The sequence below is a fragment of the Melanostigma gelatinosum genome, assembly GCF_949748355.1.
Source record: "Melanostigma gelatinosum genome assembly, chromosome: 2".
Classification (NCBI taxonomy): Eukaryota; Metazoa; Chordata; class Actinopteri; order Perciformes; family Zoarcidae; genus Melanostigma; species Melanostigma gelatinosum.
This window is the reverse complement of record NC_136635.1, coordinates 31,121,727-31,192,955: the sequence shown is the minus strand read 5'-3', so window position 1 is coordinate 31,192,955 and position 71,229 is coordinate 31,121,727. Positions and strand designations below refer to the sequence as shown.

The 71,229-nt window shown below is 43.0% G+C and overlaps 7 protein-coding genes across 11 annotated transcripts in view; 4 read left to right on the top strand and 3 right to left on the bottom strand.

Annotated features, from left to right (window-relative positions):
* Positions 1-824, bottom strand: part of iqgap1 (IQ motif containing GTPase activating protein 1) — a 45,922-nt gene extending 45,098 nt beyond the window's left edge. The window contains exon 1 of the mRNA XM_079289253.1: positions 588-824. Coding sequence (XP_079145379.1) covers positions 588-633 — 46 coding nt within the window. The 5' untranslated portion in view covers positions 634-824. The remainder of the gene's footprint in view (positions 1-587) is intronic.
* Positions 825-2,940: 2,116 nt separating this feature from the next.
* Positions 2,941-4,555, top strand: cartl (cocaine- and amphetamine-regulated transcript-like; the record flags this gene model as incomplete). Its single annotated transcript, XM_079282222.1, has 3 exons — positions 2,941-3,078; positions 3,914-3,991; positions 4,448-4,555. 3 exons carry the CDS (start codon positions 2,941-2,943, stop codon positions 4,553-4,555), a joined length of 324 nt encoding a protein of 107 aa, XP_079138348.1.
* A 19,330-nt stretch (positions 4,556-23,885) lies between these two features.
* On the top strand, positions 23,886-25,050 carry cart3 (cocaine- and amphetamine-regulated transcript 3; the record flags this gene model as incomplete). The annotated part of the gene is made up of 3 exons (XM_079294145.1): positions 23,886-24,074; positions 24,462-24,545; positions 24,652-25,050. The coding sequence occupies 3 exons, from the start codon at positions 23,886-23,888 to the stop codon at positions 24,757-24,759; spliced, it is 381 nt and encodes a 126-aa protein (XP_079150271.1). The 3' UTR covers positions 24,760-25,050.
* A 4,632-nt stretch (positions 25,051-29,682) lies between these two features.
* cdkn2aip (CDKN2A interacting protein) lies at positions 29,683-34,175 on the bottom strand. The gene is made up of 4 exons (XM_079287452.1): positions 34,067-34,175; positions 33,089-33,365; positions 31,635-31,750; positions 29,683-31,101 (listed from the first exon to the last, which is right to left on the bottom strand). The coding sequence occupies exons 2-4, from the start codon at positions 33,346-33,348 to the stop codon at positions 30,548-30,550; spliced, it is 930 nt and encodes a 309-aa protein (XP_079143578.1). The 5' UTR covers positions 33,349-33,365; positions 34,067-34,175; the 3' UTR covers positions 29,683-30,547.
* Positions 34,176-34,436: 261 nt separating this feature from the next.
* On the top strand, positions 34,437-44,065 carry tubgcp4 (tubulin gamma complex component 4). Its single transcript, XM_079295425.1, has 18 exons — positions 34,437-34,586; positions 35,381-35,509; positions 35,675-35,797; positions 35,881-35,934; positions 36,058-36,114; positions 36,512-36,591; positions 37,076-37,283; positions 37,931-38,096; positions 38,175-38,299; positions 39,753-39,803; positions 39,881-39,986; positions 40,948-41,055; positions 41,475-41,619; positions 42,491-42,668; positions 42,918-43,052; positions 43,199-43,315; positions 43,406-43,545; positions 43,634-44,065. The coding sequence occupies exons 1-18, from the start codon at positions 34,509-34,511 to the stop codon at positions 43,638-43,640; spliced, it is 2,007 nt and encodes a 668-aa protein (XP_079151551.1). The 5' UTR covers positions 34,437-34,508; the 3' UTR covers positions 43,641-44,065.
* Positions 44,066-44,161: 96 nt separating this feature from the next.
* tp53bp1 (tumor protein p53 binding protein, 1) lies at positions 44,162-63,435 on the bottom strand. Of its 5 annotated transcripts, none has more exons than XM_079290124.1 (29): positions 63,411-63,435; positions 62,916-63,157; positions 61,523-61,610; positions 61,361-61,442; positions 61,206-61,273; positions 60,975-61,103; positions 58,472-58,526; positions 58,223-58,383; positions 57,906-58,032; positions 57,709-57,803; positions 57,434-57,621; positions 56,184-57,273; positions 54,988-55,104; positions 54,722-54,901; positions 54,562-54,628; positions 53,747-53,839; positions 53,048-53,321; positions 52,529-52,597; positions 52,140-52,292; positions 51,622-51,830; positions 51,155-51,325; positions 49,698-50,080; positions 49,285-49,476; positions 48,890-49,060; positions 47,774-47,965; positions 47,588-47,682; positions 44,900-45,096; positions 44,486-44,622; positions 44,162-44,407 (listed from the first exon to the last, which is right to left on the bottom strand). In XM_079290124.1, the coding sequence occupies exons 2-29, from the start codon at positions 63,093-63,095 to the stop codon at positions 44,211-44,213; spliced, it is 5,160 nt and encodes a 1,719-aa protein (XP_079146250.1). In that variant the 5' UTR covers positions 63,096-63,157; positions 63,411-63,435; the 3' UTR covers positions 44,162-44,210. The 5 variants fall into 5 exon arrangements, with proteins under 5 accessions (XP_079146250.1, XP_079146251.1, XP_079146253.1 ...); XM_079290125.1 differs by lacking the exon at positions 63,411-63,435 and adding an exon at positions 63,288-63,408; XM_079290127.1 differs by lacking the exon at positions 63,411-63,435 and having other exon boundaries at positions 57,434-57,585; positions 62,916-63,369.
* Positions 63,436-70,544: 7,109 nt separating this feature from the next.
* Positions 70,545-71,229, top strand: part of map1aa (microtubule-associated protein 1Aa) — a 36,022-nt gene continuing 35,337 nt past the window's right edge. The window contains exon 1 of the mRNA XM_079288306.1: positions 70,545-70,722. Within this exon, the coding sequence (XP_079144432.1) occupies positions 70,554-70,722 (169 nt within the window). The 5' untranslated portion in view covers positions 70,545-70,553. The remainder of the gene's footprint in view (positions 70,723-71,229) is intronic.

Here is a 71,229-nt window from a genome sequence, read left to right as displayed (position 1 = left end):
CTGTGGAAACTTGACAAACGTACTCTTATGCAGAAGTTTTACCCCAAAAAAAAGACGTGCCAGCTCTGCAAAATACTTCTTGTTTTTCATATTTGCTGAATAAAATGAGTGTGAAGTGTTATTGTGCAATCCCAATCAACTTTGCTCCCACAATCATTTAGACGTGTTTCTTTAAATCCATGGGCGGTGGTTTTTGAGTATTTCCTTTTTTATTTAAAACTGAAATACAAAACTTCTTAATTTAGAATATTCTGCCTTATGTTCTATATTTGGCACAAAGTATGTAACTTGTAGTTACTTAAAAAAAAAAAAAGAATAAAAAGTTGTGTAAACTCTAAACGCAGGCCTCGTTCCTTCTCCACCACGCGCTGCATTAGAATAAAAACGCGGAAGTCATAATTAAGCTGCAACCATGCTGTCAGAAATAAAATAAGAAACGACTCCGCGCGCTTTGTAAGAAACAACTTTCCTGAAGTTTTGGGAGCGTTTGCATGAAGCAGAGCGCTGATGCGGGAGCTGTGGCGGTAAAGAGGTGGAAGCCGCCCGCCTGGCATCTCAAGGTGAGCACAAGAAGAAGAAACACTTACAGCCATATCTCGGCCGGAGCCCGTCTGTCTCGTCAGAAGTTGACATCCTCCTCTCTGCGCTCCGCTCTTCGCTTCAGTACAACACAACAACAACTAAAAGTTTACGCACGGTTTGGACACTTTGGTTCCCAAACTCTCCGCAGCTTCAAATAAATAAAAAAAGCACTAGACAGCGACAGAAACCCGGGAGGACCTCTCGGCCCTGTAGTTCCTCTCTGCGCAGCTTGACTGGAGACTTTTTCGTCTTCTTCAAACCTCACTGATGTCACTGGGTGTGTTCTTCCTAATCCTGAAGTATGCGTTTCAGGAAACGGAGCTCTGCGGCCTCCAGAGCGGCCAAAACTGCAGGCGCAGCGACCCCTGCTGGCCGATAGAGACATGCGCCTGGAACCGGTTTCCAAACGGTGGTCCGAGGACCTTCACGGGGGCAGGATGTGTGGTTCACTTTCCAAAACATACTAAAAGCTCAGTGGATGAAAAATAATCTGGATTTGAAAATGATTTTGTAGATTAGTCAAAAGATGGAGAAGAAACCATAAAAAACAACCAAATGGATAATTTGAAAAATAATGATGTCTTTATGTAATCAGCTACTTTATTTTATTGTTTCAATTAGTTTAATTTAATTTAGAAAAACTTAATATAAAACTTTATTTTTTATTTTTGTATGCTTTGTATGATTTATTTAAATGCAATAAAAAATGTAATTCAAATAATCGTTTATTTATGTAATCAGTTATTTTATTTTTTTCTCTCACCTCTGTTTAATTGATTATTATTTTTATATGATCCTATTTTATTTGTTTTGATTTAACTTAAAACGCTACTTATATTATTATTATTATACCTCAAATTAACTCAGAAAAAAATGATTAAAACATTTTTATTGTTAACACAATTATGTTTTTTTGTATCTGTATAATTTCTTAAAATGCAATAAAAAGAAAATAATGATGTGGATGTGTCAGTTAAAGCTCTTCTGACTCTTGTGACTCAACCTGCAAGAATAATAAAAGCAGACAAAGAGCATCATAATGTGACATTAAGTGCATGAGGAGGTTTTATTTTATTAATAATAAATAAGAAGTTTAATTTCACCACATCAACGGACTTCTTCATCACAGGTATTCAACTGTTCTTTATCTTATCACATATATTCTCCCTTTGGGTTGAACATTTGACCAGAGCTCCAGAAACAGTAAGTGGTCGTTAAGTTAAGATTATACAGTCAACATTTTAAAACATGCTGAAACCTTTATTTAGTTACAGTCACACCAGTAAATACACTTTTAATTTGGCATACACAGCAGAGCCAAAACAAACCTGACAACAGTTCACAGGCAGATTGCACAGATTTCGCATTAAACATTTAAACATTACATATTTCATTTAAAACACATTTACACTGAATATATGACTAACAATACAAATAGAATGAACTCAATATCATGGAAACAATTGAGTTGAACAGTTAACTGAGTATAAAAGTCAACTGTATTTCACATTTTGTGGGGCTGATTGAACAGCTCGTGACGAATGTTTCATTAGAGGAGGTTCAGTGTTTAGAATCAGATTACATTTAAATTGAGATTAAGTGTTCAGAGCACAACAAATAAGTAATTATAATCAGACCAGAATCCATCTTTAGAAATTGGGCAATCAGATTATAATTAAATTGTCAAGATATAATTGGCCCTTCTTTAAGCCCCGCCCCTCGCTGCCACTCTGTCAGAGCTACGTTACCATGAGACCACACTGTCACTAACGCACTCCCTAAATCACCATTAAACAATGCCTCATTTACATATTTAAACATAACAATTTCAGAAAACTTGTAATATAAAAAATAAGTGTATTGATGTAATGGGTTTTCACGGTGATGTTTGTTCGTTAACACTGATTAACTCATTCATAATGATGACTTCAGGCAGATAAATAATGTATTCGTTGTAATAAATGATGGTGTTTTAATGAGTTTTTTGGCGCTCTAAGGTGTTTAATAAAGAGTGAAAACCTCATTTAAGGCCACGTCACGTGACCAGGTGTCTCCTTGTTCCATATGAACTCCTGATGGAACTGTTTTCTGGAGAGCTCGGCCTCATGCAGTCGTGTTCATATGTTCTAACTGTAACTAGACAATACAACAGGAGTGTTGTTGGGTTTATCCACCTCTGCCGACTACACTCTCCTGCATGTGGCCTCTCGGGCGGGGCTTAACGGGTCCGTATAAGAGAGCATGCAGGTCCGGTGGGTGGAGGGAGAATCTCCAGTGGACCTGCTGCGACCCCTCTTCTTCTTCTCCAGTCCTGATCTGCCTCCTCCTCTTCCTCCACCCACCACCGGGACCAGCACCATGGACAGCTCCGGGACGCTCCGCATGCTGCTGTTTGTCGGCCTGCTGTGCGTCATGTGTCGCGGCCAGTCGTCCCAGGAAGTCTCCGCAGAGGACTTCGGACTGGACAAACCCGAGCCGGCCGCAGACAGAGACCTGGTCAGTATGTGAACAGCTGCACTGATGTTAGTTTATGGAGGAATCCACAGATTGAGATCACCGACGACACTTTGGTCACGTTTCCCGAAATCTTGGCAGAATAAATAACCTTTTTTTAAAAGGTTTTTGCAAAGATGTGTCAACATTTCAACGTTTCTTTTATTTGCATTTCATAGGAAAACCAAATGCATCCTGTTATTTAGTTCAGCTTTAGAGGTTTCGTCATGTAGCTTTAGAGGAAATAGACGTGCAGAAAACATTTCAAATAACTGTTAAATGTGTGTTTTTAAAGGAAGACAGATACAATAAATAACTAGATAGCAACATGAAACTTCTACCGTTGATTACTCACATTAAGACAATTGTTTTTTGTGTTACAAGTTTTCTAAAATGTTATGTTTGAATATGCAAATGAGGCATTATCTGATGGTAACTGTTGGTGAATTGAGGACAAATCTACAGGAGCAAAAAGACAAAGAGATACAATAAACATCTAAATGTGTATTTTTGATGTTTTTCCCCCACTAGTCTCATAGAGATACATGGACTTTTATTGAAAATATTCACTGACGAACCTTTTACACTCAGTGCAGCTGTTCATGTTCAAACCCATTGTGTTAACTCCAAGTGAACCGAATGTATCCGGTGGGAAAATGATGAACAAGACATCCAGAATATCTACTTTAGCTACGAAAGACACGCCATCTTGGGTTTAAAGGTGTCTTATAGCTTCAACGAAGAGTTATAGATTATACATGTGATACTGAGGGGGATATTTAAGAGTTAATCAGATGCACGTGCTCTGGTTTGACACTTTCTCTTTGCTTTCTGACAGATGGAAGCGCTGGAGGCTCTGCTGGGCAGGATGCGTAATCGGATTCCCTCCACGGAGAAAAGAGGAAGCATCGCACTGGTAACTTCACTTTATTCTCTGTATTCACGTGACGCAGCTCTTAATGCACCGTCGATGCATTTCCTGATACTGAAAGGCAGAATGTAATTCAGTGATCTGTTGAACAAAACTCCACTGATCTTTAATTGAGCCAGTTAGCAAAAGATACCGCGCAGGTAATTAAAAGTTAACAAGAAAATGCCAACAACAGTCTTTCACTCAATGCAATCACAGACTAATCAAGATATCGCTGCCCAGCTCTAATTAGAGGGGGGGGGGGGGTCATTAATGGTGAGGCCTATTCTAATGTGTCTTTATGTCACACACATTAACACAAATCACATGAAGGGAATGTAGAATATATACATTACGACGTTGCCAAACTTCACTGCACTTTCTGGAGTTTTTGCAACCTTTTTTTATGCAAAGTACCTGACTGTATATGTGTGAGTAACCTCCCCCCCCCCCTCCCCTCAGTGTGGGATGGGTGCCCGGTGCGCCATGAAGTTCGGGCCTCGCATCGGGAAGCTCTGTGACTGCGGCAGAGGAGCCAACTGCAACTCCTACCTGCTCAAGTGCATCTGAAGCACGAGGACTTCTTCTTCTCACGAACTCGGCGTCTCCAAACATCCTTCACAGCATCGGCACTGACAACAAACCATGACTCTCATCCCGTTGTCGTGTCGTCATTCATACCCATCATGCATTGCTGTTGTTTTGGCAGCTCTTGCCTGATGAGCATGGATTTGTATTGCTGACTTCTTGTTTACTGTAAGCATGTGAAGTGTTTCATGTTCAATAAACGCATTTATCAACACACATGTTTTGGTTGGATTTCCTTCTTTATGTTGACGTCGTTACATTTCATTGGCCCTTTGCAAACTACAGAGCCCACACTGTCACGAACTGCACTCACTGTGGAAATATGATCTCATCTTTGTACATTTCAGAGAGCAGCAGACAGACTCTACATGTGTTTGAAGGATATCAGTGAAAACAAGTTCAAAAGATGAAGATAGAAGCTCAAGTGTAAACATGAACCACCGCATCACCTGGAGGTCCAACACAAGCGATAGAGACCAAAAGCGTTCCTTGGACCAGGCTGTGAACAAACAGGTTGATTTCTGCTGTGAAGCTGCTCATGTCCACATGGAGCTCTGTGGGGATTCGACTCGCTGCTGGAGCCACAAGTCTCCGTTTTAAGGAACTGCACATGGTTATGGTCCACTTTTACATAAATGTAACGTTTTAAGAAGAAGAATGTGTGGCACACAAACACCTGCAGACACTTTTGTCTGACTTCTTTTCAAATCCCTCACACGAACTGCACCAAACGGATGTCGTATCAGGTGTTTCACTCTTTTGAATATGAAATCTCTGACCAAGTTGACTTGCTGAGTAAAAACCCAATTCAACCGCCACATAAAATAAGCATATATTACACACGCGCACATACATACAGCTTTGTAATACGTCACAATAAAGCATAACTTCTCCCTTCTCACATCTTTAACTCCACAATGTTCATGAAAAGATGTAAAGGGACTTCCTCAAAACATTCTACCTATAATTCATCTTTTCCATTGACATATTTCCTAACCTTTCTTTATACTTGGTACATTAGAGTTCTTCTGCTATTGCAATAAGACGTTTTCCGTGTAAGACGTCCATGTCTGATGAATATTCCTTTCCTTTCAGTCGGACATCTTCAGGATGTAAATGTAGTCTAAACGTGATGGCTGGTATGATACATTCATATTCCTACAAGTCACATCTTTCCAAAGGGTCCTAATGTGTTCACATTCCCAAATATAGTGTAACAAAGTACCTTTAAGAACATTACATTTCACACACACTGTGTGAGTATCATTGTATGTGTGCATAAGGTGCATTCTCCACTTGTAATGTACTTTCAGTCAACACACGATTGAACCCTTGAGATCCTTTTTGCTTCCAGGAGTCGTGCGGTATTTTGTGACATCAGTTTACCAAACAACAACAAATAAACTCTCTCCTCCGCTTATGACAGTTGAATGGAAAACTCCTGCTGGAGGTGGAGCCAAAGGCAAAATATCACAAAGAGCACAACCCTCAGCATGAGAGGGGAACATTTCTGGAGCCAAAACATGTTTTGTTCTTAAAGCTGAAATTGTTTCAGAAACTCTTTTCCTCAACTGGCCTTTCTTAAAGTTGGACTCGCCACTGCTGCACGCATTAACACCTCAGCTTGTTTTATAGTTCATTCAGTTCTGCTGGGCTTCACCACAAACTGTGACGCATGAAAGCGAAGCATCCAGCTGTGACAAAAAGCCATGCTTATTCAAAATGATGAAAAGAATGAAATGGAATTGCTGAGCAGATCCGGCTCGCTGACACATGTGGCATGAAGCCGGCAGATACGTGCTTTGCATTTTGTCCCGGAAGTCTGAATCCACAGCCATAAAAGACTGAAGAGCTCATTTGAAAGGGGACAAGCTTTGTGGACGAGATAGGAGACAAGCAGCAGTGTAATGGTCCCCTCGCTCAGCGCCGGAGGCAATCTAGCCTGCAATAAAAACAAGTCAATAGTGAATGAAAAGTGTTCATTGTGGAATGCTGCTGGGCTAAAGCGTTTCTTGTTTTTGTTTTTTTTACACAATATTGCTGAATTCCTCCCCAGTGAAAGGAGTTGATGGACATATGGATCCTCTCTGATGGGTGAATGGTGGAGGTCAATGGAGGTCAATGGTCAATCACACAGGCTGATGGTAAAGCATGTTTACATGTTTAGACAACACCAACGGTGTTATCCTCTTTTATATGGCAAACACTGGATAATGAAGCAAGATTGACAAAAACAAAGACTTAACAAGAATGTTATAAAATACATTTTATTGGTAAATATATCAGATACCAACCTTTAATGAAAAGTCAGGTGTGAGCCGGTTGACCAGTTATTCTTTCCCATGAAGTCAGTTTGTAAAACGAGGCGTCTGATAATGTACGTCAGTAACATCGGGGTGTAGTGATAACTTCCAGAAGCAGGGCAGACAATTACATCAACCAACAACATCTAAAAATACATGAAGAAAAAAACATGACTATGTGAGTGCTATTTCTTGCACTAGCACAATTATAACAATGTAATTGGTTATGTGCTTTGCATAGAAAGAGTTAGAAACGCTATTAACATACTGTGTCTGTATTATTAGAAACCACAGATTGACGGAGGCTTTTTGCATTCATGATATGTGATTGCTGTTGAATCAACTTGGTCAACACAGAATTCAGAGCATTTCTATTTCAACATTCTTTAATCAGTTTAGAGATTCTGTCTCCAGGGTTGTGGTGGCTGGACACTGAGAAGAATATGAGGAATCTCCTCTGAGATGTTAGTGGCTGAATCCAAATGGATGGAGCAAAGAATGATGTCGAGGAATCGGACGGCATTTCTGCTTGGATGTGAAGATAAACTGAGTGATTGTTTGGTTGCTGTAAATAAAGCATGAAAGACGGGTCACACTGCATCCACATTCCTTCAGATTAATAGAAGGATCAGTTCATGAAAGAACAGTGAAACAGTGTAAAACTTCGACCTCCCGTGTTTATGAATCATAATAATGCTCCGGACGTTGTGGAAATACTAACAGCGATTCCATTCAGATTCTGTAAACTATGAAGCTCATGCAAAGGATCCATCATGCATATCTCTGGGCAAAGCATGTAATTGGGTTCGGTTTTCTTAATATAAATGGTTCCAGTGTTGAGCCAGTGGCGTGAATGGATATCCATTAGATTGAGATGTAATTCAAATATCACTCAAGGCAACCTTCCTGTTCAGACCTGCCAATGAGGGAAGGAAAACACAATCTGTGTCAGCCACCAGCAGCACTGATGGTGATGACATTCCTCCAGACTACATCACTCAACAGACCAAGTTTCAATGGAAAATGTTCGTAAAAAAACGTGTTTTTTCCCGAGTGATGGGGATTTCTCAGCGCTGGGAGCACCAACTAATTTCATTCACCTCCTTTGTATTCGAAAATGTAATCTGTTTTTTAATTATTCCAAACTGAATCGAATGTCAGTAGCTTTTAAAACGTCCTTCTGCTACTAACACATATGACAATTAGCAGAATCCATTTACTCCAATGCAGACAAAAGAATAATAAGAGACAGAAACAGAAACAAGAGGAAGTAGGCCAGTGTGCGGGGGACAGTCGAGTCCGTTAATCACTTATAATGGGCTCCTCGAGGGGCATTGTCCTGCTTATACCATGGTCACTGCCAAACGACAAAATGATTTGCATTTATTTGTATTTTCATACGTTTTGCAATCAAAATTGTGAAAAAAACTTTATAGTTTTTTTTTCACAATCCATACAGGATCCCTGGTAACCCTGAGAGTTTGCTAATACCTGGACAAATCATTGCCATCCCATAAGAGGCTTACTAAGAGAACTATTCACCAGAAGTCATAAGTGCATCTCCTTTTTCAAACAAGCATCTAAGAGCATAAACCAGAGCAAACGTACAGAAACAAACGAATACGATACAATGAGTGTAACAAACGAATATGAATACAATGAGTGCAACAAACGAATACGAATACAATGAGTGCAACAAACTAATACGAATACAATGAGTGTAACAAACGAATACGAATACAATGAGTGCAACAAACTAATACGAATACAATGAGTGTAACAAACGAATACGAATACAATGAGTGCAACAAACGAATACGAATACAATGAGTGCAACAAAGTAATACGAATACAATGAGTGCAACAAAGTAATACGAATACAATGAGTGCAACAAACTAATACGAATACAATGAGTGTAACAAACGAATACGAATACAATGAGTGTAACAAACGAATACGAATACAATGAGTGCAACAAAGTAATACGAATACAATCAGTGCAACAAACTAATACGAATACAATGAGTGCAACAAAGTAATACGAATACAATGAGTGCAACAAACTAATATGAATACAATGAGTGCAACAAACTAATACGAATACAATGAGTGCAACAAACTAATACGAATACAATGAGTGCAACAAACGAATACGAATACAATGAGTGCAACAAAGTAATACGAATACAATGAGTGCAACAAACTAATATGAATACAATGAGTGCAACAAACTAATACGAATACAATGAGTGCAACAAACTAATACGAATACAATGAGTGCAACAAACGAATACGAATACAATGAGTGCAACAAAGTAATACGAATACAATGAGTGCAACAAAGTAATACGAATACAATGAGTGCAACAAAGTAATACGAATACAATGAGTGCAACAAACTAATACGAATACAATGAGTGTAACAAACGAATACGAATACAATGAGTGCAACAAAGTAATACGAATACAATGAGTGCAACAAAGTAATACGAATACAATGAGTGCAACAAAGTAATACGAATACAATGAGTGCAACAAACTAATACGAATACAATGAGTGTAACAAACGAATACGAATACAATGAGTGTAACAAACGAATACGAATACAATGAGTGCAACAAAGTAATACGAATACAATGAGTGCAACAAACTAATACGAATACAATGAGTGCAACAAAGTAATACGAATACAATGAGTGTAACAAACTAATACGAATACAATGAGTGCAACAAAGTAATACGAATACAATGAGTGCAACAAACGAATACGAATACAATGAGTGTAACAAACGAATATGAATACAATGAGTGCAACAAAGTAATACGAATACAATGAGTGCAACAAAGTAATACGAATACAATGAGTGCAACAAACTAATACGAATACAATGAGTGTAACAAACGAATACGAATACAATGAGTGTAACAAACTAATACGAATACAATGAGTGCAACAAACGAATACGAATACAATGAGTGCAACAAACTAATACGAATACAATGAGTGCAACAAACTAATACGAATACAATGAGTGCAACAAACGAATACGAATACAATGAGTGCAACAAACTAATACGAATACAATGAGTGTAACAAACTAATACGAATACAATGAGTGTAACAAACTAATACGAATACAATGAGTGCAACAAACTAATACGAATACAATGAGTGCAACAAACTAATACGAATACAATGAGTGTAACAAACTAATACGAATACAATAAGTGTAACAAACTAATACGAATACAATGAGTGCAACAAACTAATACGAATACAATGAGTGTAACAAACTAATACGAATACAATGAGTGCAACAAACTAATACGAATACAATGAGTGTAACAAACTAATACGAATACAATGAGTGTAACAAACTAATACGAATACAATGAGTGTAACAAACGAATACGAATACAATGAGTGTAACAAACGAATACGAATACAATGAGTGCAACAAAGTAATACGAATACAATGAGTGTAACAAACTAATACGAATACAATAAGTGTAACAAACTAATACGAATACAATGAGTGCAACAAAGTAATACGAATACAATGAGTGTAACAAACTAATACGAATACAATGAGTGCAACAAACTAATACGAATACAATGAGTGCAACAAACTAATACGAATACAATGAGTGTAACAAACTAATACGAATACAATAAGTGTAACAAACTAATACGAATACAATGAGTGCAACAAACTAATACGAATACAATGAGTGTAACAAACTAATACGAATACAATGAGTGCAACAAACTAATACGAATACAATGAGTGTAACAAACTAATACGAATACAATGAGTGTAACAAACTAATACGAATACAATGAGTGTAACAAACGAATACGAATACAATGAGTGTAACAAACGAATACGAATACAATGAGTGCAACAAAGTAATACGAATACAATGAGTGCAACAAAGTAATACGAATACAATGAGTGTAACAAACTAATACGAATACAATAAGTGTAACAAACTAATACGAATACAATGAGTGTAACAAACGAATACGAATACAATGAGTGTAACAAACTAATACGAATACAATGAGTGCAACAAACTAATACGAATACAATGAGTGCAACAAAGTAATACGAATACAATGAGTGTAACAAACTAATACGAATACAATAAGTGTAACAAACTAATACGAATACAATGAGTGCAACAAAGTAATACGAATACAATGAGTGCAACAAACTAATACGAATACAATGAGTGCAACAAACTAATACGAATACAATGAGTGCAACAAAGTAATACGAATACAATGAGTGTAACAAACTAATACGAATACAATAAGTGTAACAAACTAATACGAATACAATGAGTGCAACAAAGTAATACGAATACAATGAGTGCAACAAACTAATACGAATACAATGAGTGCAACAAACGAATACGAATACAATGAGTGCAACAAACTAATACGAATACAATGAGTGTAACAAACTAATACGAATACAATGAGTGCAACAAACTAATACGAATACAATGAGTGCAACAAACTAATACGAATACAATGAGTGTAACAAACTAATACGAATACAATGAGTGTAACAAACTAATACGAATACAATGAGTGTAACAAACTAATACGAATACAATGAGTGCAACAAACTAATACGAATACAATGAGTGTAACAAACTAATACGAATACAATGAGTGCAACAAACTAATACGAATACAATGAGTGTAACAAACTAATACGAATACAATGAGTGTAACAAACTAATACGAATACAATAAGTGTAACAAACGAATACGAATACAATGAGTGTAACAAACGAATACGAATACAATGAGTGTAACAAACTAATACGAATACAATGAGTGTAACAAACTAATACGAATACAATGAGTGTAACAAACTAATACGAATACAATGAGTGTAACAAACTAATACGAATACAATGAGTGTAACAAACTAATACGAATACAATAAGTGTAACAAACGAATACGAATACAATGAGTGTAACAAACGAATACGAATACAATGAGTGTAACAAACTAATACGAATACAATGAGTGTAACAAACTAATACGAATACAATGAGTGCAACAAAGTAATACGAATACAATGAGTGCAACAAACTAATACGAATACAATGAGTGTAACAAAGTAATACGAATACAATGAGTGCAACAAACGAATACGAATACAATGAGTGCAACAAAGTAATACGAATACAATGAGTGTAACAAACTAATACGAATACAATGAGTGCAACAAAGTAATACGAATACAATGAGTGTAATAAACTAATACGAATACAATGAGTGTAACAAACTAATACGAATACAATGAGTGCAACAAACTAATACGAATACAATGAGTGTAACAAACTAATACGAATACAATGAGTGCAACAAACTAATACGAATACAATGAGTGTAACAAACTAATACGAATACAATGAGTGCAACAAACTAATACGAATACAATGAGTGCAACAAACTAATACGAATACAATGAGTGTAACAAACTAATACGAATACAATGAGTGTAACAAACTAATACGAATACAATGAGTGTAACAAACTAATACGAATACAATGAGTGTAACAAACTAATACGAATACAATAAGTGTAACAAACGAATACGAATACAATGAGTGTAACAAACGAATACGAATACAATGAGTGTAACAAACTAATACGAATACAATGAGTGTAACAAACTAATACGAATACAATGAGTGCAACAAAGTAATACGAATACAATGAGTGCAACAAACGAATACGAATACAATGAGTGCAACAAAGTAATACGAATACAATGAGTGTAACAAACTAATACGAATACAATGAGTGCAACAAAGTAATACGAATACAATGAGTGTAATAAACTAATACGAATACAATGAGTGCAACAAAGTAATACGAATACAATGAGTGCAACAAACTAATACGAATACAATGAGTGTAACAAACTAATACGAATACAATGAGTGCAACAAACTAATACGAATACAATGAGTGTAACAAACTAATACGAATACAATGAGTGCAACAAACTAATACGAATACAATGAGTGCAACAAACTAATACGAATACAATGAGTGTAACAAACTAATACGAATACAATGAGTGTAACAAACTAATACGAATACAATGAGTGTAACAAACTAATACGAATACAATGAGTGCAACAAACTAATACGAATACAATGAGTGTAACAAACTAATACGAATACAATGAGTGCAACAAACTAATACGAATACAATGAGTGTAACAAACTAATACGAATACAATGAGTGTAACAAACTAATACGAATACAATAAGTGTAACAAACGAATACGAATACAATGAGTGTAACAAACGAATACGAATACAATGAGTGTAACAAACTAATACGAATACAATGAGTGTAACAAACTAATACGAATACAATGAGTGTAACAAACGAATACGAATACAATGAGTGTAACAAACGAATACGAATACAATGAGTGCAACAAAGTAATACGAATACAATGAGTGCAACAAACGAATACGAATACAATGAGTGCAACAAAGTAATACGAATACAATGAGTGTAACAAACTAATACGAATACAATGAGTGCAACAAAGTAATACGAATACAATGAGTGCAACAAACGAATACGAATACAATGAGTGCAACAAACTAATACGAATACAATAAGTGTAACAAACGAATACGAATACAATGAGTGTAACAAACGAATACGAATACAATGAGTGCAACAAAGTAATACGAATACAATGAGTGCAACAAACGAATACGAATACAATGAGTGCAACAAAGTAATACGAATACAATGAGTGTAACAAACTAATACGAATACAATGAGTGCAACAAAGTAATACGAATACAATGAGTGTAATAAACTAATACGAATAACAAACAGAAATCAGTTTTCCTGCCAATGTCCAAATGTAGATTTGTCCCCGTCATTTGTAAATGATTCCTCCAGTATCACTCTCAGCTAGACCGGGGTGAACATTTGATGTCGGCACATTCCTGCATGAGTCTATTTAGAAATAATGTAGCGGATGTGAATGCTAGATTTTGGTGAAGCCATTGATTCCCTATAAACAGCTTCCTGTATCAGTGCTGTATAAGCACACTGTTAAGCACACTATTTTGCTTATCTGCAAATATGCTAATTAGCTAATTAACTTAACTAAGTGCCTTCACTTGCTGTCTAATTTATTTGTATTTGTTTATCATGCCTTTATTGAACCAGATTTATTGGGAACCAGTTCTCATTTACAATGACGACCTGGCCCACAGGAGGCAAGTCCTTACAAACAAATAAAACATCGAAACATCTCAATCAATCCCATAAAAACATCATAATAACTCTTAACTTTGTCTTAACTCAGTCAGACAAAGTAGAACCAGGCTCCATGCTTTGCCATTGCGGTTGCCACCAGAAGATGGCGCTGTTTCTTCACAAATATCCACTGAAAGCTGCGTGCGGTGGCTCTGGTCCTGCTGGTTTCTCCTCTCATCATCGAATCAGCGGTTGACGACCACCTGGTGCGTCAGGTGAGCGTAAAAGCAGGACAGAAAAACCAGCAGGACTCTGGTGTCTGACGCCTTCAGGAACCAGCAGGCTTATGTTAAAAGTCAGTCCAACACTTCAGCAGGCGAGTTCACTCATTAGTTCCTCTGAAATCACATGTTGCGTTTGAAATGGAACGTGCAGCTTCTCAGCGGTCAGCGCTTTTGGTCCTTAAAGTCCTAATCTGGCGTTTTATGATGTAAAATGATGCAGCGGTGGCGTTCTGTTTAAGATGTTCTCTCAGCTTCTTACACAACGTCAACCAAGACAAGGAAGTGATGTACAACTGAGCGTTTTACTATTTCTGATGACATCAACTATTTGAAATTGAGAAAATAATCTCAAACTTCAGATGTTCAATGAATTCTCTGAGTACTTTTCAGGACTTCTGATCACATCACACATGTAGAGCTTTGAATGCTTTAACCACAACCCTGTTTGTTTGCATGAAATCTTACAATTTATTTTTTTTAATTGCTAAACACAACTCCTAACTCAACTAATAGTTTGTCTATTTAGCTTTGGCTCTATTCTTTCATTATTTTCATGTTCATAATATTTTGGGGGAGTGGCTTTAGAGGGAGCCCTGTCAGTGTTGCCGACTTGGCAACTTTCTTGCTATATTAATTAACTTTTGGAGCGAAGGCTACATTCATTGGAAAATATTTGGCAACACCGGGCTTAGTTTTTAGATTGGATAATTATTAAAAATCTAGTTTACTCTTGCTAGTTTTTCAACATCAGCATATCTTTTAAGCATCTCTTCAATAACAGCTGAGTGAACTCTCCAGATGAGAAGAATGAACTATGAACCTCAGCAATTTGAGCGATCTGATAAAAAAGACTGTGGTGGAAGTTCACATGACTGGTGGAAAAGGCGAGTTTATTCAAATGTGACTATTCTGATAAATGCTAAAGTTAAGCTTCTCTTTAATGTCATTGCTTAAATATAATGAAAAAAATGACACAGCTGGTTCTGAAAATAGAGAAATTCACATTCAGTCCTCACCGTGACATTTTATAAGAGCATTGCGGAGTTCGTCATCACTTCCTGCAGTCTGAATAATAAAATGTGAGACGTTAAAACACTGAAACAGTTTGGTTCTGCAGACACACTTTGTATATTATAATTGCTGCATGGACCCTTCTGTCTTGTGTTTCTTCACATGGAGAAGCAGTCTGACATGAACGATGGTTTATCAGTAAACAGGTGATTAAAGACGGCCATGTTGACCTTTGGGCCTGGAGTCATTTCCCTAAAGGAGACATTACTCTAGTTTGACTGTCAAACAGAAACGCGGTACATTGGTCCAGCAAACAGAGAAAACCCTCAGTGACTAATGGGAGTCATTAAAAGAACTCTAATAACAGCCGCTCCCCACCATTAATTATTTAGGAACTGTAATTAGTTTTGGATGCTCGTTGGAGAGCTCTTTCTGTTTTTCTGTGTACAATTTAGGAGGAAAATAAAACTCCGCTACAGCTCACGTTAGATGACTTGTCTCTCCTGTCAGATGTTTCGTGGTAATGTCACACGAGCACGTCACATCCAGCAACCCAGACACTTTGGGTTGGTAGGAGGGAAATGTGAAGAGTTTTCTGGCTCTTTCTCCCCGGACTCTCCACACCTTCATCTTCTCTGAGGTGACAAGATGACGAATCCATGTTAGCGGGTTAAACCTCTCGGGGTCATCGAAAGAACCTTTTCAGGGAGCCATTAAGCTAAAAGCATGAGAAGAAAAGTGAACTTCTTAAAAAAAGACTAAGTGTTTCCATTATCAGACCTCTGGAGTGAGCGTCAGCACTTCTTTTATACGCTTCCTAATCTGAGATTACAGTTTGAAGAGTCTTGGGCTCGACGCTCAGACGAGTCAATGCGCTTTCTAAGAGGAGAAAAAGACACATTTTGACATTTAGCTTGAATGACTCTTCATGGAAACATCTGCTGCTCATCATTGTGGATGTATGATTAGGCTTGCCTGTATTTCTCCTCACTAATTATCTGAATCTGATCAAACACCTGAGTGGCAAGCAATGACTTTGTCTCTGCCATGAAATGTCGTACCTTCATTCATGGGTCCCAGACACTGACTATGTTACAAAACATTTTTTGAAAGAGACAATATTCCTACCAATCTGTTTACATGGCTAAGTACATTCTTTTTTTTATTAACTTTTTGTAACCTGGAGGAGAGAATGAGAGTTTTAAAACTCTTCCGCATCGGCTTCACTCGGCAGAAACGGAGGCTGCCAAAATGTCCTCGCTCTGAAGGTCTTTGGTCCTCACAAAGACAGCTGTACAAGTACACACACCTACACACACACACACACACACACACACACACACACACACACACACACACACACACACACACACACACACACACACACACACGTATACGTGTGCAGAGATGAGGGAAATTCTTATCATTGGTGCAAAAACTGTTTCTCTACACTGCAATTACAGCGCAGAGAAGAGAATGCATTATTTAAGGACCACTGTAGGCAGACGGGAGCAGAACGGTCCAGAACCCTTAATTACCTCACAGTGACGCACAAGAGCCTCTGAAGAATGCCGGGCTGACAGAGTGAACTTGTCCAAGTGTATGTTATTTACCGATCCAGTGAACTCAACTCGGAGCCTTTGTCTTCCCGAGGGTTCAAAAGGAAAAGGGTGGAGTATAAGGTACTTTTCCTTCGTGAATAGTTTATTATTAAGAGCAATGTCTTCTTTGATATTCTGCTCATTAATATTCTTTTCTCTCAGTTCATCAAAGTTGAAATATTAACCCCAGTGAGGGGAAGATCAAAGCTGCTTCATCATCCCTGTTAACACGCTTGAAACGTTCCGCAACACGACAGCACGTTTAAAGCGGCCTCGTGTCTTCAGTGGACCGGGCAGCCTTACAGGGGATTCACATTCTGCTGTTATGGAAGCAACTGACAGGACTTTTTGCATTAATCATCTCCTCCACCCACACAGGCTTTGAAACACATGCTGCAGAAGCCGGATGTGCTCTTTCGGGTCAAGTCTAATTTGGCGGCTGTTCAAGGCCATTGATACAGAAAGTCTCTGTCTGTCAGTATGATAGTATACAGTCAGATAATTATGAGCATGGTGAGAACAGAGGAGCTGCCTCCTGCTGCGGTAAACACCTCGTTACAGCACCTCGTTATGTATATATATGACAGACAAGTCCCAAGTAAAGACTCAATCCCAAGTTAAGACAGACAAGTCCCAAGTAAAGACTCAGTCCCAAGTTAAGACAAGTCCCAAGTAAAGACTCAGTCCCAAGTTAAGACAAGTCCCAAGTAAAGACTCAGTCCCAAGTTAAGACAGACAAGTCCCAAGTAAAGACTCAATCCCAAGTTAAGACAGACAAGTCCCAAGTAAAGACTCAATCCCAAGTTAAGACAGACAAGTCCCAAGTAAAGACTCAATCCCAAGTTAAGACAGACAAGTCCCAAGTAAAGACTCAATCCCAAATTAAGACAGACAAGTCCCAAGTAAAGACTCAATCCCAAATTAAGACAGACAAGTCCCAAGTAAAGACTCAGTCCCAAGTTAAGACAAGTCCCAAGTAAAGACTCAGTCCCAAGTTAAGACAGACAAGTCCCAAGTAAAGACTCAATCCCAAGTTAAGACAGACAAGTCCCAAGTAAAGACTCAATCCCAAGTTAAGACAGACAAGTCCCAAGTAAAGACTCAATCCCAAATTAAGACAGACAAGTCCCAAGTAAAGACTCAATCCCAAGTTAAGACAGACAAGTCCCAAGTAAAGACTCAATCCCAAATTAAGACAGACAAATCCCAAGTAAAGACTCAATCCCAAATTAAGACAGACAAGTCCCAAGTAAAGACTCAATCCCAAGTTAAGACAGACAAGTCCCAAGTAAAGACTCAGTCCCAAGTTAAGACAAGTCCCAAGTAAAGACTCAGTCCCAAGTTAAGACAGACAAGTCCCAAGTAAAGACTCAATCCCAAATTAAGACAGACAAGTCCCAAGTAAAGACTCAATCCCAAATTAAGACAGACAAGTCCCAAGTAAAGACTCAATCCCAAATTAAGACAGACAAGTCCCAAGTAAAGACTCAATCCCAAGTTAAGACAGACAAGTCCCAAGTAAAGACTCAATCCCAAGTTAAGACAGACAAGTCCCAAGTAAAGACTCAATCCCAAATTAAGACAGACAAGTCCCAAGTAAAGACTCAATCCCAAGTTAAGACAGACAAGTCCCAAGTAAAGACTCAATCCCAAATTAAGACAGACAAGTCCCAAGTAAAGACTCAATCCCAAGTTAAGACAAGTCCCAAGTAAAGACTCAATCCCAAATTAAGACAGACAAGTCCCAAGTAAAGACTCAATCCCAAGTTAAGACAGACAAGTCCCAAGTAAAGACTCAATCCCAAATTAAGACAGACAAGTCCCAAGTAAAGACTCAATCCCAAGTTAAGACAAGTCCCAAGTAAAGACTCAGTCCCAAATTAAGACAGACAAGTCCCAAGTCAAATCTCAAGTAAAGTCCAAAACTTTTAGTTTTGAGTACAAACAAGTCATAATGCACTCTCTACCAAATGTAATGACATTTTCGTCATCATCTGTGTTCTGTAATTTTCCATCTTGACTGCAGTTTGTTTTTTGTTGACCGCCGCATAGTTGTTGTACGACAATATGATCTTTGGCGCTCAGGAATGAGGCGTTAGTCCTTCATGGTTCTCTCCTACGACTTGATTGGATGCTGTCGAAATGCTTCAAACAAAGTGGATCTGGAGGAATTACGGCGTTGCTGTTACTTGCTGAGTGTGAATATCGTTAACAGTCGATTCAGGAAATGAATGGATGCACTTTTTAAATAGCGTACTTGTTAACAGTCAGGTTCATTTTCAAGTCAAAACGCTCAAGTCCAAGTGAAGTCACGACTCATTGGTGTCAAGTTACAAGTATTTTTTATTTTATTTTGTCAATCAAATTTGCACACCTCTGCTTCTTGACACATCGGCATACAGACTGAAATGATCTGCATCATAGTTCTATGTCCAACAACAACTTAACTTACTGAACGTGGCCAGAACTGCACAGGATGTTGTTCGGGTTGAGATCCCATGAAAGCATCCACAGACGACAGCTACATTGATGAGTCACTCGGTCATGAAATCAGATGCGACAGCGAACGATGGAACAAACTCAGAGAGCCTTTAAGACGTGGCTTCATGCCACACACCAGTACAGTGACGGTGCTCATTAATCATGCTCTCATTTCACATCGGTGACTGGTGAGACTCCAGATATATTGATGAGTCACCACAGGAATTAACTCCCGACCCTGACGGTTCTTTCCAACCAGAGCCTGCTGGTACGCTATCTGATGACCAATCAGAAACCAGTGCTGTGTGAGAGAGAGAAAGAAAGAGGTGTATATCCAGAATGGCTCTGATGTCACCTCATCTTTCCTCCTTCCCTGCTCCTTGCTAAGGAGACAGCTCAGCAGCAGTCTTAATGGTGTTCGTGTAATTAAGGCTGGGCTCTGCAGACAGACTCCATCCTGCCCTCTCTTCTTTACTTCACTCTCTCCTCTTTCCTTGACATAAAACTTCCAATTTACCCAAAACAAGATCTCATACCTGCTTCAGGGAAAACAAAAACAAAGGTAGACTGGGGAGTAATTATGCTTCAGGGATGTACTGCTGATGGACGGAGGATGGAGGATTGGACAGACAGGCGGGTGGATGGAAGGAAGGACGGAAGGAAAGAAAGACGGATTGATGGACAGATGGATGAACAGACTGGTGGATGGATGGATGGATGGATGGATGGATGGATGGAAAGCAGCTTATGGGACATGTACAAAACACAGCTCCACACTGAAATAGAGTAAAATCACAGCAGTGAATTGATGGTCTAACCACCAGAACTACTAGAGAGCTCTTACTGTAATATAGTATGTACTAATGTATGTATTGCAAATGCAAGGTGTTTAAAAAGCAATCAAAAAGTGCACGAACAATGATTACTTTAGAGAATATAAAATACATATTGGAGATAAATATGCGGTTGTGCTTGAGGCTAACGTAGCCAGTAACTCCCTGACTCCAGCAGCCTGATGACGTACCAAAGGAAGAGATATGATATAATCAGAATGTATTCATATAAGAAAGAAAGTAATAACTTGAGCTGCACCGTAATCCTCATTCTATGACTTTTACCTGAACTGTTGTAGCAGAAACATCTCGTTACGCCATCTACTGCACCTTTATGTTCCATGGCACGATTGGACATGAGTTCAGACGATGCCTCCATCTTTACTTTAGGGCCGTGCAGAGAAAAGCACAAGTGGAAAGCAGGCAGGCTATTTTTAGGTCTGGAGACATTTTTGGAGATTTATCAGATTCCAGAGAAATGGGGGTTAGGGGGGGGGGGCGGGTGCCATCAGGGACCAGGCCGGGAAAAAATTGCAAAGAGGAAATGATTTATCGTGATGGATTTTGATGCCATTTGTGGAAGACTAGATGGAGCTACAAGCTCTATTTGAATAACAGGAAATGCTCAAAAAAAGCAAAATCCTGAATTAGCTCAAGCTTCACCAGCGAATATCAAACCTCTTACATCAGACCCTGAACAGAGTGGACAAAAAGCCTGTAACATACGAAAAATACACACTATACTTACCGGTGACCTAACCTGCATGTTTGGGTTCATGCAGGTTAGGTCACTTAGAAACTTAAGAAAATAGTTTTTTCTTTGCCAATATATCTCCTGCTGGGTCGCCTACTTATTTTCCCCGTGCACTTAAATGGAAACTCTAGAATTGCCTGTGGGTGTAAATGTGATTATCATTCTAATTTGTTGTTAGAAAATTGTAAACTCTTCAAAGGTGTAAAAGAGAGATCTCATTCCCGTCACGTATCTTTCTGAATATGAATTAAGAAACATTTCCTCAGGATATCCAGACAGTGAGACTCGATGTCCTTCATTTGGTCAGTGGTGTGTGTGATTAAAGTGTGTGTCCGGTTGTTGTTTCTGATCACTATCGATGGATCAACTGATCAATAAACTGTACAATGCACCGTTGGAGGGACGAAGCTAAAATCCCTCCGCTCTTTGTGGAACATGTTTGGACTCCGCTGCCTTTGGGGCGACCACTCCAAATAGTTTTGCTGAAAATAGAAGTAAACAAACGTCAAGATACACTAGCGTCACAGACAGAGAGCTGTCAAAAGCCAGCAAGTAATCTATTCATCGCTTTCCTCCAGTGATTAAAGCTGCACTTATCAATATGTGTGCATGAAGAATGGGGGGAAAGACTGTCTTATGTGAAAGAGTTCGCTCAAAGTGATGAAGGTTTGAGCATCTTTCCACCTTTAGGTTGTTTGCATCTTTCCAGCTTCACTGTTGGTTCACTCGCTCGGCTCTCGTTCGCCTCGTCTTCCAGCCGAATCGCCAGGAATGTTTTGGGGATCCGTTGAATGTTGACGCTTTTGCATTCGGTGAGAGGAAGTGACGTGGTATATCTGGTAACCGTTATTGAAAGTTGCGTGGTATAATAATTGTACGATATTGCGATCAAGGAAGTCCACAAAGCGTGTGGGAGGGTGTTGGACAAGTCCAGCAAAAAACACAGGACTTTCACCGAGGACGCCGCTGTTCGTGTCCCGTGTGGAACCAAGAGTCAACGTTGACGTTATACTTTTCACCCAAAGCTGTTACGCATGTTGCGTAGCTTTACATAAGACAGTCCACTACGGCCGCTGCTTATAAATTCACGTGGCTACGTTTGAATGTTACATTGTTACGTTGTTGTTTTAACGCAAACACACTTTTCTTTCCAACCGTAACCAGAAGGTTTGTTGCTGAAATGAATTGTTCTGCTAAACGGTTGTTATTCATGCTTGAAGGTGCTCAATCTGAGGGCAGATTGAGAAAGTCACCGGATGTCCTCGCCGAACGTTGCACGACCTCCAGAGGAGCGGATCAGAGCGGCGAGGCGTCTCCTTGCACGACTCTCGGGGACATCGCACCAAAACTCATGAAGTCGTGTTTGTGAATGACATGTCGCCTGGTTGTTGTGAATGAAATGTAAAATTGGTTTCTCAGTCATTAAAAGTGGGGGAGACAGAAACATGAGTCATGCAGCCGCGAGCACAATCAAAGCTTCCGGCGCCTCCGTCTCCGTCAGCGCCGGTGGACCCAAAACAGGCGCTCAGAAACGAGCGATCGGTGCCGTGAACCGGGCAAAACAAGACTCGAGATTCAGGATTCAGGAAGCAACATCTGCAACAGCAGCAGTCATGTGTCCGTATGTCTGTGTAAACGCTCATCCTTTGCAGTGGTTGCATAAGAGGTCAAATGATATCATTGAGGGTACCTGATTAGTGAGTTCAACACAAAATGGGAGTATTTATATACATTTAGATTGATTTCACAGTAGACTGAAGTACATTTGTTTGCTTTGCAGTGTTTCTCTTTTCCAACTCTTCCTGCTTCCATTAACCGCATCACGAACATCATTTATCTCAAATATGGAGTTCAGAGTAATTATCCCTTTAATTTGTGGGTTCATTATGATGCTTTTGCACCAATAAAAACAATGAGACAATTGTTTTATTGTTCAGCATAATGCTTTGTATTATGTAGCAGTAGTTTAATCACAAAGTGAAACAAAACTGTATGACAAGGACATGTTGACCTATTTCGTCTTTACACTAATGAGATGATGTGCTACACAGATGACTTCAGCGGTTTGACAAACCTTCGTTTCCCTTTCAATAACAACTTGATTACAGCTGCTTATAAAAACAATCAGTTTGTCCATTTGGCTCTCGGTCTCTGCATCACATGAACAGTCCAAACATCTTTCAAAGGGATAAAGCTCACTATGAAGGAAGAATAACGAGTTCTCTTCATCATTTACGGCAGAAGAAGGAGCGACTGAGTCACCAAGTGTAACTGCAGGAGAGGCTGCAGAATGCCATTCTACAATAATAGAAGAGTATGAAAGTAAAATGTGGCGACTTGCTGCTGATCATCGTGGAATAAACAAAGCAGTGTTCATTATTTAAAGTTGAAGTGATTCATTTGAGGCTGTAATCCAACAGATTCACAAAGTGTCTGATTCAAATGATAATCTCATGATGACAATATATTACAGACAATTGTTTAATGCCTCCTCTGTTTTAAAGCCTCCATCCTCCATCCAAGTAATCCACTGCTTCATCAGTAACGAGCCCTTGCAGAGCTGCTGCATGATGTTGTTGTTGACTTTTGAGGCATATTTTGCCCAGCAACTTTTACGGGATGACTCACCCAAGGCAGCTGTTGCGCATGACAAAAAAAAAGGAAAAGAATAAGGTGGAGCGAAGAGATGGCAGGAGTCGGATTTAAAAAAAGAAGGTGTTTGCGCGGGGAGGGGAGGGGGACTATTTGAGACAAGAGTGCGAGAGAGGGGGCCCACATGCTGCCGCGCATCGGGACCATGCAGACCACCTCCAGGATGCTCAGCGGGGCGCTGCTCTGCGCGCTGCTGCTCTCCAGAGCCGCCAGAGCCCAAGTGTTGGACCCCGAGTCCGAAGAGGAGCTGAGCCCCAGATCCCTGCGGGACTTCTATCCGAAGGGTCCGAACCTGACGAGTGAGAAGCAGCTGGTAAAGCTTTATGATTACTCCACTTCTGCAAAACAAGACCTTTACAGCTACATGTGTTTCTTTTTGCACGTTACTTTGAATTTCAGTTGTGTTGTGTTGAGCAGTTTTAGTAAATGTGGCCATTGAGCTCCAGTTTGTTGCCGCCTCAAATGAACTCCATTCAGAAAAGCATGCACTTAAGATGTGCTTGTGTTCTGTGCAGATTGTTACGTATTTGACATTTCGTATCGAGTTGTGTCCTTTTTAAACAAAATATGCAACTGTTATACCTACATTGCATATGATGATATCACTTTGTAGAATCCTTTTGCAGTTGTATTTTATGTGACTGAAATAAAAATGCACATTCATTGAGAACTTTCTTGTTTGTTCTCATCCGTCTGTCAGCTCGGAGCTCTCCAAGAAGTTCTGGAAAAGCTGCAAGCTAAACGACTCCCTTCATGGGAAAAGAAATTCGGCCAAGTCCCAACGGTACTGTACCTAAACACATTGTATTGACTGCTATTGCGTTGATTGTGTTCATGTCGCGGGGGGGCAGAAATGAATCAACCCTCTGGTGCTGGTGCTTCTCCCTCAGTGTGATGTCGGGGAGCAGTGCGCCGTGAGGAAAGGCGCTCGGATCGGCAAGATGTGCGACTGTCCCCGGGGAGCTTTCTGCAACTTTTTCCTGCTGAAGTGCTTATGAGCCTCACCGGCTCTGAATAGCATCGAGAAGGAGGGAGAAGAAGAAGAAGATTATTTTGTAATTACTCTGATATTTTTTGTGATACAGCTGAGGAGCAGGTTTGGTGACTGGCCGACACTTAGGAAAAAGAACTGTATTCTGATCAAATATATAAATACATTATATCACAGAAGAAACTGTGCGGATATGTATCGTGATGGACAGGAGATGAGAATACTATAAAGTCCCATGACGTTAAATATCCAGAACCACTTCATGTCTGTGAAACCACAGGGTCGTCGTTGTGATGTAGGAGCTTCTAAATAACCCACGATGCACAATAAGAGGACCACGTGCACGCTGTTGAGTCATAACAGCAACTTCATGGGAATATTATGGTGATTCTTCGTCTGGAGGAAAATCCAAAAATATGTCTTTTGAACTATTTTGTTTCACATTAATGTCTGTGTATGGAATCATAATTATAGTGATATGTGATAATAATAAACATTATTGTTTTGTAAAGCAGTGGAGTGAGTGCATATTATTTTCATCTGAACACTATTCAATGTGCATGTGTTTTATTCATTTTTTTAAGATGATGTTAAAGAGGTCAGTCAATATTTGAGGAATGACGTTTGCTGTGACTGCGGTCTGTGACGTCACGCCTCCAGGGGGTTGTTGTTGGCCAGAGACCGTCACGTGCATAATGGCGCTGAGAAAGAAAAGTAACCTGCAGCACATGATTTCAGATTTGAACTGAAGATGAAGACTAAAGAAGACAGTCTATCGGATTCATGGCACTCGTGCAGCAACCTCACAGTTAAGCTTCAACATCAACACGTGCTGCTCAGCTTACGACCAAAGACCTTTTCTTCACTCAAACATCAGTTTCTGTTCCTTTACTTTTGACGTTTGAGCTGCAGGACGAGGTTTGATTTCACTTCACATCTGAAGAAGTGTCTCCGTGCTGACTGTAAATACACTTTAAGACTTTTTGTGTTTTAATTGACCAAAAACCAATGTGAAAATAATTCAGGGAAATATTATAGATATTATACATACAGAACATATGGAGGTAAAATAATACACTCAAATGCAAAAAAAAAGAAGAGATTGAAGGACAGTTACAAAAACGTGAGTAGATATACAGCTACAAACAAAGGCAACAGATGGATTTGGGAAAAGGGAACCATCAAAGGGAAGCACTTTTATCTGATATCCCAAATTCCCTCTGTAAAAACCGCTGACTCTACAATGTCTACCAACTGAAACACAGAGTTTAAACCTGCTTTAACCAATATTCAGATATATGTTCTAGACATTTATGCAAATTAGCACATATACCTCGTTTGCATATTTAAACATACAATTTCAGAACAATTGTGATACAAAAAATATTTGTCTGTCAGTCATCAAGTGTGAAAGTTTCATGGTGATATCTATGAGTTCGTTTTAACCCATTCACCTGGAGTATTTTCTGACTCAGATAACATTTGGAATGATGGACTTTCACTTGTAACATAGTATTTTTACATTGTGGTACTAATACTTTTGCCGAAGTAAAGGATCTGAATACCTCACGTGACATGCTCATAAACCCTTCATCATGAAAAACACTGGAATGTTAATCAATCAGATTCATCGAATAAACATCATCATTGAACATTTACTGGTTTAGTCCCTCTAATAATAATAATCATGATATTTTTCCTGGACTCCTCTCTGTTGTTTTAGTTCCTCTGTTTAGTTCTGTTCATGTTCCACATCACTGCTCATCTGGTCCGCCCGTCTCTTCTTCTCTGCTCCCTGTCAGCAGTCATCAATAATGCAGCGGAGACAAGTACAAACTGTTGACTTATTCATTCCTGCTCTGTGTGAGTGTGTGAGTGTGATGTGTGTGTACACCTGGGATGTGTGTGTGTGTGTGTGTGTGTGTGTGTGTGAGTGTGTGATGTGTGTGTACACCTGGGATGTGTGTGTGTGTGATGTGTGTGTACACCTGGGATGTGTGTTGGGGAGTCAACATAATATTTAGTTTGTGCTGTCGATCAATCTAATCGCAGGTTTTCGTGTTTGTGCTGTGATTTCCTGAAAAAGCTGCATCATCACTCTTATTTCACCGACCGCTTTTTAAACTGCAAAGTGAGACGAAGAAAAGCTTTCTTAGAGGGCTTACTTACTTCAGTGTTTTCAAACCGAGGTTTTGTTTCTAAGTGACTCATGGGGTCAAATATGTTTTAAATTGGTCCGACATTGAACCAGAGCGCTGCAATGTAGAAAGTGAAAGTGCTTGTTTTTGCCTCAGATTGTTGTTTTAAGTGTTTACAGGACGGACGTAACAGGAAAATAAAACGTTTGTCTTCACCTTCAGCTCTCTGAACCCATCTGCTATCGTTCTGATGACACACGAGCCTCTGAGAACAAGAGTCTCTACTGGAGTGTTTCACAACGAGCTCATTTTAAGATAATAAGGAGCGAAATCATTGTGGGCGGGTTCCCAGATTGCATCTCAGCCAAAGTGTTCCGCCTCTTTTACTCTTGACACAGATTGTTGACCTGCATTCAGGTTGAAGAAAAGATGGTGAAATACTTAGTTAAGTTTAAGAAAAGATTGTAAAATACTTAGTTAAGTTTAAGAAAAGATTGTAAAATACTTAGTTAAGTTTAAGAAAAGATTGTAAAATACTTAGTTAGGTTTAAGAAAATATCGTGAAATACTTAGTTAGATTCAAGAAAAGATCGTGAAATACTTAGTTAGGCTCAGGAAAAGATCGTGAAATACTTAGTTAGATTCAAGAAAAGATCGTGAAATACTTAGTTAGGCTCAGGAAAAGATCGTGAAATACTTAGTTAGATTCAAGAAAAGATCGTGAAATACTTAGTTAGGCTCAGGAAAAGATCGTGAAATACTTAGTTAGATTCAAGAAAAGATCGTGAAATACTTAGTTAGGCTCAGGAAAAGATCGTGAAATACTTAGTTGGGCTTAAGAAAAGATCGTGAAATACTTAGTTAGATTCAAGAAAAGATCGTGAAATACTTAGTTAGATTCAAGAAAAGATCGTGAAATACTTAGTTAGATTCAAGAAAAGATCGTGAAATAGTTAGATTCAAGAAAAGATCGTGAAATACTTAGTTAGGCTTAAGAAAAGATCGTGAAATACTTAGATAGATTCAAGAAAAGATCGTGAAATACTTAGTTTGATTCAAGAAAAGATCGTGAAATACTTAGCTCGATTCAAGAAAAGATCGTGGTTTGGGTAAATATAACTATGGAAGTGTCGTTAGTGAAGTTAGCCAAAACGTACATATTTTTTTCCAAAATAAGGTCCCATGGTGGACACAGGAAGGGGCGGGATTTCGCCTCTCGATTGACGGTGAGCAGTTGCTCCTGATTGCATTTCAGCCTATTTAGCAGTTGCTGTCTGCAGCGTTCTCCCTCAATACTGGACCAATTAGAGACATTTGTTGTCCCCATTAGTCACTGAGACACAAAAACATGAGAAAAGTGGATCCACAGCGACATTACCCTTTAACCTTTATAGCTGTTATGTAAAAAAACTCCAATCTTGCTTATCGTCTCTAAATTCGACTGAGGGATTAAAAGCACATTCATCGATCCACTTTGTCTTATTAAACACTTTAAGAAACGGACACCCAAACACAGGCGGTCGGGCCGACAATCACACGGTTTGTCTTAGTTCCTGAGCGGCAATACTTTAATTCCGATTGAGATTGCGTGTGTGGATAAGGAGCTGTTTCTCACTCAGCGAGACACTTCAAAAACCTGCGGCAACAACCCTCCGGGCCTAAACCTTTGATTGTGTGTGATAATTTGACAGAGCGGTGAAGAATGACGGAGAGACGGTGACGGAAACACCGAGAAAACCCGAAAGGCGACAGAGAAGCGGAGCGGGTGACAAATGATAAGAGTCTGAAATAGAGATCGTTCTCTGAGGATGACGTAGTCGGGTGTGAACCGCTCGATGCATCAACTCCAGACACTGCTTGAGGCAGCGACGTTGATTGATAGCGTGCGAACACACACGTCTACCCGAGTTCAAATGGTCAGTGGCGGCTGATCAATAGAGGGCGATAGGGCGCCGAGCCACAACAAATACAATAAATAATAATAATAAACTATACAAATTGTCAATATTTGTGTTTTTTGAAATATGGAATCACCCAGTAATATGTGTAAAATATGAAACTTTATTTCCCTCAAATAGAAATTCTACATCAAGTAGAATTAAAATCTTTAAAATATATTTCTTCCACCACTGGCGGTCACATCCAGTGTTCCAACTGATGGATGAACAAATACATAATAACGGGGACTGTTGGTAGAATTCAACAGCGCAGTCAATAATGTGAAAAAGTAAAAGGTCAAACTAAATCAGTTTCCAAATGAAAAGGTTTGAACTCTCACAGCCACACCGGCCTCGAGGCTCAAATCCACACAAAGGCACGGTCGTCTCTAGCGGTGGAACTTTGTTCCATTCCTAAATCACACAGACGTTGAAATAAAAACGAGCTTCCAAAGGCCCGGAACACGGATCAGTGTTCAGACCGTCCAACGGAGTGAAACGAGTCCCGGTGCAGCCGTGTGGATGAAGTCCGGTGAACGGTGCTGATGAGGCCGGAGGAATCCTGCTGACACAAACAATAGCTCAGTTTCTACTGTGGGAGGAGGTCAAGCGTGAACGTCGCTCAAATCACAGAGTTTTAGGATTCTTTATTTATCGGAGCTGCTGTTTAAGCGTCTCTGATGATGAGGGGCGGAGTCATCCTGCTCGGCTGCTGTCTGAACTTGCCAATTACTGCTGATAAGAGGTGACACAAGTCTACTATGGATGCAAAGTATTATCATTTTCTTTAGGTGTACTGTCTTTTGTGTGAATCTGCAGGTAGAAACCAAATAAAACTTTACGCGGTTAAATTATTTGGTTTATTTAAAAATATATTAAGAAACAGAACCACTGGTGTAAACGTACAGTAACACACAGGAACAGTGTGGGAACTCACACCTCAATGCAACCCTGTTCACCTTCAACCCAAACAGGAAGAAAGAAAGAAACCAAAGAAACCACAGCAGCACTTCACCCTCAGACACACGCAGCTGTACACACGGTGTCAAACTGTCTCATGTTTTATGAACTGTGACTCTCCAACACATCCCAGCGTTGTGTGGGTCTCACTTTCTTTTTTTCTTTGAATCAGTGACGTTAAATAAAGAAATTAAATAACAGCAGTAGCATTCATAATATAATAATGTATCATATAATGGGTACTGTAGTTGGCCTCCTGAAACATACTGTAAAAAAAACAACCTCAAACTAGTCAGTCAATTCTTTGAAGCAATACTTTGATTGAAGAAACACACTTTTTCTTTAAAGTAGAAAAATGAGAATTAAATGCTGGTGCCTCTAAATAACTGTCCTAACTTTCATCAACTGACATTTGGGTCAGTAGAAATGAGAATGCAATCGCAACCCGACACAGAAACAATCCTAAAACGCAACGGTTAGCGGGTACATTTGTTTAAAAAAAAGAAATAGAAATGAATGTTGACATCAATTAAGTTGAACAACAAAAATAACGTCTGGACTTATTCCTCATCTTCAGCTATGTGTACATTGCTCTTACACCGTGCCAGCTGCAGTATGACACCAAAGTATCGTGGGAGATGCTCAACAGTCTGCTCCCCGACACGGTCACGAAGTCCTTCAGTAGCTCCATTCAGTAGACGTCACTCGTCTCTGCTCCCAGCAGGCACCACGGCAGGGCAAACGTCACAAACCGTCTGCTCTACGAGGAAGCGTCTTCCTGCTGCTCGGCCTCAAAAGGGTAGCTGAGAGCAGGAGGGGAGCCCTGACTCCGAGGCTGTTCGTCCAACAACATCAAGTCCTCCACATCTCTCCCTTTGAACCTCCGTCTGCAGATCTTTACTGACACTTTTCGCCCCTGAAAGACTTTTAGTGCCTCTTTGGAAGCCATGGCCCTGGCGGCGGCCTCGTCCCACCCGTATCCCGTCCCCATGTACACAGTCTGACAGCGGATCTCGCACACGTGGCCTTCCTTCTGCGTGCGACCCGCGGGGAGGCCGTCGATGTCCTTCAGTGGCACAAACACGCTGGTCAGGGTCTCTTTACACGACTCGACGCAGCTGCAAAGTATTTCAAAATGGTCCAAGTTTGGACCGAAGCCCCCCGCCGACACCAACTTCCAGGCCACCGCCTTGTAGAGGCGGTTGAAGAAGGGCTGGTGCTCTGCTGGAGCCTGTGGACGAGGTCCGGATTTCTGACTCGCAGGCCACGGAGCTCCACATCTGGCTCTTTTCACAGCGCCGTCAGCGCCACCCTCTGAGAATAATGACACAACAGGCAGGAGACAGCGATGAGTGCACAGATGTCTTATGGCTGAATACAGAGAAATAAAATAAGTGATGTGGTTCAATACCAAAATGGTATTACTATTTATGTACTGTACGTTGTCATTCATAGTGTGCACTTTTGTAGTACTATCAATCACCAAGGATGGGTTGTGTGGAAAAATAACTGATTGCTGATGAAATCCTTCATCACTCATCTCTACTCAAAGCCGATTGTAGTTTTTGAGGCCGTAGCTTGTGGTGGTGCTGGATTGCATCGTGTTGAAAGGTGCTTCTAATATCTTACACATACACGGGGAAACATAATATTAGAAATACATTTGAAGACGATCCCAGCCTATAGCGCTCTGCCACAATGCTTACTGTCGTGTCATTTCTCTCCCTATGTATCCGTTACAAACAAGCTAAAACTATAAAATAATGGTAGTGAGTGTTTTGTCTCGTGTCACCGCCCACAGTAAATACAGTCTGTTTTATTCTTATTAAACGTGTGGATTGCATTACCAGTCCGCTTTCCTCTGGCCAGGATTCCATCTTTTGTTGTTTTGTGAACGGGGGCATCTGTGACCACTATCCCCTCACCCATCTCCTTGATCCGGTTCATCACAGCCTGCGAATAGCTGAAGGGTGAAGAGAACAGAGACAAGTGGCAAATTTGTGCCCGGTTTATAACATTTAAAATGGTTTGGCCCCTCCTCCACTACGTGACTTGGTGTATACTCGCTCAGTAAATATCTATTAGATCCTCAAGAATATCCTCTATACCAGACTGTAGCATCCTCAAGAACATCCTCTATATGAGACTGTACCATCTTCAAGAACATCCTCTATACCAGACTGTACCATCTTCAAGAATATCCTCTATACCAGACTGTACCATCCTCAAGAATATCCTCTATATGAGACTGTACCATCCTCAAGAACATCCTCTATATGAGACTGTACCATCTTCAAGAATATCCTCTATATGAGACTGTACCATCCTCAAGAACATCCTCTATATGAGACTGTACCATCCTCAAGAATATCCTCTATATGAGACTGTACCATCCTCAAGAATATCCTCTATACCAGACTGTACCATCCTCAAGAATATCCTCTATATGAGACTGTACCATCCTCAAGAATATCCTCTATACCAGACTGTACCATCTTCAAGAATATCCTCTATATGAGACTGTACCATCCTCAAGAATATCCTCTATACCAGACTGTACCATCCTCAAGAATATCCTCTATATGAGACTGTACCATCCTCAAGAATATCCTCTATACCAGACTGTACCATCCTCAAGAATATCCTCTATATGAGACTCTACCATCTTCAAGAATATCCTCTATATGAGACTGTACCATCCTCAAGAATATCCTCTATATGAGACTGTACCATCCTCAAGAATATCCTCTATATGAGACTGTACCATCCTCAAGAACATCCTCTATATGAGACTGTACCATCTTCAAGAATATCCTCTATATGAGACTGTACCATCCTCAAGAATATCCTCTATATGAGACTGTACCATCCTCAAGAACATCCTCTATATGAGACTGTACCATCTTCAAGAATATCCTCTATACCAGACTGTACCATCCTCAAGAATATCCTCTATATGAGACTGTACCATCCTCAAGAATATCCTCTATACCAGACTGTACCATCCTCAAGAATATCCTCTATATGAGACTGTACCATCTTCAAGAACATCCTCTATACCAGTGTGTAGCTTTGTATGTCTTTACTGTTTGTTATTGTGCATTCCTTGTTTTGACCTGCCAAAGGGACTACAGATGTGAGTTATCTTAAAGCTATAATCTGGTACGGTGCATCAAATGGTGACATTTATGTTTTAAACTGTACATAAAATAAATAAATAAGTGGACTCCACGTTGAGCATAGCTTTATCTTCTGCTTCCTGGAGTTTTACATCATTCTGCTCTGTCGGTGTGAGTCTTACCTGCAGCCGAGGAACACGTGATTGGCCCAGACCATGGACAGAGAGAGCAGCTTGTCCAGATTACTGCTGCTGGGCACTCCGAGCTCCAGTGTGGTGGTGTAAGAAGAAGCCTCCATGTTTCTGAGGATGAACTCTCTCCGAGCAGCCCACTGTTTGTTGCTCTCACAGTAGGTCCTGAGAGTGTCGACCCACTGGGCCAACTGTGGGTTCTGGACCAGGTACTCTGAAACAATGTCCTCTTCGCTCGTCTCACACGCCATCCCGGCTTTGGATCGACCTGAGGAAACAAGGAACGCAGAATCAGTCATCTCTGTTAAATCACTTCTTAAAACACATTGTACAGAATGTGATGTCGTCGCTTTTCTGTATTTGTATTTGTTGATTTTACTAAATATATATAAAATCTTATTTGTAGGGTACCAACTGTCTCTGAGCTTTCTGTTGTTATTATTGTCTTGCTTTTGCTGCTTTCTGTCAAAGCACTTTGTGAACTCTGTTTTTAAAGGTGCTATATAAATAGTTATTATTATTAATATTAGCCCTGCAATATAACAAACACTGTCACGTTTATAGCATAGGAAACCAACACCTGCTCGTGTATTTGTGTGGCACGTCATATTAGTACAGCTAGCTTGAATCCGGCTAATTAAATTCAACAAGTCTGATATAGCTGTGTTTACCTACTAGTTATCGTTTTAAGACCGCAGACAGTTGGTGTTTGGTTGCTAACGTTAGCATAATTAAGCTAACATTTTAACGTCGATAACGCCACTGACATACTGACTTTAGCAACTAACTACCGTTAAGTTAAGTTTGACGGCTAAGTTAGCCAAGTGATTACAAATAGCTCTAGTAGAAAGTCGCATATGATTACTACGTGCTCGAACTCAATCATAATATGACACTAATATGCTATAAATAGCTTTTACAGCCTGAATGAAGCCGCTTTAATCATTTTTACTAGAAACTACGACATACCAAGCTCTCTCTCCGTTGCGAGGTGTTGCTAGCTAAGCTAGCTACATGACCGATTGATGACGATGCTACCTTTTTTTTTTTGAGAGGAACTACATTTCCCGGAAGCGCCTCATCGTTCGTTGACTTCTGTTAACATAAATAAAAAACAGCGGATGCTTTTGTATCGTCTCGTTGATCCCAAAAGCTGAATAATAGAAGACACCTTTGTGATGTTTAGCTGCATAAAATCAATGTAGAAGGAAAAGGAAAATGCGAAGGAGCGACGGTTACTACGTCCATGGTTACTGTTGGTTAGCAACCAGTCCGTGCCACCGTGATGCTTTGCGTCGTGACGTAGTCAACCTGCGACAGCGCGGGCTGACGACGGTGGTTTTGTTTTGGTGGCTGAATGAGAAGCTGACAGCTGCATTTTCCAACGTCAATCAATTAAAGGTGAATTAACATGATTCACGAGCTGCTGCTGGCGTTGAGCGGATACCCGGGGACGATCTTTACGTGGAACAAACGGACGGGTTTGCAGGTAAAACCGAAGAAACAACGCTTCTGTTTAACAGTGACATGCTAACGTTAGTTAGCTAAATATGATGTTTTTTTCTGCATCTATGGTATTGTGTACAATTGGGTTTTGCACCTCACTTTATTGTTTGTATTTTTGCATTGTATTTGCTCACACTACTACTGTTTCCTGCAACTGCTGTACAACGTTTTCCCTCGGGCTGTACATAAAGTTCTATCTTATCTTTATGTTGCATATTCATTAGACCCTCCAGTTCACCTAACCTGCTGTTGAGAAGGAGAACAAGTAAAGTTCACACTAAAGTGAGGTGACGGTGTTACACTGTGTACGAATACATTCTCACCACTAAATGACTTGGGGGAACTTGTTCAGTGTACTTTCTACAGTATAGTCTCTCCCCGGACTTCAAGAGAGACACCACCATAACAACATGCGAGGATGTGCTTCCATCATAGCTCATTGTGCTTGTAAGGAACAGGACTGTTCATTGACAGAAAGTTAGACCGACTGATTCACTTAAGCGGTGGTGTAACACTGGCATTCTACAGAGTTCAACTGGACTGCTCTACATGCAGAGGAAAGAGTGTTTATAGGTTGTGCCCCACAGTAACCTTTGTATTAATTCAATTCAGTTTATTTGTATAGCCCAAAATGACAAAGTATTCTCAGAGGACGTTACAATCTGTACACATACGAAGCCCTCTGTCCTTGGATCCACGTATCAGAAAAGCAAAAAGTCCTTAAATGAGGCCCACAGTGTTTCCTTTCCAACATCACACACTTTGTTCCGCCCACAGGTGTCCCAGGAACTGCCCTTCCTCCACCCCAGTGAGACCAGCGTCCTCAACCGGCTTTCTAAGCTGGGCTCCGATTACATCCGCTTCACAGAGTTTATAGAACAGCACACGGGCCATGTGCATCAGCAGGTAAAGTCCCTCGATGCCATAAAACAGCACTTTTGATATTTAGCAGTTGTGCCCCCCCCCCCCCATGCTGCATGTTTAAGGATGATATAAAGTGTGTTAGACCGTTCCCTAGCCGTCCGTATCTAACACTGGATTTCTCTGTTTTCAACAACGTTCTCTCTTCAGGAACATCACACCAACCTGCCCAACCAGACGGGACTTCATGGAATTTACTTGCGGGCTTTCTGCACAGGGCTGGACTCGAGCCTGCAGCCGTACAGACAGGCCCTGCTGGACCTCGAACAAGAGGTAAAATGATGTCACGCACAACAGGAATAAATGGTGGAGCACGTGAAATGTGCTCATCTAACTTGTGTTTGCATGTATTTCAGTTCCTTGGAGATCCACATCTGACGATATCTCATGTGAATTATAAGCTTGATCAGGTAAAGCATTCATCTTAAGAGATAATTCTTTGATTTATTTCGTTGAAAAATATACTAAAACCACTCCCAGTGGAAAGCTTTCTCCAGCTAAATGTTTGTCTGACACTGTACCTTTTCCTTTAGTTCCAGCTGCTGTTTCCCTCTGTGATGGTGGTGGTAGAGTCGATCAAATCACAGAAGGTAAGGATTGGTTCTAGTAGCATTTCACCAGGAAATGTAAGTTCAGGGTGGCGTTCAGCACTTCAAGAGGACAAAGAACCAAATCATTTGTAGAATATTGAGCGAAAACACAAATGAGTTTGTGTGTGGAAAGCAGCAATGACATGTAATGATGCGTCAGTTAGGGATGCTTGATCCATCATGTCCTCTTATCACATCCATGTTACTTTATGTGCATGAAGGTCGTCGACGGGCAATACGACGGTTTCCTAACATTCTATTAAGCCCAAATCTCTGCAATGTCCAAGAACTTGCTCAACAAACTTGCAAACTTTTCTTTTCGGGCGCCTTCTCATCTCTCAAAGCGTTTCATACAAACGAAATGGTCCGGAGTAACGCGTGTGTGTTGCTGCTGTAGATCCATGGCTGTCAGATCCTGGAGACGGTGTACAAGCACAGCTGTGGTGGGCTTCCTCCCGTCCGCATGGCCTTAGAGAAGTAAGTGTCTCACTGGGGACGACTTTAATCCAAGTTTCAAATTCCCTCTACGTTGTTGGGATGAACTGTAGATTCTGTACGGCAGGATTTCAACAAGTTCTCTTCTGATGCACAATCAATATAGAGACACCAAGTAATCCTCTTTCAGTTGAAGTAAGGAAATAATGATTTCAAATGTATTTTATTCTTGTAATTGTTTTGTAATTGAAGGTTTTCCATTTGTTGTGGGTTTACATGGGAGGGGTGTATGAATCCGTCCTTTGCTGCAGATGCTTTAACGTTGTAACAATGAAAACAAAGCAATTTAATTGACATAACAGTAAAAAGACAATAAGATTACATAACTGTGTATCGCAGGTTTGAATGGGTGAGTTTTGAGGGGGGGAGAATGTCTGAGGTGTTGGGAGAGAGAGTTCCAGAGGGAGGGGGCCGGCGTTGGTATCGTCTTCTTCTTTGATTTATCGCGTCGTGTGACTTTCTGCAGAATTCTTGCTGTGTGCCACGGTGTGATGTACAAGCAGCTGGCAGCTTGGATGCTGCACGGATTGCTGCTGGACCAGAGCGAGGAGTTTTTCGTGAAGCAGGGCCCCAGTGCAGGAGGAGCTGCTGCCAACCAGGAGGAGGAGGAGGAGGAGGAGGACCTGGGGCTGGGAGGCCTGAGTGGGAAGCAGCTCCGAGAGCTCCAGGACCTGGTGGGAATCGCAGCCAAGCTTCATTGATGATGAAATGACGTAATCGCACAGGACGAGTGGTCGCGGCGCTTGGTCGTCCACATCTGAATCTTTTGTAACGTTGCGTGCGAGATCACGTGACTGTCACAAAAACAGTCCTGTGATTTAAAAAAAAAACTATTAACACGTCTGGGGATTAAACAAAGAAGGCCGTTCTTTTCACAAACAGGAAGTCTTAAAAGTCTGATGTTGAGTAAATATTTTGCAGCCAAATCAAATAGTTTACAGGATATTCAACCTTTGTTTCTTTATTTATACATTTAATACTTTACTTTTGTCTTTACAGGGTTTGTATGAAGGTAGTAAAGTAGCCATGAATATGAGTTTACAGATAGCACAATCCCTCCTCGTCATTGTGGAGGTTTATTACGTTCTGCTGGTTTCACCTGCAGACAGTCTGTGTTCATATCTATGAGTTACACTCGTTGTCTAACTCGTCCGGTGTTTAGGAGAATACTGCAGCTCACAGCGCGTTGAGTATGCTCAGAGCTCGCTCCATCTGTGGAGGCGCGAGTTCTAAACAAAGCTTCAGACACACGGGCCAGGAGATCGGTACGTACATGTTGTTGAACAGAGTCTTGATTGTGAGCGTCTGTGCTTTGGGGCAGAGGCTGATCGAGGAGGAGAACATGCTGGCTCCGTCTCTGCAGCAGTTCTCCCTGCGAGCGGAGATGCTTCCTTCTTACATTCCCGTCCGAGTGGCCGAGAAGATCCTCTTCGTTGGAGAGTCCGTCCAGATGTTTGAGAACCACAACCACAGCCCGTCTAGAGCCGGTAGCCCTTCGTTCTGCTTGTAGTATCTTATTATAGCTTTAGTCTTTATGTCGCATCTCACTGTTTTCTTTGTTTTAGGCTCCATACTGAAGCACCAGGAGGACATGTTTGCTGCCGAGCTGCACCGACTCAAGCAGCAGCCTCTCTTCAGCCTGGTGGATTTTGAGAACTTGATTGATCGGATCAGGAGCACGGTGGCTGAGGTGAGCTGGTATTCTACTGCACTAAGGACGGGTATCGGTACTCATCGGTTCGGTTCCTTATCGGTACTCATCGGTTCTTTTTTTATTATAATGTGAGAAAGAAAAACAATTACTGAAGAAAAGAATCAACATTGCTTTATTTTTCTTGTATGTAAACAAATGAGCAGCAATACAAAAAGTTCTAAAATCTAGAAAATTCACAGATAAACAATGATCTTAGTGATTATGTTTCATTGATGATCCTGTTCTTGTGATGAAAGTACCGCATGACATCACTACCGCATGACATCACTACCGCATGACATCACTACCGCATGACATCACTACCGCATGACATCACTACCGCATGACATCACTACCGCATGACATCACTACCGCATGACATCACTACCGCATGACATCACTACCGCATGACACCACTACCGCATGACACCACTACCGCATGACACCACTACCGCATGACATCACTACCGCATGACATCACTACCGCATGACATCACTACCGCATGACATCACTACCGCATGACATCACTACCGCATGACATCACTACCGCATGACATCACTACCGCATGACATCACTACCGTATGACATCACTACCGCATGACACCACTACCGCATGACACCACTACCGCATGACACCACTACCGCATGACACCACTACCGCATGACACCACTACCGCATGACATCACTACCGCATGACATCACTACCGCATGACATCACTACCGCATGACATCACTACCGCATGACATCACTACCGCATGACATCACTACCGTATGACACCACTACCGCATGACACCACTACCGCATGACACCACTACCGCATGACATCACTACCGTATGACATCACTACCGCATGACACCACTACCGCATGACACCACTACCGCATGACATCACTACCGCATGACACCACTACCGCATGACACCACTACCGCATGACATCACTACCGCATGACATCACTACCGCATGACACCACTACCGCATGACACCACTACCGCATGACACCACTACCGCATGACACCACTACCGCATGACACCACTACCGCATGACATCACTACCGCATGACATCACTACCGCATGACACCACTACCGCATGACACCACTACCGCATGACACCACTACCGCATGACACCACTACCGCATGACATCACTACCGCATGTCATCACTACCGCATGACATCACTACCGCATGACATCACTACCGCATGACATCACTACCGTTGCCTGACGGCTGCTCCATACACAGACTGTTGGTCACGTGTTGTGATGAACTTGCTCGTGAGGGTTTTATTGTGTTTGAGTTCTGCGACGTGTTCTTCTCTCTGCTCGTGATGCGAGTCTCTAACGTAGAACCGGTTCCCGTTCAGCATCAGGTTTCGGGGAGCGAGGCTGACTGCCTTTGGTGAAATCTTTAAACTGAATAACAATCCACGCTCACTGACTTTCAGCACCTCTGGACGTTGATGGTGGAGGAGTCCGATCTGCTCGAACAGCTCAAGGTTTGTACTCGACACACTTTGTTTTCTGGATCATGAATCAGTGAATGAGCAGTGTTGATGTTTGTGTTTTCCTCCAGATCATTAAGGACTTCTACCTGCTGGGTCGCGGCGAGCTCTACCAGGTTTTTATTGACCTCGCGCAGCACATGTTGAAGACTCCTCCAACCGCCGTCACCGAGCACGGTGCGTCCAACATCTGTGAAGACGTTTTCACTCAGTCGTCCTTCACAGAAGTGTGTGGTTGTCTCACCTGTAACGATCACAACGAGGTGTAACCGGCCGTCGACGGTCACTGATCCAACCTCATCATCCATCGATAATAATCAGATTAACGCTGGTTTGGTCAGAGGAACAAGAGGCAAAGACCCCGAACTACTTAGAAGTACAGACACGCTGCATGGCATTTCTTCATGGCGTACACTACTATGACTGTTATTATAATCACATACTGTATATCCTCACCTTTCTTATGACATTTAATACTCTGACAGATTTCATATTGCTATAAAGTACTTTGACTTTTTATGATAACAAAAGTTCACAAGAAGATGTCTGCTGTGTATTGCAGCAGGTGAAACGCGAGTACCGTTGAGTTTTTGTTGGTTTATATCTTATTCATGAGCACATAACCACTTTTTACAAAGAGATTAGCCGCTGAACCACTGAACCACGCCCACTCTGCCCACGAGCTCTTCATTACGGAGTGTCATCAAATCGATAAACGGGTAAACTGTGGGACACACTCTCCTCCGTGAGCAGGAGACATCCGTCACCGTGACGGAGGCCTTCAGTCCACCCGACGGTGTGTCATGTTAAAGTGCATCCCCGAAACACTCGATGACGTGAAGATATCAGAAGACCATAACACATCCTTGAGGGAGGTGGAATGGAATGTGTAGATACAGGTTGATGGTCTGATATCATATTCATTAAGTAGCAGTAATGCAGGTTGTAAATGGACCTGGTAGTAGCCACAGTTAAGGGCAGTGGAGAAGTTGGTGCTGGTTTGATGTCCACTTCCACTCCTCGCTCAGCCAATGGAGAAAGTGTGTCGGGGTCCGATCGGGTTTGAGCTTCATGGAAACCTGTCAGTTTACATTCAGGACTCGGAGAAGAGCTGAATGTGTCTTCTTGTGTTCCACAGATGTGAACGTGGCCTTTCAGCAGGCCGCTCATAAGGTGCTGCTGGACGACGACAACCTGCTGCCTCTGCTGCACCTCACTGTGGACTACCAGGGCAAAGACAGCAAAGGTGTGCTGCCCACCAGCGCTTCCTGCTCAGACTGAAGGAGGAAACGCCTGCATGCTCTCCTGTTTGGTGTTTGGCGCCCCCAGTGGTTTTATGATCGAACTGTATAACTCTATTCTTCAGTTTTTAATGCTGATTGAAAACATCAAGTCTTAACTAGTGCTGGAAAAAATGATTTTAATTGTTAATTTAGAGAAATTTACTCGACAATTTAAAAAAATCATTTATTTATGCAGCACATTCTCTATTTATGGCTTCTCAAATTTATAATCTGCTCCTTCTCTCTGGTCGATATTCTAAATAATATCACAGAGCAGGAAGAGGCAGAAACCTCTGGGGGGGGCTTGTACTGTGGAAAGATGATTATCAGACTCATTGTGTTCAGTGAGGCTCAATATTAAATTACTGTTGGTGTTTTTCAGAGGCGATGGGCCTCAGAGATGGAGCCACGCCTCCACAAGACACCTCCCCTCGCGAGGCTCCTCCCACAGGCTGGGCGGCTCTCGGTCTCACCTACAAGGTTCAGTGGCCGCTGCACATCCTCTTCACTCCGGCCATCTTGGAGAAGTGTGTACTCGTTTGGCTCCCTGATGAAGTATTGTGTTTTTAATTGTTTGTTTTGAGTACAAGCTGGTGAAAATCCTCTCCTCCTCATCGCTCCTCCTCTCCTCCTGATCGTTCCTCCTCTCATCATTCCTCCTCATCGTTCCTCCTCTCCTCCTCATCGCTCCTCCTCATCGCTCCTCCTGATCGTTCCTCCTCTCATCATTCCTCCTCATCGTTCCTCCTCTCCTCCTCATCGCTCCTCCTCATCGCTCCTCCTGATCGTTCCTCCTCTCATCATTCCTCCTCATCGTTCCTCCTCTCATCGCTCCTCCTCATCGCTCCTCCTGATCGTTCCTCCTCTCATCATTCCTCCTCATCGGTCCTCCTCTCCTCCTCATCGCTCCTCCTCTCCTCCTCATCGCTCCTCCTGATCGTTCCTCCTCTCATCGGTTCTCCTCTCCTGCTGATTGCTCCTCTTCTCCTGATCGCTCCTCCTCCTGATCGCTCCTCCTCCTGATCGCTCCTCCTCTCCTCCTCATCGCTCCTCCTGATCGTTCCTCCTCATTGTTTCTCCTCTCCTCATCGTTCCTCCTCCTCTCCTCATCGTTTCTCCTCTCCTGCTGATTGCTCCTCCTCTCCTGATCGTTCCTCCTCCTGATCGCTCCTCCTCTCCTCATCATTTCTCCTCTCCTGCTGATCGCTCCTCTTCTCTTCATCGTTTCTCCTCTCATCCTCATCGTTCCTCCATCGCTCCGCTCCTCATTGTTCCTCCTCTCCTCCTCATTGCTCCTCCTCTCCTCATCGCTCCTCCCCTCCTCCTCATTGCTCCTCCTCTCCTCATTGCGCCTCCTCCTCGCTCCTCCTCCTCATCGCTCCTCCTCTCTGTGCTCAGGTACAACGTTGTGTTCAGGTACTTGCTGAGCGTGCGGCGGGTGCAGTCTCAGCTGCAGCACTGCTGGGCTCTGCAAATGCAGAGAAAGCACCTGAAGTCCAGCCAGACGGACGCCGTTAAGTGGAGACTACGCAACCACATGGCCTTCCTGATCGACAACCTGCAGTACTACCTGCAGGTAAGAGTTAGTGGGAGCCAGATGTGTAAATATGTACACATGCAAACCAGTCTTTATCCAAACAGATGGTGCAGCAAGATTGTGTTCATCTTGCACATTCTTTAAATCGTGGATTTTTGTGTGTGCACATAGCTTTAGATCTCCCATGAAAAGACTTCTTGCAGACCTTTTTAAGCTTCAACGTGTGATTGGGGCATTGCGTTGGCAGAGGTACTTTTTTCGAGTCTTTGTCTTGTTGCTTGTCTGCAGGTGGATGTGCTGGAGTCACAGTTCTCTCAGCTGCTTCAGCAGATCAACTCCACCAGAGACTTTGAGAGCATCCGACTGGCCCACGACCACTTCCTCAGTAACCTGCTCGCCCAGTCCTTCATCCTCCTGAAGCCGGTATAAATCACTGAGCCACATATGTCAATATTAATTACTCATCCCGTGTTACCTTGACCAGTAAGTCATCAAACAATTTAACGGTATGGCGTGTCAAAACTAAAGACACTGAGCTCCAGATTAAGCCTCATGAACTGCGTCCTCAGGTGTTCCACTGTCTGAACGAGATCCTGGATCTGTGTCAGACCTTCTGCTCGCTGGTCAGTCAGAGCGTGGTGCTGCTGGACGAGAGGGGAACCGCTCAGCTGGACATCCTGGTCAAGGTGGAGTCGCTCGCCTCCTCGTTTGTCCGATGTCGGAACACGTCGACAATATATATATATGTTGAGTAACACGGGGCGCTACACTTGCAGGGCTTCAGACGGCAGTCCTCCCTGCTGTTTAAGATCCTCTCCAGCGTGAGGAACCATCAGATAAACTCTGACCTGGCTCAGCTGCTACTGCGACTGGACTACAACAAGTACTACACCCAGGCTGGCGGCACTCTGGGCAGGTAGGACCCAGAATACTTCATTCAAATTCAATATGCCGGACTCTCTTGAGACAATTGTTAGAATTAACCCGGATGTCTTTCTTTTCAGTGTTTAAGAAGAGCCCAGAAGGATTCAGGAGAGAAATGTAAATGTAAACTTCAGTAAATGTGCTTTCTTGCAGAGATGTAAAGATTTGTCACTCATCTGTTCATGAGGCTGCAGCAGAACTTTGTTAGACTTGTGCTCATCGGTGCTCTTAGCGTAGCCATGCTAGCTGTTTACAGTCGTTATGCTAAGCTAACAGTTTCCTGTGTGACGCTGATCTTCTCATCTGATTCTCTGGCAAAAAGAAAGTGAATGTTGAACTATTCCTTTAAAGTACTTCAAACTTATTCTGCCAAAGACGAGCTGCTGCTGTGAGTTTTACAAACAGACTCCGTTCACTTCCACTGAATATGAAAGCAGATCAGCACTGATGTCAGCAGCAACATGATGTCTGGGCGATGTCTCGCTGTCCTTTGTATAAACTGTAAATGTATATTGAACAAATGTTTTGTGTGGCGAAAATAAACGAATCAGTTAAAATGAAACTAGTCACAATTTATTATCCCGTTAAAAACAGACAGGATAACGTTATATACAGCAGAGGCATGCAACGGACTAATGCTGAACATTTAGCACATGTTTATGAGGAGGAGGAGGAGGAGTAGTCGTGGCGGTACTGAGGCTTGCTGTGGAAACCCAGGCGCTCCCCGCGGATGACGCTCTGGATGAGCCACTCGGCCGACACCAGCGGGATGTCCTGTGACGTCACGGTCGTCTCTACTGATGCCGGACAGGCGCGGTCCGTCAACACCACGTCGTACTTGCCGGCAGGAATGTCTGCAGACGGAGGAAGGAAACCGTCAATAACAGACTCCCAGCGTAATACTTTGACATGGCGAGCTGGGGCCGTGTTACCGGAAGCATCTTTGTCCGTCGGGAACTGTCGGACACACGACCCTCCGCCCATGGTGACCAGCTGTGCCCAGAGCTCCACGGGCTTCTCAAACACCAGCAGGACCCGCAGAGCCTTGAACGGGCTGCAGCGCGGATGCCTGAGGAGAAAATATCGATGAAAACAAGCACCTCTGCCCGACACCCTTCCCAGAGGGGCAGCGTCTCCTCCTCGACACTGCAGTGTGTCGCAGTATATTATGTCAAAGGAACCATAATACAAGTATGCCGTAAGAAGTTACATAAACAAATGTCCTCAAATCATAGTACAGTATGTAAACGAATACATCACACGATGCAAGTATGCCACAGAAAAATATGCTCTATCTATCCATCCAGTAAAGCCAGAGAATGAAAAGCAGAAGAGGCTCATCTCACCATTCCACGACGGCCTCATCCGGCCCCACGCCGGCCGGCAGCAGGTAGTTCCGGTAGTTGAGCAGCTTGTTGTCTTTGCAGCAGTCTCGCACCCAGATGTGCGACACACTCGGCACACCGCTGGCCAAACACAGCAGGTACTTCCTGGTGCGACAGTGCTGGTCCGCTATGAGCAGACTCTGGTAAGCTGCCTTACACTGCGGAGACACAAAAACATGGATGGCTGCAGTATTCACTCAGTGTATCGTGTCAGGAAAGACTGATCACCATTCTTTAATGTGGATGTTCAATCGGTGCTGATGGTGACTGCAGTGCTGCTGTGTTGAGGCAGGAAGATGAGGTCACAGCTGCAAACATCTGTTCTTCCTGCTTTGGCTGCTGTCATGTGACCTGGCAGTGACGTAGTTGGAGGCGAGGAAGAACTACAGAATGTTTCAGCGTGGACGTCTAGTCTCCGCCCTCTGGGGGACCAGGGGGCGTGGCCTATAGACGGCTCAAAACCCCAAACTTCTTCGTTCCCCTTCGCTTGTACAGATCCTTTTACAGTGCTGTGGCTGACTGATATTCAGACATTTATTGGAGCCAAATGTATACGGACGAAGAAATGCAGCGGAGCGAGAACCCTCCTGGGGTCAGAGCAATGCATCCTGGGACATGTAGGCACAGTCAGCAGGAGAACTCAGCTCAATCGACTCACCATCAACTGATTAAACAGCCACATGAAAGACCCCGTACATAACCACACATCTTAAACTACATGCAGCGAGAATGTGACAACAGCACAAATAATAATTAAAGCTGCGAGCAGCGATGACCGCGCCCTCGCAATCTGCACGTCGGGGTGCCGGCGGGACTCCCGCCTGCGCGGCCGTCGGACGGCGCGAGGACTCTGGTTGATGCTGCCATTCAGTGCTGTGACCGTCAGACACTGCATGCAGGTTTAGAGCATGGCCCCAATATACTTTTATTGAAGTCCATATGTGATACATGTTCCTACCAAATTTCATACATCTAGGTGAAACGTACTGCGAGGGCTGCTTCGTTGAAATATTGTAGGGGGCGCTATTGAGCCGATTTGCCACTCTGAACCAATAAAATCATATTATACAACTACATTTCGGCCTTGTAATCTGCTTGCCAAGTTTGCTTATGTTTCGAGCATTTTTAGCCTCTCAAAATGACCTTCGTTGTTAACGGCGAAAACTGCATCGCCACGGCAACGGCGTTCGACGAAACATCAAAAGCTTCATGATCTGGCATTATGAACTTCTTGTATTTGTGTGGAACAAATTTGATATTGATTTGATTTACCTACTAAGAGAAACAAGCCAAAGTATAAAGACTTTAACTTCCTGTTACCAGTAGGTGGCGCTATGACTATGATTCAAAATTGGCCTGCAGATGTCTTCAGGCCTGGAGTCTAATCAAGCATGTGAAATCTGGTAAAGATCTGATGATGTGGAGTCGAGTTACATCAGTTTATTCGTTCATGGCGAAGGATCGAAATTCATTTCATCAACATTTGAGAGGGATCTGATTAATCTGTGAGGAGCAGGATGTCAAAGTACGCAGCGTACAACTTCCGGTTGCCACTAGGTGGCGCTATCAGTTTGATTCTAAATTATCATATAGATGTGTTCCGGGTCAGGATGTTATGACATATGAGAGATTTGGAGCAGATTCGACAATGTACGGCCGAGTTACAACAACTTCCTGTTTCGTGGCGAATGGTGTTTCTTTGACGCCACGCCACGGCCACATAGTTCGATAACTTTTTGATCTTTGAGTAACTTTTCACTGCCAAGGTCTCAAGAGCAGACTAGCCGAATCTGAAGTCAATCGGGTCAAATCTCTGGGAGGAGTTCGTTAAAGTATGACGCCTTGAAACGGTCAAAAAACGTCATAAAAGTAAAAAAGTGTTTGGTTTAGAGAAAACTTCCAAGAGGGTTTTTTGTGCGTCTCATCACGTTCCACATAACTACCAACTTTCATACAGCTGGGTGAAACCCGATGTTGGGGCTACTCAATAGGGGGCGCTAGCGAGCCAATATTTCATACCGCAGCTGGACACCCCAATCAGAATGCAATTTTCGCAAATTCTGGCTTACGTGCCAAATTTCACAAAATTCCCAATATCCCAAGCACCTCCTTTTTGCCATGAAAGTGGAAGAATAAGAATAAGAACAATAAACATTAGAAATACAAAAGGTCCTCCGCTCAGACTACGTCGGTGCTCGGGCCCTGCATACGATTTATCTGGACTAATATGTGACGAAGGAATCGAGAAAAATGACACCGTGGAAGTGTTTGGACGTTTATAACTTACTTGTATTTTCTAATTATTTGTTATTTTTATGCGCGTGTAACTTGCTCTTTCATCACCTTTGACGTGTTTTTGAGTTTCTTAAAAAGCACTTCCTAAATAAAACATTATTATTCTGTTTAAATAAGCCATGACCAGTTTTACTGATGTATGAAATGCTGTTAAACTCAATCTCACCTGAGATAACAAAAATAAATCAGCAACAAATGACCACAGATGCTTCACATAACACACTGAACAACATCTCACACTGTGTATTTGAGGGCTGAACTGCAGGTAGATTGATTTAAAGTTTAGTATCTGGAGTAACCTAATCACTCACAGCTACTGAACACTGGAGGGAACTTGATGTCCTGATCACTCACTTGTTCTTCGTTGAAGTCTTGCAGGACGAATCCTCCACCGGCCTGCAGCTGGGACTCCGTGTACGTCTTGTTATACGGACCCGTCTGCACGTACTCTGTGGAGAGAAAGAAGACAAAAGTACACGAATTATGGAAAATGAATCACGACAGGAAACGGGAAGCGATGCGGCCGGCAGTCCGCCTCACCGTCCTCCTCGTCGTCGCTGGCGTGCTTGTTGGTCAGCCGGTCGATCTCGGACGAGGCCGTCAGCATGAAGGCGAAGCCCATGAAGAGCGTCGTGTTCTGGGGCAGCGGGCCGTGAGTCTCCGCCACGTCTCCGGACCCACCGGGGAGATCGGTGCCGCTGCCGGAGGTGTTGCACAGGCTGAGCCGCTGAGCTGCAGACAGGAACACACACAAGTAGAGTTAGAGAAGAAGAGACAGCACATATACACGTGTATGTATGTACACACATATATACACACATATATTTGTATGCATGTGGTTGATGTGTAGTATCTTGTAATCAGTTCTTTCATCTATAAATCCTCAAGAATGTTTATGTTGCCTTCTGTGTAAAAAAGAAGAATGTGGAAGATGATAAAATGTTACTGGTATATTTAGTTGTCAATATCAACAAGAAGACAATTATATCATAACCTTTGGGTAAATATAACGCGCTGTCTGCGTCGCTGCATAAAACTAGAGTGGATTTGTCTGAACAGACCTTTTGCGCATCAAACATAAATAAACCGACGGTATTCAGACGGTTCTCGGTGATAAATCACCCGTGACTTTGCACAACAAAATCCACCCGTTGTCTTCCCGCCACCTGTGGACCAACACCGCGGTGACACCTGTGGACGTCATTAATTACCGGGTCAGCAGCAGCAGCAGCAGCAGCAGCAGCAGACGGAGACACGTCTGTCCTAAATGTCTCAGTTGTGCTCAGTACAAAACAACCACACATTACTGACAACAAGCGCTTCCTTGTGAGTGAATTAAGAACGAAAAAAAGATTTTTCTAAATGTCACGTGCTCAAAGCACCATGGAGTACAATGACAACACACAGGTTAAAAAAATCATGTTTCTCTAAAATAATTATTATAAAAAACGGTTTAAAAATTGCTAATCAGCTGTAGAGTGCACACAGCTGATTAGAACCTTAGACGAGAATAAAACATGTTTAAAATCTAAAACTAACTTTAACAACATCACGTTTTAAACAGGGTACAGAACAGATGAAACCCTGAAATTAAAAACACTAAAATCCCCCCCCGGTTCCGATGAGGTCATGGTTGCGGCGAGGTGGTCTCCGTACCGGCTCGGGCGCCCCCCCGGCGTCCTCTCTTGGCCGGCGACCTGCTGTTCATCAGCTTCCTCTTGCCGGAGGGGCCGGGGGTCCGGGGGCTGCTGGAGGAGGAGCTCCGGTTGGGGGTGTTCTGACCCTCGGGGGCTCCTCTGCGCTTCCTCTTCCCCTCCACCAGGTTATCTACGGAGGATATTAAACAATCGGCTCTTATCAAGACAATGCACCGTCATCAAGTTGGTGACAGATTGAATACGCTGTTTAGGATCTCCGGAATACATCCGAGTCACTGCAACGTCAGCGGTCATGTTTGTTGACGCTGAATCTTTGGTCACGGAGCCGCTTCATCCCTCAGCCTCTTCACAACACTCTACTTCATAAAAAAGGCCGTCGGTCGGCGGTGTTACCGAGGCTGATGTCGGAGGCCTTGGGCGGCGGCACGGCGGGCTCGTAGGGCCCGAGGCTGTGCTGCTCCCTCAGCCTGTTGCCCTGCTCCACAGACAGGATGATGGCCGTCCTGTTGTACCACTGCCTCTGGCCCTCCTTCTCCACACTGTAGAACAGATCCTGGCCCTCTGTTTTATGGCCCCTCACAACACCTGCACACACACACACACACACACACACACACACACACACACACACACACACAGAGTTTGTCATGTTATTCTTGTGTACTAAATGGGCTACAGCTGCATTTCAGGACAATAAATCATCCTTGAATCCTTGAATAGAACAACTTTAACTCTTTCTGGCTCATCCACTGATTTGAAGCCCCTGAACCACAAAGGTCAGAGTTCATTGGAACGTCCTCCCTCACCTATGCTGAAGTACTCGTCCTCCAGCAGAGCGGTGACCTCCGTCTCCAGCGGGATGGGGTCACACAGCAGGATGTCCTTCCCCACCACCTCACACTCGTAGCCGTCGTCGAACCGCAGGCGGAACCCCCCCTCGCCGGTGTCTTTGATGATGCGGCCCGAGTAGAAGTAGCCGTTGGACGTCCACTTGGCCACCACCCGCAGGCCGACGAAGCTGCTCCCGGCCGAGTTGGCCTCCTCCGGAGACGAGCGCAGCGAGTCGGAGTGGCTGGGCGGCTCGGGGTCCGCGGGGCTGACGGGGAGGCGTGGGGGGGGCATGCGGCCGAAGTGCTCGTCCTCCGAGGAGGAATGCGGTGGCCTCTGCAGAGAGCGGGCTCTGCCTCCCCTTAGAGAGCCAAACAGAGCGTCAGACTCGCTTCCTCCTTCACATGCAGGATATTATATCTGTACATGCGACATGTTTCCAATGTTACAATAAATGGAGGCTCTACATGCTTTATATTTCAAACTATTTACATTTCTCCTCTCTGCTCTGTGTTCAGCAGCAGCTCAGTCAAAGTCTCACTGATTTATTGTCACATGACTGTCGGTCTCTGATGAGTCACTCGTGGCTTCATGAGCAGCTCAGCTCTGGTTTAAACAAACGGTTTATTTGTGGTGAGATTTTAAATGAGACACGTGGAATCAAATGTTTTTAGTGAAATATCACAATTTTAAGCCTCGCTTCGGTTGCTTTTTTTGGACAGAAGCGTTCGTCACACATGATGTGTTCAAGGGCCGTGGTAAAAATGAAAATCTGAAACAACGATGGTTCAACACAGCTTCTGGCTGTGATAAACGGCGTAGTTTTGGTGATTGTTTGAAGAAAAGATGCTGTTCCATCATAATAAAGAGTGCAGCCAAGCTACAGACACTCAGAGCATTACAACAGTATCCATGTCAAGAGACGCGAGTGTCATTGAGTAACAGGCACCGCTGACCTCGAGTTGTTGGTTCAGCCGTCGCCACGCTGAGAATAAAACCACTTCTAATCAAATATGTGCATTCAGCAGCTTCACTGTAAGAATCAGCTCTGTGATGTAGAGTCCAGTTGACAGCACACTTAGAAAAAGAAGAATTATGAAATCCAAATATTTGACTTTAACACAGAAATGAGTGGAAATGAGTACCGGTAAGTAAAGCGCATTTAGACACACGTCACTGTACGTTTAATATCTCTGGGCTTTGGACTTATGGTCGGACGAATCTTATCCGACGTGGTTATCTTTGAGACGGAGAGTTTTCACTCGTTTATCACAGTTACAAGAAAGAAACAATGACTCACGACCGACGAACATGTACAGCTGCAGCTCAGAGTGAGAGGATTAGTGAGAAGAGGAAAGGTGAAGTGTTGTTAGAGGTGTTGTGGCTTCAAGTTGTTTCTGCTGAGAGTGCAGCGTGAGCCTCAGCGAGGACTCACCTGGACCTGGAGGAGCGGGACGGGGGTCGGCCCCTCCGAGCCCTCCCTCTGGGGGTGAGCGGGGCGAGGGCCCGGGACCCCAGGGTGTCGTAGCCTCTGCTCACTGTGACCACTGACCCCGCCCTGTGGCCCCTGTGACCCCTCTGTTGCTGCCCGCCTCCCCTCCTGGGACTGCAGACACACAGAGGGGACCAATGGGATCCGGTCAGGTTGCACGGGCACTGATCTGGGGGCTGTTGAACGGGGAGCGTTTAGCGACCCCCAGACTCGTGCCCGCGAACAACTTGTACCTGAAGCAGGCAGGGATCAGTGAATCACTGAGGAATCAGGGTGTTAGAAAGGCACAGCAGGTGAAGGAGCGACACAGGAAACCAGCATGCAACTACACACAGAGAAACCAGAGAGGCGGGACATCGGCAGGACTGAAGACAAGCCGCCATCGTCAGTGTTGGAGGTGGAGAGAGTACCTGAAGGCCCCTCGGCTGGGCGGCATGATGAAGTCCGGCCGCGTGAAGCCGCTGCTGCTGGTTCCTCCGGAGCTGTGCTGCTGGCTGGGGGTCTTGGACGACAGGGAGCTGATGTCACCCAGGTCACCGGAGGTCAAGCTGCTGCCTGTGCGGCACGGGGAGATGTCGCCGTCCAACACCTGGCAGTCCACCACGGGCTCCTCGTTCTCCTGGTAACGTACAAATGAACACAGGTCACGCTGATGTTAAAGACAAGAAGTGATACGTGTTCAATATATATTATACCGGCCAACAAACAACAACAACTAACATCACATTTACAAAATGTGAAGCCAAAGCTTCATGTGTTAAAGCTGCATTCTCTCTAGTGTTTTTGTTTACCTTTCACTTTAACCCTACGGACGGAGAACCAGAACAGTCACGTTGAGAGCCGGACAGATAAACAATGAGCTGAAACTCACAGTGAAGACGAACTAAAGCCGTTTAATAACTGTGAGAAATGAGAAAGTGTCGGTTACCTCGGTGACTTTGCGCTCCACCTCTTTGCCGTCCTCGTAATACACGTCCGTGATGACCCGTGTGATGGTGGTACGCACTTCCTGGATGGTGCGCACGTGTCTGCGGTGGGCGGGGGTTGTGGTTCTCCTAAAGGACGGAGACTCTGGTTCTCCCTTTAAGGCAAAACAAAATGCAAGCGCGTCAATGGGACGGACACACACACACACACACACACACACACACACACACACACACACACACACACACACACACACACACACACACACACACACACACACACACACACACACACACACACACACACACACACACACACACACACACACACACACACACACACACACACACACACACACACACACACACACACACTTCTGAATCTCCTTACCCTGCCAGCTGGGGAGCGCAGCCCCGGTGCATCGAAGCTGGTCTGCTGGGAGACTGTTCGCTGACGGAGCTGAGACACACAGGACAGAGTGATCAGACTGCACCTCCATGCAGCGCTACCTCAGAGCTAGCATAAAGCGCTGAGTCAGCGCTTTACTGCAGTAGATGGATTTGGACTTTAAATCACCAGACTCGCACAATAACAGAAACAAAGGAGCAGCTGGAGGCGACGGCAGATGGCTCACAGAACCCCCACTTCAAAACTACAGCGTTGGACATTTTGAAACGAGGCTGATATTTAACGCTGTTGGAAATATAATTCAGAAGACCTGAGATCATATTTAAAACTCAAAATCGAAGAATCATATTTAGGACTTTGAGACTTTTTTGTTGAAATCAAATCTTTGACTGTTTGCAGAAAGAATAACTTCTCCATCAGGAGCTCTGGGAGCAGAACGGTGTGCATTGAAGTCTCTCTGGACACATTAACCCTTTGTACTGTGGACAGTCAGTGACCCACCTTGTTGGACGGGCTGGAGGCGCCGGTGCTGTCGAAGGTCTGCTGAGCCGCCTTCTGTCTGGCATCCGTCCTGTTGGGGGCGGCCGGCTCTGGAGAGCGAGGCGGACCTCGTCTGTCCTCGGAGGGCTCGGCGGTGCCGGGAGGAGCCTTACGGGTCTCCTGCGGTGCCGCCGACGCTTCCTGTTGCGAAGGCTCCGATTGGCTGTTGGGGAGGCTGTTGCATCCCAGCGAGGACGGCGGGGAGCCCCTCTGTGGTGAGGCGAACAGCTGCCCTCTGGTACCGATGTACAGAAGGCACAGATATGACGCCGTCGGACTACGACGGTGTAACACGAGCATTGTAGGTTTCTTTCATGTATTCTGTACTTCGGCAGGAATCAAACCTTTTATTTGGATAATAATATCTACATATGATGGAAACGACCATAAAACAAACCAGCTAAATAAACTGTGTGGCTCTCGCGTCTCATTACTGTGGAGGTGAAAAACAGCACATCTCTGTAAACCGTTTACGGCAAGAAGCAGAAGAAACAAGTGGACTGAAGAGAGAATTCAACCGCAGGAGACATGTTGTAAAACAGCATCGCTCACATCTTACTGCTCCTCATGGCCCGAGAGAAGAAGTAGAAAATAACCATCCATCACACCTCCAGAAGTAGGTCTCACACACACACACACACACACACACAGTGTGCTCACCTGACAGGTGTGCTGTGGCCTCCAGCCTGGAGGTCCTCCCTGGCTTCCTGCAGTCTGTGCACCTGTCTGACACGACTGAACACCGACGGGCTGCTGGGAAATCAAACAAAAGTGTTAGTCTGCAACGAGTAATCCATTGAAGCGTTTAAGAAGAAGACAATCGTCTCGTAGTCGCATCTGTTATCATTGCATGATGCACGACACCCACATTTCTAACAGCTCCAGAGCTTCGTTAAAGGAACAGCGAGTACGTTTTAGTGGCATCTAGTGGCTTGATGAGCTCAGCCCCTCCCTTTCTACGGCCTCTTTGAGAACTACGGTGGCCTACGAGGAGGGCCGGGTACCTTTAGGATCCTAGTACCACTAGGGGCTGCTCTTATTGAGACTTGGTTCTTCGACTCAATAATTGTTTTTAAAAACATGTGTAGAATTAGAAGATATTAATAATTTAGATATAACTAAATATTGTTTCAACAGCAAAGTCCCAAAATAAAGTCAATACGTCACTGGAAACTCATGTCAATTCTCAATGAAATGAATATAATTTCTGAGTGACTTCATAAAGAATGAAGAACACAGAATGACGTGGGCTCTGACAGATACACATGAATGAAAAACACATCCCACCACCAGAACAGGTGCACTTCTCATCAGTTGGACCTTTAAACTATTCTCCGTGTGTGTGTGTGTGTGTGTGTGTGTGTGTGTGTGTGTGTGTGTGACACTGGCGAGGCTGAAGAGCGTGTTCAGCTGCTTCTCATCCTCCAGAGACTTAATGGAAGAATTGACTTCATGAAGACAGAGAGCCGGGTTACCTGGTTACAGCCTTGGCAACAGCGGTAACTTTGGGGACAGATCCGTCCTCTTCTGACAGCGCTGGCTCTGGGGGGGTAGAACATGTTGAAGTGTATTAAAGAGACGGTCCAGGAGGACGCAGGCTTGAGAGCGTGGAGGAGGAGGAGGAGGAGCTCTTACTCTGCAGGCTGAAGCGCTCCGAGCTGCCCTCTTCCACGGGGGTCACCAGCTTCATCCTCAGACTCAGCTTCCCGTCTCCCGTCTCCGTCGCGTCGTCCCCGCTTTCCCCCGACACGATGTCACTGGCTGCCATCGCCCCGTCAGCCGCCACGCCCGACTTCTCAGAGAAGGAAGTCATCTCTGCAGAAAAAAAACAGATTAAAGAAGCTCGGCCTCAGATCGTTCAGCAGACAAGTTGTTGTTGTTGTTGTTGTTGTTGAACCCACCGATGGGAGTGCTGTGTCTCAGCGTCTGCTTCAGCTGGCTGATCAGAGGGGGCGTGGCTCCGACCACAGGACCAATCAGCTCCCCTTCTTTAGGAAGCGTGAAGTGGAAAGAAATATCTGCAGTAAACAAATTAAAGCATTCCTGGAATCAGATTGGATCCAGTTCAGTGCACGGTTCCTGTTAAAGCCCGATCACAATGGGGAACGATGCGACTCTAACTGGGACACCACTTTACCTCGAATGGAACTCTGCAGAATAACCGTCACAGAACATTTCATGGGTTTTAGATGCAACGTGTCCTTGTTGGATCCTTGTAACACGCAGCCTTCGAGGGAGAACTCCAACTCAATATATACTCCAGAAGTCCACAAAACACCAACATGTGTATGAACGAGTGTTGTAGTCAACAGATCCCAAGTCATGACAAAGACCAGTGTATCGAGACCACAACAAGACCAAGACCAGACCAGTGAGAGACCCTCATTCAACATTCACACCACTGAGTTCTCAAACTGATCTGAAAGATCCACATTCCCAAAAACACACATCAGGATTCCTCTTCACGCTCCTCTTTTACCGTTTGTACTGTAAGTGTGTGTAATCAAAAGGCTCTGCAGCGGTGAGCTTAATGTGGACAGACAATCAGGGTAATGATGTCAGTGATATCCTCACAGTGGAGGTCTTCACTGGTCCTGAAATAAAACGCGTCTTTGTCTGAGGCAAGTCCGCTTAAACATGGCGTTGATGACGAGACCGTCAAAAAGAGTCTTGGAACCGATCTCGACGAGAACATAACTGGTAAGAAGGCGCTATAAACTTTCAGAAACACTGATATATTTCGATGAGGTCTGGAGGCTTTGGCGAGAGCGTCGATGGCTCCACAGCAGCCTCCGCCCCCCCGTCGGCACGGTGAACTTAAACTGCTGTTGAGTCTTTAAAGACGTCTGAAACCAGTTACACAGCAGTACATTGCTTTGCTCCTCTGGTACTCGTGTCTGTTCCTCTCAACTGGGGGCGTGACGACCGTCATGTCCAATTCATTCAAAGAGTAATTACAGTTATTACATTACAGTCATTTTAGAGGCCTGAAAGGTGCAACGAGATGATTCCACATAGAAGTCCCAACCCGTTATATGAGTGAAGAGTCACGGATATCACACCATGCTGACATGCAGTACGTCTATGCCCCGCTTACCTCCCGAGCTGTCACTCAGGCTCTTGTCTTTGAGCCCCTCTGGGTCAGGCCCCGCCCTCTGAGTCTGGGAGAGCCTATCAGGAGCAGCGTGGACCTTCTTGGCCTGAGCCTGGGCCTGATGACCGTTGGTGGAGATGGACTGGGAGCTGTTGGTCTTAGATTGTGGCGTCGCGTCTTTCTGGAGAGCCTGAGAGTCTCTCTCGCTGTCTGTGACAACGATGACGCTGTCCTCTCCTCGGTCTTCACTCTTCTTCTTCTCCTCCTCCTTCTCCTCCTCCTCCTCCTCCATGGGCTCAGGGGACAACAGCTGGCTGTGGGAGAGGGCCACAGCTATCCCTGAACCCTCCTCCATCACCTCCTCCTCCTCTACTCCACCCTGCCTCCGCTCACCCATCACCTCTTTCGCTGTTTGACTGTTAACAACCGCTCCACACTTCTGCGACGACGATTTTACGGACGGACTCTTTGCACTTCCTCCTTCCTTCCTCGAGTCTGCAGAACCCGTCGCCACATCCACAGCAGGCGCCCGAGAGATCGTGGGCGGCGAGGTCACACTTCGGGGTGTGGCGTCTGCAGGGGGGGTCTCCTGCACGCAGCTGTTATCAGTCAGATCGGAGGAATCCAACTTCGGTTGGGAGCAGGACACCACGTCGGCGGGGCTCGCCTCTTTGCCGTCACTCCCGCCGTCCTTCACGTTCTCTACATTCAAAGACGTCTTTTTGTGCGCTTCGGACTTCGGCGCCGCATCGGACGAATCCTTCTTGGCACATTCGCTGCGATGCTTTGGCGATTCAGCGGAGGCGGAGGCTTTGGAAGTGGCGGGAGCTTGTGACTCCGGAGGGACGCCGTTGCTCTCGCTCCTCTGATGTGAAACCACAGAGTCGCTGGCGTCGACGCCGGGCGGCTCCTCGATCTGAGTGGCCTGGCTGTCCTCCTCGAGAAGCTCCGAGGTCTGCCGAGCTGGACTACCGCAAGACAGCAGCAGAGGCAGAGTGAAGGAAGCCGACTCCGGCCGCTGAGACTGCGTCTCGCCCGTCTTCTTATCGGACTGTTGCGGTGCGTCCTGACTCTGCGTCGGGACAAACACGTCCTGAGAAAAAAACACACGTGGAATATTTGGAAGATTTTACTCAACAATTAGTCGATTAATTTAAATGTCAGTAGTGTGTCGTGTGCTGCAGCCTTACAGCAAGTAAATGAATGAAAAGACTGAATAAGTAAAATGAGAAAATAAATGAAGAAGTACATACGTGAGAGAACTCTGGCTGGGAGGGTAAAGAGAGAGTTCGCTCCAACACAAAACCAGGGGAATTCTGGGAGACGGGAGTCGAGGCGGACGGGTGTGGCTTAGAGGCGGCCTCCGTCTCCATCGGCTCCTCCTCCTTCTCTCCCGCTCGGTCTTCTGGGGGCAGCGAGGTATCCATCGGTTCATCGGCACCTGACGAGGAAAGTTTTAGCTCTTTTCACCAGCCGACTTGTTCCGTCTATTTAAAATTCAGTCGTCAAAGTCGGTCAAATCATTTACCGCGTTCGTTCTCTGGTCCCGTCGGTGAGCTGGGAATAATTAAAGGGGTGTGGCCGAAGGTGTCTGGGGTCGGGGCAATGTAGTCAACGGAGCTCCTAGAAAGAAGTGGGCAAAGAGAGAGCGAGCACAACTTCAGGGTATTTTCTGCGTTGTGCTTGTGAGTTGACAGCAATATGAGAGCTCCTCCTGTGACTTACTGGGACAGACTTTGCAGCACCAGTGTTCCCTGTCCAGACAGATGCAGCAGCCGCAGGGAGTGAGCCGGCGTCGCGGTCGGGCGACCCAGCTGCTCCGGCTCAGAGACCGTGCTGTCCACCGCAGCACCTGAGAGGAGCCCGAGGTAACGGGGAGGGGACAGAGAACAAGACAGAAGTCCATCGTTCATCATCATCTCCTGACAGCATATGTTTCTGTGTGTCGTCTACTGTATTTCGGGTATCGTGACATTCCTTCCCTGCAGCGCTAACGTTTTAGCCCATTTGCTACAAATCGTGGCACACACACACACATTTACCGGTCTTGTCGGCGTCGAACATGTCCTCCTGTGAGGACAGGATCTCACAGTCCTGCTCATCGGAGGCCTGCAGGCCCTCAGAGTGCAGCAGAGCCTGGATGCCCAGCTGCCTCCCCGACTGACCCGAAGACTCCAGTGAGCTGCTGGAGCTCACCTCAGACCTGGAGGAGGACAGAAACAAACAACACTGCTCACCCCAGGCCAGCAGGCGTCCCGCTGATGAGATTTAAACACAGAATGAAGCCGAACCTCACTGCTTTGTTGTCCGGACTCTCTGAAGTCCTGGAGCCGACGTTCTGCTCTGCTGGCGATGAAAAGAAGGTCGAAGTTAGGTTTGCTCTTTAAACGGTGTGAACGCTCTGATCAGGTACTAAATAATGAACCATTACACTCGCTGTCGTCCGGTCGGTCGCACACACACACACAGACACACACACACACACACACACACACGCTTGCAATTCAACAGCAGCAGCATCTCAGTGCACAGTGAGATAAGAGCGGTTGTTCTGGAGCAAACAGAACAATGTCCGATATAAATGAGGGATGGGACGAATATATTGGCTGTTGGCCATTAGGGGTGGGGGAAAAAATCGATACAGCATAGTATCGCGATATTTTGCGTGCCGATATTATATCGATACATGGACGGCAAGTATCGATTTATTTATTTAAATTTATTTTTTTTAGAAAAATCAAATAAAGTACTTTTTCAGTCCACTAGATGGTGGCGAGTTCTTTTCTGGTGAGGTCAGCAAAGGTCCCGGGTCAGTGTGTTTGGTAGGAAGTTGGTCAAAACAAAGATAGACATCTGTCCTCACAACAGGGTTCAACCTGCCAACAGCAGCCGGCTCATGGGGAGAGTGCAGCGCATCACTGTCTCTCTGCCTCGACGTCCACGCATCACAAGTTACACTGAGTTATGTAACTCTCATATCCTACTTATACAAGTTATAGTTCATATGCTGAGTCCACACGTTTGTATTTAGGTAAGTTGGACTACGTAGTGATACAAACAGTTCAGTTTGTCAGGTGCATGCTACATTTATGACATTGTTGGTCAGTCTGTCCGCTTGACAATCATATTCTGCTGCAATAAAAATGATTGAAGTGAGATGAACAGACTGAAAACTTTATCTTATCAGATAAAACATGTTGACACAGTTTTCCTTTGGGGACATCATTTGAAGTTGAAAAAAGTAATAAATCGCAATATATGTCATCACAATACTCATATCGCAGTATCGTGAGAAGTATGGCGATATATCGCAGTATCGTGATATCGTATCGCGAGATCTCTGGCGATTCCCACCCCTATTGGCCATTACTGCTTATTTTCCTGCAGACATTTTATTTCACCAGTTTCACGGTCTGCCTCTGAAGAACGAGTGAGAGCCGTTGCTCATCGGGCAGCTGACACATCGAACTCTGTGAATAAAGGCTCTATTTCCACCAGTGACTGTGAGTTTTATTTTGCTTCCGTTGTGTTCAAAATGTCTCAAACAAAAGGCAAAGGAAGAAGCCCCCCCCCCTGCTCCTGATCCGTCAGCAGGACAAGTTTAAAGAGAATCTGAAGTCTTCCAGAGTTTCAAACCCTTTGCTCCTGCAGAGGCTCTGAAAGGTCTCATATTACACATTCCTCAGCCCATCGATCAGCTCAATGATTGGCTGAAATCCAATAAGCTCCTCCTTGGCCTTTGACCTGTTGTTGTGGTTGAGATTTTGTGAGATGATTTCGTAGATTCATCAGACGGAGCAACCCAGATGTACCGGCGCTACGTACTGATGAAAGGGAACATGAAGTGCCTTCGTGAGTTGTTTTTCCTTTTCTCAGATTCTTCAAATCTCTAAACTCTACTGGAAAGGAACTCCGTCCTTCTGGGAGATCTTCCCACATGTGGTGCTGTGATCATGATGGTGGTGGAGAGCCATGTCTCAGTTCAGCTGGGTTGAGATCTGGTGAATTTGAAAGGAATCATTTTTATAGTGATCGAACCGCTGAGTGACCTGTAGCGCTCTGTATGGATGCTGCTGCATGTGTTGTTTCTCATTCATTCAGGGTTTTCCACAGTCAATGGATTCAAATTGAATTCTATTAAATCACCCAGGTACCAGGCCCGACTGCAGCCTTTTAAATGTGTAAATCATTGGAGAAGTGCAGCTCACGTTCTCCGCATCAGTTCAAAGTTGACGCCTAAATATCAATAAACTCCCAGCGTCTAGAAGTGTAGTCTTAACCCTCTGAACAGCAGAACCCGCCAGCAGGATTCATGTCATCTTTTCTTTAAACAGCCACCAGAACTACACAAGTTATAATAGACCGATGCTGTGAAAACCCACATTAAAGTCAGATTTCATCTCTGTGAAAGTCCTTGAACACATCATGTGTTTCAGTCAGAGAAAGGAACAAAACAAAGCTGAAAAGTGTCACAAACCACCAGAAGTTTCCCCAACATTGGTAACACTTGTGGGAAAATGAAAATAAGGAAGAATACATAGATTCCATTGGTTTTCAATTTTTGTAAAATAAATGAAACCAATTCAACTTGCGTTTTTTCTTTTTCGTGATTAATGTCATTATAACTGTGTTATTGTGCACTGAAGACATGTTTGAGTTCTCTCTCCTTCTCTTGTCCTGTTTCCGTAGAGGAGCACGACTTTTATATTGCTGTGAAAATCGAGGCCTCGAGCGTAAAATGTGACAGGAGCAAAAAAAGAAACCCCAACTGCTTTTGGTTCAGAGGGTTAATACCTAATTTGGTGCGTCTCTTGCCGTCTGGCTGAGGAACACCGTCGTCTTCTTCCTCCCGACTGTTCATCACTTCACCGCGCAGATCCTGACTCTGAGAGAGCTCCAGAAAACCAAATTGAGAGGCTCCCCCTGAAACACAAGACGCATCGATGCCATTAACACATGCCGTCATGTTGAACTCTAGCCTGGATGTTGGCGTTATTCTTCTGAATATGTGCGAGGAACTCGTACCCTCAGACTGAATGCAGTGTGTGGTAGAATCAGCTCCGGAATCCATCTCCGTGTCCTCTGCTGCACACCTGAACCAATAGGGAGCAGAGAAAGTGAGACGACGTTATCCTCGTCTGACCCCGAGCATCAAGTAAACATGTCTGGTCCTCACATACTTTTTCTTGTTCGGCGGGCAAATGTTTAGAACTTGACTTTCCTCCTCGAATGCAGAGCTGGGATTGGCCGCCATTAGACTGCCTAAACAAAGAAAATAGCATTGTTTTTATTTCGTACAGGATAAGTGAAATATAAGTCCATGTTGTTAGAAAGGCACTGACCAGGTTCAGCTTGGTTGTTACTCAGGGAGCTCTCTGATTGGCTGTCACTCTGAGAGTATCTGCTTCCTAGCGGGGAGGAAATCAGTTCCTGGAAAACAAAATCGTCACTAGTTTAACAAAGTAACGAACTTCATGATAAATCTCAACAATTCTAACTTTAATGGGACAATTTGTCCTCTTACCTGTAGCGCTATTCATCAATTCAGATTGTTTTGGTGTGAGTTTCCTATTTTTTGGAGATATCAGCCGTAGAGATGTCTGCCTTCTGTCCAATATAACGGCACTATGCGACACTCAGCTAGTGGGTCTTAAAAAGCACCAAAAAAATAACTTAGCAGCAACGTCTCTTCTCAGAAATCCTGACCCGGTTACTCAATATAATCCACAGACTTTATTGTGATAAATAGCACTGCACATAAGAGGAAAAATATGTATTTTTGATTTTGGGGTTAAGTGTGCCTTTAATGAATGACAGTGGTTTACATCGTCTCAGTCACTCCAGTCTGCTTCTGTTCCCAAACAAACTACTGTAAAAAGATTTCATCAAGTTGGCAGAAAATAAGATCAAACTTAAAAATGAATTATAAACAAAACGATTAAATTCTGAATATTTCAACCTCTCTGCTTCCTCAGCGGCATTTAGCTTTGTGATAAACTGTCGACCCGTCAAAACACATTTAAAGATTAAAAACATGTCTGGTGACTTGTCCAGAGTGTTCTCAGCCTATCAGCCTCTCGTCAGATCTCACCAAGTAACCTGAATATGGGATGGATGGATGTCTCCATCTGTGGACAGGTTGTGCTCTCATGGGGTTAGAAAAACCCAAAATATATTGGTGGAAAAGTGTCAACAAGACGGCTGACCAGCAGTGGTGGAAAGCAGCTGACTATGTTTACTCAAGTACTGTACAATCTAAAGGGTACTTGTACTTTACGTGAGTATTTCAGAAGAAAATATTGTACTATTTACTCCACGAAATGTATTTGAGGGTTACGTGATATTTTTCCTGATTCAAATATTTCACACAAAATTTTAAAATATCTTCTTTTAACTAAATGAATCGTTATAGAGTAAGATACCTGCGAGTGGTTAACAGTTTTCATGTCAACGTGATGATAAACGCTGCTCATGCAATAACCCAATGATATAACATATGAATCAGATTCTGTAACACTAACAGGGGATGTTTCTTTAACATGTTAAACTACTTCATTGGACAGGGAAACCTGCTTTTAAGTGCATATATAACAATAAACTATATGACTTCCTGCACCACTGCTGACCAATTCTATTCAAAAGACCACATGAAACAGTCTCAACTGCTGCATCAGAAACCAGAAACCAGCCTCGGATGTTGAAGTTACTTCGGTACGTAATCAGTTTGCAGCTCACCAGCACCGGGCTGCGGGACGTGGGCTGCAGGCTGGACAGGCGTCGGGCCAGCAGAGCTCGGTAGCTGCTCTCGGGGTCGTCCTCCAGAGCGACACCGTCCGGCTGAGAGTCCTCCACGATCAGACACGGGTTCTCGGGCTGAGGCAGGCTGGACTCCAGTTCACTTCCACCGGGATCCATGAGGTCGGGGCCGAGGACAGGAGACGGGATGCGAGTCCACAGACGGTTGTTGTTATTGTTACCTGGAAGTAGCCGGTGTTAGTATGTTAGCTAAAGGCTAGCAGCTAGCATGCTAACGCTCCGCCCACATCAACAACAAAGCGTGTGGTTGCGGCAACATTGAATAGTCCGTAAGGAAACCTCAACACACACCCGGAGCCTGAACGCAACATCGTAACTGATACGTGAACAAGTTATCAAAGTGTTGATTCAGTCATACATCTATTTAAACCAGATAACCAGTTATTATCTTCAGAAAAGACACGCACACACCACCTCAGCTCTGCACCGCTCCTCGCGGCAAAACTTTGAAGAAGCGATTTCATTGGTCGGGTCGGCGGGGTGACGTCACGTGAGAAAGATTAGTTTTATGGTTCCAGGTTAGTTGTTTTTTTGACAGGTTACTGTAGCAGAGGGCGTGGTTTTTAAATCTTTTACTGTATCATATATTATCCTGTATTATCAATAAAGCCAAGGTTAAATAAGTAACCTACATGTCAACATTTTACACAATATCTATATTTCTCCAAAATGCAGTGAACCACAACTTTTTGGACTTGAATGAAAGATTATGTATTGTATAACATTAATCATAATCAAAATAGAGAGTAAAAAATGTCATAAATACAACATTTACTTTATTTCAAACTTATTGATTACTAGTGATGGATGGACATGAAAGCAAAAAACAAAAGTTATACCAAATGTCGCTGAATTTATTTCATGTGAATTTAAAGAATATATGTACACTCTTATTAAACTAATCAACGCTAAATATAGTATAAAACTGTCAAACAGCTTGGTAAAATAACTTATTTTTCATTATTATGATGGAATGTTTATTTATTCCTTTTCTCAGATGTTTATAAGTCTATTTTCTTAAATTATTATCTTTATTTCTTTATCGCAATTCATATTTCAGTTTTTCTGTATACCGGTATGTTATGTAATGTTTGCAATATTTGTATATTTAATTGTTTTTATCAATAAACATTTTTTTTTAAATGGTTGCAGGATTTAAAAAATATATTGAACACACTTTTTTCATTTAGTCTTTACAAATATAGTTAAATATGAATTCTGTAATATTTAGTACTCATTCATATATTTCATTATTTGATTTGGAATGATGAATATTTGAGTTTTTAATTGAATCAAATATCAGTATGTTGTCATTGTATACACTGTATCATCAATAACATTTATATTGGAATCTGGAAATAAATGAAGCATATACTCTCATCGTGTCACAAAGTCTATAATCCTTCTTTCACACTGTTTGGTGCCTTTGCATCTACAGTATTACTACCCCTAGAGTATTGGTATTGTCTTGTATTTATAATTATAAAGATGCTTCTACGTGATATATTACTGTGGAGTTCTTCCCTCTGTAATGATAAATCCTATGAAAGAGATAAATCCAGGGCACAGCGTCCCACAGTGGGATCTCACAGACCTCCAGAGGTCCTTGAGAGGCTTTCAGGGACTGAGATATTAACTTTAGCTCACACTCAGTTTGGCTTTACATGCTTTTTGAGAGATTTATTTCCCCCTGCTGTTGTACCTCCACTCCTCCTGCACAAACCCAGCTTTCTGATTTCATGTTTTAATCATCACTGAGGTTTCACAGAAAGAGATCGATAAAAGGACTGACTGGGATTTAAGGAGTAATGAATGTGCGTCCGGGCCATTCTTAATAAATACTTTAAGACAAAGACTGAATGACAAGTTAAGAGCAGTTTATCTTCATCCTTCACAGTTTATGTTTCTCATCTACAAAGTGTGATATCTGTGTTGAAGTCATAACAGACATGAATCTATCGTACCTTCGACTGTGAAAGAGATAAAGAGGAGACACGTCAGGTGAATAGGGTAAAAGATTCAACTAACAGATATCATCATGAAACTTCTCCACTTCATTGCTTACATTAAGACAATTGCTTTTTGTATGGCAAGTTTTGTGAATATGTATGTTTAAATATGCAAATGAGGCATTCTCTTCCCAAATATGTGTTCATTTGCATAAACAGTATTTCCAGAACAGAAATCTGAACATCGGATAAAGTCAGGTTCAAAATTCTTGTTTCAGTTTTTTGACATATTAGAGTCAAAGGTTTTCAACAGAGAATATTTTGGATATCACTTTGTATCATTCCATGAATCAGGAAATACTGTAGAAAGACATTTTTTAAATAAACTATTTCCTCCATGTTTTTATTACTTAAATGTAGTATAAATGAGTGTGTGTGTGATGTGTGAACAAACCCCTCAGTGTGAACCTTCAGCACACAGAGAGGAATGAACGAGTGAAGTTTGGTGAATGTCAGAGCTGCTGAAGTGGAGATTTATCATCAGAGTCCTTTAAAGAGACGTTTAGTTACATTACAGACATTTAGAGACTCTGCAGGTGAATATTCACCACTTCATCACTCACATTAAGAGACTCTACAGGTGAATAGAGTCACAACATGAACTCATAGACATCACCATGAAACTTCACCACTTCATCACTCACATTAAGACGATTTAATGTAGTACAAGTTTTCTGAAATTGTATGTTTAAATATGCAAATGAGGCATTATGTAATGGTAACTGTTGGTGAATTTAGGAGAAATCTACAGATGTAAACAGACAAAGTAATAAAATAAACACCTGAATGTGTATTTTAGATATTTTCAAATCAACCAGTGCATTAAGAACAACGTATCTGCGTGTATAATCTGCCCAATTGCAGATAAATTCAGATAAGATCCATTTTGTAAGGAGCTTTTACTGCTGTGACGCTCATGGTTTTGAAGAATAGCAGGTGGCCTCTCAAATATTAACATCACTTTGTCATCCTCATTTGACAGCCTCAGTTTCCATGGTGACAACACATTTCCTGTATCACTGCAGTCTGAGCAAACAAAGATCAGCGAGGGAGAGAAAGTATTAAAGCAGCAATCATTTGAATGATTGAGGCTGCTTGAAGAAAGCGAGTTGCTCCACAGCAAGTCTTCAAAATGAACTGAAATCCGGTTGAACTCAGTCACACTGACACGTTGTTGTCTTCTCATGTCAGAAACCATCTCCTTCAAGAGTCAAGGCCCCAGATAACAGTCATCACAAGCACAAATGCTTGATACATACACCCAATACTCATCGCTTACATACATATTGTTTACACACACACACACACACACACACACACACACACACACACACACACACACACACACACACACACACACACACACACACACACACTGTTCATTAGCCTATAACAAAACAGGAAGTAGCTTTAAATGTACAGTTTTTAGATCACAACTCTTCCTGCAAAGCATTTCAGAGGGAAGGTCCACAGTAAATAAAAGCACATTTTTCAGCTCCTGATCTTATTCTGGGGACAACTAGAAAAAGCCATCAGGGGTCTGATGGGGGATGTAGTCAGCCAGCAGGTCAAAAATATAGGAGCTGAAGCCTTAAAAGCCAATTGGATGATGTTGTAATTGAACACTCTGTTGTATGGGAAGCCAATGAAGGGATTTAAGTATTGGAGGTGATGCTTCCTTGTACCACAAAGAAAGCCTCATCAGACTGTCGCCATTAAAAGCAGGATGAGGTCATTTTAATTCCCTACAGACAGACTGTAACTTCCTATTACAGTGATTCGTCAGAGGGTGAAATTGCAATTTCCTGCAGGGATCCTGCAGAATCTAAAAATATGAATGCCAGCATGCAGAGCCTATAATCTCTGTGTTTCAAGCCCTTCTGGGTCTTTTTTGTCCTGCTGTGCTCCAAGTCAGCTGAAGGTGTCTATGTAGGCTACTGCCAGACAGCAGCAGCAGAGCGGCCTGCACTCATCAGCATTAGCAGGATAGCAGCAGCAGTACTATTAGTGAGGTGGAGACATGCAGGCTGGCAACGAGGCAACAATGAATCCTGCGGCTCACGTCTATCCATCTATTCATGCAACACACAGACACACACACGCACACAAACACGCACAGACAAAGATCAGGAAATATATAAATCCCAGCACCCCGGTTTGGATGCAGGTGTGCATCAGCTTCGTGCAGCCAACCGTAACTGGCACCTCAAAGTTGAGCGTCACGTCGTCATTTCTGCAGGTCGGGCTGGAAGCCACGTTCAGAAAAAAATAAATGCGCAGCCACTACCCCCCCCCCCCCCCCCCCCCCAAAAAAAATGTCTAATCTTAGCCACCTCTGCTGGAGCTGACAGATCACAAGCTGCTCCGCGTCCTTCACCATCACTGCTATTTCTACCGCAATGTAAGAAGAAAAGGAAAGATAACACGCTGTTCTTACCTTATGGAGATCAATATGTCAGCTGTTTGGGGTTTTCGTTTCGTTCACCGTCCCGCTGGTTGCGATGATAACGCGTCCAACATCGCTCAGTCCTCCCTTGCCTCTGTTTTGCTGAGAGTCAGGGTGTGGAATACAACACGCATGGCACGTAAAGATGAAAAGGGATTTTTTTTTAATGTAGATGCCATTTCCTCCTCTGGAGTCACACACACGCACACACACACACATACACGCACACAGCTGCTTCACGTGCACGATGATCAGGGATTACATTGATTTAGAAATACAGAAATGACGCAATTATTTAAATACCACTTCAAAATAACTTCAAAATAAAAAATAAAAGACGATGAAAAAAGGCAATCCACAACGAAATAATGTTAAATTTAACTTTGCAAATGCAATAGTTCATAATCATTCATGTATAGCCACCATATGTATTGCGTTGGAAAATATCAAATAGATAAATCAAGACGGACAGGATGTAAAAAACGTATTTTGTTATCATGTGTTCTTGCTTTGAAAGTAAACGTGCAGTTTGTAAAATTCAAGACTTAAAAAAAGAAAATAAAAAGTTTCAGTGATACTTCAGTTAAAGTTATTTTATTTTCCACTTAGCCTGTGAAACATCAGCACATGTTAACACACAATATGCACAAAGATATTCAAGTGAAATATATAATGCATTAATCTGTTTTTGTTTTTCAAATTGTCACTTTTCATGATTTCCTTAACCTCACGTTCTTTGTCTTTGTATCATATTCTCTCTTCATATCAGTAAATATATATATTTAAAAAAAACTATTATACTTAATCCATTTCTTCAGCATTTCTAAAGAAAGTTGATTTTTAACTGTTTGAAATGACTGAAATTATATCAGTCATTTTGTTCTTTGGTTGCAAACCACTGGGGGATTAATGAGGAATACGAAGCAGTGCTCTTGTAGCTCCCTCTCCTCCCAGCAGAGGCCAGTAGACACTCTGGAGTGCGTGAGACTGGAGTGCTGACTCACTCCCTGTAACTCACATCCTCCTGAGGAGAGATTTATACACAGAGAAGAGATCCAAATGAAACTCCATCACCACCGCAGGAGGAGTCACTGTCTTCCAGCTCCAGCGGCTGTAGAGAAACCAGCGTTGATATGAACAGAGGATTATAGAATAATACAAATTATAAATGTTGCAAGAGATTTAAATCATATAACATCGGGCTTGACATTAAAATGAGATCTAGCTATGACAGCAATATTTTTAAACTCATCATATATACACCCAGTTGTCAGTTTATTGTAGGAAACACGACGGAAAAACTTTTGCAGTCTAATATGAAGAAAGACCAGGGGTCAACCTCTGGGTCTGAAGAGTGAAGTCAAAGCTTCATGTCTTAAAGCTGCATTCCCTCTAGTGGCCACCAGGGGGCGACTCCTCTGGTTGTATAGAAGTCTATAGAAAATGACTCTACTTCTCTCTTGATTTATTCCCTCAGTAAACATTGTAAACATGAGTTTATGTCTCAATTTCTAGTTTCAAGTCTTCTTCAATACAGCATGATGTTCATTTAGTACATTATGGTCCATTTAGAGTCACACAGACCATAAAGCAGGGGATGCTTTAGGGCGGGGCTACTGTGATTGACAGGCTGCTACCGTGGCGCTGTCCAGTCAGGGAGTTGTCCGTGTTTACATCGTGCAGGTTTAACCCTTTAACCCCCTCTGGTTGCAAGAAAACCAAGATGGCGACAGACAAAATTCCAAACTTGAGGCTTCAAAACCGCATAATCCAATGAGATTCTTCCATTTGATTTTAGATTATTGCAGAAAATAATGTGTCAAGCAAACATTTATGATTTCACACATTTTGTTCGTCAAGATAATCTTCACGTAGACGCTTCTAAATTCACCTTTTATATCAGAGAACAAAACTCTTCTAAAATGTCTTGTGTTAACCACAGACATCTGTAACTTATTCAAAAAACACACTTCGGACAAGGGAATCTGACCGTGATGGGACACAGTGAGACGCTTGTGTGTTTGCACAATTAATAGCTGCATATCAATCAGTGTTCAGTCCCTTTTCCCCCCTAGAGAGTTTGCTGTCCTTGAGCTGAGAGTCAGATGATTTTGCTGCATGCAGATGCACAGACAACCCTGTTCCAGCTAGATGTCTCCATTATGTTCTGTTACGCTCCGTTTATATCAATGCGGCAATGCCAAATAACAGAAACACCTCTCTGTATAAAGGCCAAAACATTGATTTTTGCACAAAAGGATTTTGGAGAAAGATTTGTCAAAGCTTTACTACACAGATACTACAGGTAATACTAATTATATTAGTCAGTTGCATCGATTTATTGCCGAACCTTGGTCTTTTAATGGGATTTGGTGACTACAAGATGGAGAATATAACCAAACATTCCGTTAAATACTGTAATAATGCTGATCATTTTCAAACGCCGTTCAATGTGTTGTCTTGTTGCAGAATGAGCTCATTCACATGTCTTATGAAGCCTGAAAGTGTGAGCCTTTGTTGTCAGTGTTACTCTCCGCACAGGCGAAGCCTTGTTTTTGCTCACGATGGGAACAAACGAGGCGTCAGTTTTAGTAACCAAAGCACATCTGCCTGGTACGTGCAGTGACACTGATATAAATAGAACGTTTGTGTCTTATTTTCAGCCCCCTTTTGTCTGGAGTTTAATAAAATGAATAAGAACAACTTGACATTTGCTGTAAGAGGGAAGAATGTTATCTCCTATAAGCCCTCACTATAGTTCAATGAATGCTGTCACACATTTGAGCGGTGACCTTTGGGTATTTCCAAACATTGTCTTTTTCCTATAGTTTCTGGTGTAAAGGAAATGTTCATCTTCCTCATCTTCGGTGTCATATTGGAAATATATGATGAACATAAATCCTCCCGTCCCTTCTTCTCCTTTTCGTCCAATGATGATGCTGTGACGTCAAATAGCCACATAACCTGTGCTCCAATCAGAGAACACACCACCCAGATAGCCACGCCCCAACCGGTCCGCCCAGCTCATCCTGCACCGTCATGGTGCTCGCTCTCCGGATGCAGTTGTCATGGAGATGGAAAAGCTCTAGTGGCACCGTTACCATGGAAATCCCCGTCGCAGCAGCAGCAGCCTCATCGGAGGAGGAGAGCGTTCAGCACCATGGACAGCACCGCTCCGCGTTCCAGCACAGAAACCACCGCATGCTGATCGTGATCGGAGAGATTTCCACCAGCCATCACCTCGACGCCGCCAGGAAACAGATCACAGAAGGTGAGACAGCAGAGGAGCAGAGGAGACCTGGTGCTGCAGGAGAGAACGGGCACAACAAATACAGCTGGGCGGTGTCACTGCAGCGAGAAAACATCTGGGCGTTCGTCGTTCAACTCAACTTAAATGTTAAATGTATACAAACTGTCTTTGAAAATCTGTAAATTTCGAGTTTGGTGCAGAAAAGTCATTAAATATTCGTAAATCGTGACGGATACAATCCTCGAATGTCCCATATTGTTGTCAATTTCTTAATAGAAACGAGTTGATGAAGTATTCTTGTGCTTTATTGAAGTAAAAGTACAAATATCATAGTCTAAGAAGTACTCCAGAAAAGGTCAAAGTCATGATTTCAAAATGTTACTGACAGTAGCAGCTAATTGTAAAAAAAAGTAAAAATGATGCAGAATGTCTCTTTTCAGTTTTATATTAAATATGTATTGTATATCGTACTGATTATTACATGTAAGCAGCATTTCAGTGTTCCAGTTTGTCAACGTAGAACCAGTT

Coding starts and splice junctions, on each gene's coding strand:
- cdkn2aip (XM_079287452.1), bottom strand. CDS start 33,348: ATGGCGTGTGAGACGAGCGAAGAGGACATTGTTTCAGAGTACCTGGTC. Junction 31,751..33,088: donor CACGTGTTCCTCGGCTGCAG/GTAAGACTCACA, acceptor TTCACCCTTCAG/CTATTCGCAGGCTGTGATGA. Junction 31,102..31,634: donor GGCCAGAGGAAAGCGGACTG/GTAATGCAATCC, acceptor CATTATTCTCAG/AGGGTGGCGCTGACGGCGCT.
- tubgcp4 (XM_079295425.1), top strand. CDS start 34,509: ATGATTCACGAGCTGCTGCTGGCGTTGAGCGGATACCCGGGGACGATC. Junction 34,587..35,380: donor ACAAACGGACGGGTTTGCAG/GTAAAACCGAAG, acceptor TTCCGCCCACAG/GTGTCCCAGGAACTGCCCTT. Junction 38,300..39,752: donor TCAGGAGCACGGTGGCTGAG/GTGAGCTGGTAT, acceptor ACTGACTTTCAG/CACCTCTGGACGTTGATGGT.
- tp53bp1 (XM_079290124.1), bottom strand. CDS start 63,095: ATGGATCCCGGTGGAAGTGAACTGGAGTCCAGCCTGCCTCAGCCCGAG. Junction 51,831..52,139: donor TGGAGCGCAAAGTCACCGAG/GTAACCGACACT, acceptor GTACGTTACCAG/GAGAACGAGGAGCCCGTGGT. Junction 49,061..49,284: donor GGCCTCCGACATCAGCCTCG/GTAACACCGCCG, acceptor TATCCTCCGTAG/ATAACCTGGTGGAGGGGAAG.